The sequence below is a fragment of the Oryctolagus cuniculus genome, chromosome 4 (genome assembly GCF_964237555.1).
Source record: "Oryctolagus cuniculus chromosome 4, mOryCun1.1, whole genome shotgun sequence".
In the NCBI taxonomy this organism is placed as follows: Eukaryota; Metazoa; Chordata; class Mammalia; order Lagomorpha; family Leporidae; genus Oryctolagus; species Oryctolagus cuniculus.
In genome coordinates, this window is record NC_091435.1 from 146,042,387 (window position 1) to 146,114,475 (window position 72,089).

General features: G+C 46.9%; 1 long non-coding RNA gene across 1 annotated transcript; it reads right to left on the bottom strand.

The window, feature by feature from the left end:
- Window positions 1-5,488: 5,488 nt before the first annotated feature.
- On the bottom strand, window positions 5,489-24,778 carry LOC103350398 (uncharacterized). Its single transcript, XR_518386.3, has 3 exons — window positions 24,339-24,778; window positions 20,238-20,418; window positions 5,489-14,844 (listed from the first exon to the last, which is right to left on the bottom strand). It is a non-coding gene; the product is annotated as an uncharacterized lncRNA (long non-coding RNA).
- Window positions 24,779-72,089: the final 47,311 nt, after the last annotated feature.

The window sequence follows — 72,089 nt, forward strand, 5'->3', positions numbered from 1 at the left end:
ATGGCCCCTCCTTCTCTCCCCACTGCTCCCCAACCTTCTTCCCAGTCCTTGGTCACGTGGGTGGCAGGTGCACTCTGCACATCACGATAGCCACGCAGTGATTTCCATTCATCCCTAGAAATAAAACTCTGACTGTGACCCTGTCCTCCCGGCTGGAGTTGCCCTGCCCCTTGCCTGTGTGTCCAGTCTGAGCTCCCCTCGCTTTCCTTCACGCCCACTTCGCTCCAGTCCCACTGACCTCCTCCCTTAAACATGCGGAGCTCACCACGCCTGAGCATCGCCAGGTGTATCCCGTTTTCCTGCCTGAGACACCCTTCCCTCTGTGGTTGGCTTGGCTGCCGTTTCAGAACCTTCTGACAATACTGACTTCCATTCCATACAGGTTTATGTTTTGTCAGTCAATTAGAAGTCTCTATAGGGTAGCCCCAGTCATTGATCCAAAACCAGCTGAGATTCTGTCTTAGTTTTCCTCTTATGGTTGCAAGCTGGACTCCCTGGTCATCTTATCTGTTTCAGATAGGAAGAAGGTTTAAAAAAGACAACTCTTATATTAGAGAAACAATACCTTCCTCCCAATCACAGTTTATAGCTCATTGGCCGGACAGAACAGGGTTATACTGGCTCTTCTCGGCTCCCAAGAAGGCTGAAATATGTGTGTTTGGGTAGGTATGCTACATATGGCTTCAAAAAAGCTGTGGCTGGGTCATGTAGCTGGGTATGCTGTGGACCCAAATAAAATAGGGAAGAAGTGGAAAGGTGGGTGTCTATCGTAGCTGGGGATTCGGCTCACCCATCTTCTCTTCAGAGAGCTCCTCTCGGGACATTGTTACCTACATAGTGGTCCCTCCACTGCCACCCAGCCCAAGTCCTTGCTGTTTCCTTCCTAGCACTTTTGCGTTGTAAGTGTTTAATTTCTCATCTGGTGTATGTCTTACTGTAGGCACCATAACGGCACCTCTGCTTGGCTTGCCCCTAAATCCTTAGAATTCAACCCATCGTTGGCCATGCAGTGGTTTCTCAAGAAATGATTAATGGAATGAATGAGCGAGCCAGTTAGTACATGAACATGGGATACCTCTGGGATATTGAGCAATTCTCTGTTCCTTCCCCAGGCTGCCTCAATCAAAGGGAGTCCCCTAAATATAGTGGGATAAAAGAAGCAAACAGTCAACTAATGCGGATGGTGATTTTGTCGAATTAAGAAATGACTGGAGGATCAGCAAATGAATTGCTTGGTTTGTCCAGGCTCCTGAAGAACCTGCCCCACTCCCTCTTTTCCACGTATCTCTGGTTACCACCCAGCTGAAGCAAAAGACTGCAGTAGGAGTAGTTTTGTGCACTGTAGCCAAGTGCTCAGTTCCAGTTGGCTGAGAAGTTGCAGTAGTTGCGGGTGTGTGGGGTGTGGCAAGTCGGGGAGCTGTTCTGAGTAGTGTAAGAGATGTGCAAGGGGACTTCGGAAGCTTTGTGGATACCATCATTAGAAGGGAAGTCTATTTTGCTGTAAAAATTTCTTGAAACCCACAGACAGGTTTTCATGATATACATTTTCATGAATTTTTTGAAGACCTCTTGTATGTAGGAATTTCAAAATTTTTTTGTGCCAACATATATTCGTCTTTTAATTCCATTTTCCCTGCCGTGTTTGAAGATTGCCTGTCTCTCTCGTCTAAGCTCCCGACTGACTTTGGACAGTGGAGTGCTCTTCTCAGCACTTGGGCTGGGAATGTCCAGCACAGACTCCTTTGTCTGGAAAATGCAAACCAAGCAGCTCTCCTTACACACGTTAAGAAATTAAATAATGGAAGAGGAGGGGAACCAAGGCCCAGGGAGATCCGTAGCTAGGGAGGAGCGAGGGAATCTGGGCTCCAGGATCACTCTCTCAGCCAACATTACATTGCAGCTGATAATGCTCACTATTTTATTTTAACACCGGGTTTCCTTAGGGCAAATTAGTCATAGCAAATGAAAGCCAGTATTGCATTATTTCTATGACTCTTATGTAAGCGCAGGCTGAAGTTTTAGGCTACGGTGCACAAAACGACTCTTACTACAAGCATGTGCTTCAGCTGGGTGGTAACTAGAGACACGTGGAAAAGAGGGAGTGGGGCTGGTTCTTCAGGAGCCTGGGCTAGCCGACCCCACCCTCCGCAGCCCCTTCTTCCATGATTCCAGAGGTGGCCGCCTGAATCTGATTTCAGGGTCAGCTCCCCGCATTGCTCTGATCTGTCTTTTCTCAAGGAATATTTCTTTTGAGTGATTTATTCATTTATTTGAAAGACAGCTTCAGAGAGGCAGAGGCAGAGAGAGAGGGGGAGAGAGAGAGAGAGAGAGAGAGAGAGATCTTTCATCTGCAGGTTCACTCCTCAAATGGATGCAAAGGCTGGAGCTGTGCCAATCTGAAGCCAGGAGCCAGAAGCTTCCTCCGGGTCTCCCATGTGGGTGCAGGGACCCAAGGACTTGGGCCATCTTCTACTGCTTTCCCAGGCCATAGCAGAGAGCTGGACCGGAAGTGAAGCAGCTGGGTCTTGAACCAGCACCCGCCAGCACTGCAGGCGGTGGCTTTACCCACTATACCATGGCGCCGGCCCCTCAAGGAATGATCATGTTGCTAATCAAAGCCCTGTGGAGTGGTGTTTTTCCCCAAGTGTTGCAGCAAAGCAGTCCACTTATCAGAATGAAATTCTACGATGGACTTGAGATGGGTGGAGGGTGAAATCCCGATGGAGTGGAAAAGGCCTCCAATGGGAATGGAATGAGCCTGTGCCGTGGTACAGCTCCGTATCCTCATCCTGGCTCTGCCGCTTGCCAGCCATTGCATCCCAAGTATCTGCCATTTGGAAGGGATGGTGAGGCCTGAGCAGGGGATAGTGTGAAGATCCCAGGTGATAATGTGTTTTTCACAACACAGTGCCGGTCCCAGGGTCGGGCTCCAACCAGTGCTGACTCCTTTCCCTTGCCTTGTAGCTGTCATTTGGTTTATTGAGTGAGCTTTTTGATCTTCAGATCCTTAAAGGAAGGCCCTTGCTTCTAAACAGCTTCCTGGAGGAGATTTGAGGAGCATTCTAGTGCCTATCCTGCTGTCATTAGCATCTCTAATTCTCTAACCTTGAACAACGCACTATGCTCAGTGAGGCGCCTCACCACTTACTGATGTGCAGGCAGGGCTGGGGAAGGCCACAGGGAAGCAGCAGAAGTTGGTTAGGAGGTCCCTTGAGAAACAATGGGGATGCTGAAGCCCTGTCACCTGAACCTTCAGGCCTGATGTTAAGGACTGAAGAACAATACAAGACTCAATGTTCAGTGGTTCAGCGTAGGCACCAGCCAAGGGCAGGGAGGCACAGGATGTGTGGACCCACACAGACTTGGAAGCAGCAGAGACAGAGAGCCAGATGGTGATGGCCCATCCTCAGGGCACCTGCCTGGCATCCCGGCTCTGCACCTGACTGGGACCACTCTGCCCTGAAAAACCAGGGTCTCTTGGTTTGGGCCCGTTTTAGGCTTGGTTCAGTGCTTCTCCCTTCTTATCTGCAGTAACACAAATCTGCTTCCTTCTAACTTCCACCCCGTAGCTCCAGCCTTTCCCTGAGGGTTCACCCAGTAAGAATAGTCCCTCTCCCACGTGATGGTAGTTCAGTTTTAGCAGGATGGGGTTGTGGTTGTCCGGCTGGAGGCTGAACATCTCAGCACCTTCCTTTGTGATGGAATTAACACAGCTGCCAGTTTCTTTCCCATTTTCCTCTGCTGCTCGTGGCCCCTCTCCAACTGGTCAGTGACCCTTTCAAACTACAGATTTCAGAACCACTGGGAGAGGCAGACAGGAGCTAGTTACCACTAGAAAAATGCAATCTAAGTTCCTATTAGCTTCTTTGGTCACTGCTGAGTGAGACTGAGCCGACACCTAATCCAGAGGCCTTTTTCGCAGGCGTTGCTGTCAAGCTATGTCTTCTCACCCTGCATTTGTGCACTTGATACTCTGAATAACACCCTGGGGCTTTTGAAATATCCATTCAAATATCATCTGGTCAGGTTTGAAACAATAAACTTGCCTGTCAAGGCTGCCGGTGGTGTCCTGCCTCCACCACGCCATCCGTCAGCTTCTCTCTCTCAGCTGTAAACCCCCTGGATGGGGTGGGTGGGCTCAAGAGGACACAAATGCAATAATGCTTGATAAAATTTTTGGACTGCATTAGGCAGAGGTCAACATTCTTCATTAAATCGTAGTCCAAGGCATTCTATAGGATCACATTGCCCATGAATCATCATCTCCAAACTTATTCAACCAGGTAGAAATCCACTGAATGGTATTATCATGAGGTCTATATCTCTGTAATTTGCTCATAATAATAATATAGGACACTCCATGAAAGGACACGGCTCCAATCAATAGGCCCGGTACCCGCTGCCTCTTTTAAATCCTCTCTTGTGGTCATCTCACTGGCAAGCACGTCTAATGCGGCTTGGGCTCAGCCAGTGTAAGTGGGTCCCAGGCACATGCTCCCCCAGGGGCCGGATCACACTTGTTCCATTGCACACTCTGCTCCAGGCACTCACTAGGGACCACTGTCCTTGGACAATCAGATCCTACCCTCTCTCCAAAAGCTTGTAACTAGACAAAGGAGGAGGAGATTACACTTTGCAGAAATAATTTAGATCAGGCATGAAAAATAATCCCCCGACAAGGCATTGTGCTGAAATTCTAAAAACCGCTATGATGTCACTGTACAAATTATTCATAAATTGGTGATATATTTGGTAATCTGTCTCTGTAGACCTAGAGACAAAGGTATATGGATGAGGTCAGCTAATTGCAAGGGGGTTGTGGCTGGGAAAGAGTCGAAGCCCGAGTTTGACTTGTGGCCCTGCTGCTACCCACTAGCTGTAACGTGGTGTTGTTCTGGGATAGTATTTTCCCTCTGAAACGTCAAAGGGGCATGAGAGTACCTTCCCACCCCAGCTCATGGGGTTGTTGGGAGGATGCAGATGAAATATGCATCTCACAAGGGTAAGGGGCGAACATTACGGCTTCTGGGCAGCTTGTGCCTCTAAGTGGGATCATGGCTGTCCGTCCCAGGATTGCAGCTGTAGATAGCGTGGCAGGTTGGAAGCATACACTGTTTGGGGTGGATCATGTTCTCTAATTGGGTGTCACCTTTCATCAGCCAAGCAGCTGCCAAAACTGATTGCCTCCGATTTAGCTTCTTGGAGCTGATCAGCATACTGTTTTGTTAACAAGTATCGGAGGCTCAAGAAGTCTTCCAAGTGGTGCCACTTGAAGTGTAACAGCTGGCTGGGGGACTGTCATGTGGTAAGCTCTCATGGCACGGATGCAGTATTGGCTTCTTTTGTACCAAGCTGAAAAGGGGTCTCATTGATGTCCCACTGTCTTAAATACTCAGTTGGGGATTTCCACATTTCGATGGAGATAACACAGTTCTTTGGAGTTTACCTCTTGTTCCTAAACTGCACAGGACACACAGAGCTAAGGAGGAGAAGGAAAGCAATGCTCAGCATCACCTCAACAGCAGAAGTCTTTCCCGTGCCTGCCATTCTTCCATCCACACCCCTTTTTACCCATATATTCATCGATCTGTCCATGTGTCCATCCATCCATCCATCCATCCATCCATGCAACCATCCATTTGTTCATCCTTCCATTCACACACAAATATTCAATGAATATTTATAATGGACACTTAGTAGGCACTTAATGAAGCCTAAATCCTGCCTTCAAAAGTTTAAGATTTTGTATATGAAATAAGTTGCATGTAATTCATGGTATAAAGATCAGAGACTACTTCCAGTTAGATAGAATGGGGGTACCATTTGAACTGCACCAAGAGAGGTGGTCAAGAATTCAGCACAGGGAGAGGGGGAGGGGGTACCCCAAATGGAGGGAATACTAAGCAGTGAAGGCTAGGAGGGGGTGAGCTGTGGTGACCCCATAAGGGATGCCATTCAGTATTGAGCTTTGCAGGGAACAATGAGAGAGAAGCTGGAAGAGCAGTGTGGAATAGATGTGGAAGGCCCAGAATGCCGGGATGAAATGTTTGTTCTTCCTTAACAAGGAAAGGGGGAGTCCCTGGAGGGTTCTGGAATGTTGCAGTTATATAATCAGAACTGTGCTTCAGACGGAGGACCCTTTACCCATGCTCCAGGCTGCGAGCTGTACGTAAGAGCCCTGCATCCACCTCCTACCACCTGACCTTCAGAGGGCAGCCGGAGGGAAGGAGAGGGCTCTGCTCAGCCCTGACGAAGGAAGGAAGGAGGGAGATGGTGCTGTGATCCGTGTGTCCGGTCGTGTCCCCCTTTCTGGAGGCTCCTCCTCTCTGGGTCTGCTCCATGCAGGGGTGGCAGCTGCCAAGGGCTCACGGCCGCATCTCTGCAAACAGGTGAGAGCCGCCACCTCACGGTAGCACTGTCTCCTTCAAAAACCACTTGATTGGGGGGGAATCCCCTGCCTCCGCTTGGGGGACAACTCTGAAAGACTCAGCAGCTTGCAAGTCCCCCGCTCTGGGCCATTTGCAGCCTCAGTGTTCCAAGACCTGCTCCAGCAAGTCTCCTGCCCACCCCCTCCCTCTCACAGCCTGTGTCTGGGCCCCTGAGCTCAGGCAGTGGGGTCTCTCCTTCGCCAGCACCCCTCTCCTGGTCAGGGGCTGCCATGGGCAGTGTTGCCTCTGTTCCCAGGGGATCCCCTCTGGGGTGCCAGATATTCTTTTTAGGGGTTGACGGGCTCTAGATCTCCCCAGACTGTGTGCCCCAAATGTCTTTCAAGGAATATTTCTAGGGGTGCATCTTGCAGAAGTGGTCGTTAAGCAAGTCCCATGTCTGAGAAGTTAGATTTGCAGACAAAGTCCAGAGGTATTTTGCTTTAGGGTCCTCTTCTCAAAAAAACACGTCAAGCATTAGGGATCTGTGGCTCCATGCCTCTGAGGAGTTTTTGGGGCTGAAATACTCCCTAGTGAGGACAAGGCCAGTGTCTACTTGGGATGATGGCCCTGAAGCGGGGGTTGAACATTCACGTGGCTTTGGTCCATTCAACGTAGGCAATGAGATAATAGGCCCATGGGGATGGGAAATAAGACACAGACCTGTGCAGAGGGAGCTGCACCTGCAGGGCTCCCAGGGGCGCGCTGGCCTCCGCCTTTGCACAAGGTGTTTGTGTTTTTCAACATGTAAACCTCTGGGGTGTTCACTCAATTTTTAGAAAATATTCTGCCTGTGAAGCAGACTATATCCAGGTGCCGGATGGGCTGGAGGTGGCTGGGGGCTGCACTTGTCTGCTCTGTCTGACGCCACGATACAGGCTGGAGAGTGCCTGGAGCGAAACACCGAGCACCTTGGTGTGTGCGTCTCGAGAGAGGGGATTCTGCTGGGAGGCCTAGTGCGCTGTGACATGGGGAGAGGGTGGCTGAGCCTCCACACTCGTGGTCTGAAGCGCATATATCGTAAATTGCATTTCCAAACACACATTGGCCGTGTGCCTGTGTGACGATCGGGGAGAGCTGCAGGCTTTTTTTTTTTTTTTTAAATCTTCTTTGCAAATGTACTTATTCCTTAAATTCCTTCTTAAAACATTACTTTATGTTATTTAATCTCCACAAAATCCTTCAAGGATTCCCAGTTGTACACAAAGTAACAGTTGGCAGCTAAATCCCTTCATATGAAGACAGGGCATGCAATCCATTCATTCATTCAAGTGTGAATTTCTTTGTTTGACACAAACACAAATCATCACACAAATAATTGTGCAGCGCACTGTGGGAGGGACTCCTGGGACTACAAAGATGCATAAGATAATGTCTCAGTCTTCCAGAAGCTCCCATGCGGTGGGGTGGGTGGTGGTGGTGGGAGGGGTAGGATGTGGTGATGTAGCAGCTAGTCTGGATTTGCTGTCTACCTACTAGAAGTCTAGCACAGGGCCCTCCTCCCGCACGCTGTCTTGGGAACCAATGGGCAAAGCCTTTTTTTTTTTTCTTAAATGCAGTTTGGCAATATGGGTGTATCCATATTTGAGTCACAAATACTTAAATCCAGAAAAATCCCCTTAGGTTCCCCGTGTGCACACACACACACACACACACGAAGGGTGTGGCATTCTCAGAAACACTAGAAATCAACCTCATCGGTAGAGGGTTAGGTAAATAAATAGGATGATGCAGACTAGGGAATACTCTAGCTTCTCGTTCCTGATATAAAACTCCAAGTCCTTCGCACGGCCTGCGAGGCGTGCCGTGGTCTGGTCAGCTGCCTCCCTCTTCAGTCTAACTTCCCACCACTGTTTCCCTGCCCGGCTCCAGCCAGAGGGGCCTGGGGCTGCTCCTCCCTGTGATCCAGGGGCTTCCACTGTGCGCCCTTCGCTTTGCCCGTTCTTGTTGGTGGATTCTTTCCCTCCCAGAGAAGCACCTGCTCTCTTTATGCCTTGGGTCAGACAGCAACTATGGGAGGGCGGTTCCAAAGTGACCGCTGGGATCCCCCCTTCCGTGTTCCCAACTTGTGTTCCTTCCCGTTTGTGTGGGATGCACCTGCTGACCTGATACTAGTGACTAGGAAATAAGAAAACAGATGGGTGCCACTTCTGATACTTGATATATAGTTTCATACAATATATAGTATGAAAATATAATAATATATCGTGGCTTCCGTTGTGTCTCCCCACCCTGCACCCATATCCGTGCTTGCTCTCTCTGATGACGCAGGCTGCTGCTGTTGCCTGCTTCTCCATGGAGGGGCCCCGGTGGCTTGGAACTGAGGGAGGCCTAGGGCCAACAGCCCATGAAGAACAAAAGGTCCTTCAAGAACAGCCTGTAACCCGGTTGCCCCTCTTCCAGGCCAGCTCTCTGCTGTGGCCAGGGAGTGCAGTGGAGGATGGCCCAGGTGCTTGGGCCCTGCACCCCATGGGAGACCAGGAAAAAGCACCTGGCTCCTGGCTCCTGCCATCGGATCAGCGCGGTGCGCTGGCTGCAGTGCGCCGGCCGCGGCGGCCATTGGAGGGTGAACCAACAGCAAAAGGAAGACCTTTCTCTCTGTCTCTCTCTCTCACTGTCCACTCTGCCTGTCAAAAAAAAAAAAAAAAAAAAAGAACAGCCTGTAAAAATAGGAGTTGCAGCCTGCAACCTTGTGTTCATGGGAGTGAGTGCGCCCCTAGTGGAGCCTTCGGGTAACTACAGGCTTGTGAGAGTCCCTGGAAGCAGAGGACAAGGCTAAGGCACTCCTGGGTTGTGGTGCTTCAGTCCTGTAAGGACTGTGGGATAATAGAGCTCACCACTGTAAACCATTCTGTTTGGGAGCGCCGTGTTATGCAGCGGGAGGAGAGAGACCCCTGGCGCAGAGCCCCTGGGAGACGCCTTCCACGGCTGTGCCATCTAAGCAGCATCCTTCCAAATCCTCACTAACCTGCACTGTGCAGGATCTTTCGTAAAATGTGACCTTGGACATCACCAGATGGATCTGTGGATTTGTCTATTTCTTGCTCTGTGCTAGAAAATGAAACCTCAGGAGGGCAACACCTTAGTTTTGCTTACTGTTCCCTGGTGCTTAGAACAGTGCCAAAAAGAACAAGCAGGGTGTGCATATCCAGGCATGGGAGAGGCTTCCAAGGTGCAACGTGATGGGCGAGGGGAGCAAGGTGCCGGGCACCTGCTTATAGCAGGGTCCCCCTTTCCTATCTCAAAGCTTCTGTATGTGGTGCAAAACATGTTCAAGGCTCCATATCACAGTGTTCACCTGATTTTCTCCGAAAGATCAGATTGCCTGACAGTACCGTCTTCTTAAACATTTCTGGAATTATCTGCAATCATCATTCTAGAACCCTAAAAACCCGGTGAAGACATTTCACAGGGTTTGTCCACCCGTCCCTTGCTCTGCAGCATTCTTGCGTCGTGTCAGCAGATGTACTGCAGGGAGGCCACCTGGGGTGGTCGGGAGCTAGCAGCTACAGAGGTTGTCCTCAGAGCCGTCCCATCCCTGCCCCAGCCCAGCCAGACACCAGGCTGCCTGTAGCACACACACAGGAAGCACTCGTCTGTCTCCACCATGACAGACTGTCAGAAACCTAGCATGCTTTCTGTGAATATTTCTTGGCAATAACTCCAGAATAGGAAATAGGGGATTGAAAAGAAATAAAAAAGACAGTACAGTTAAAAACATTAAAAAAAAAAAAAAGAAACTCTTTGTGCAGCTCAGACTGCGAGGGGTACAATGGGCCTATAGAGCATAGGGCTCTCATCTCGTTTTGCCTGGGGGCTGAAGTTCTCCTGGTGATGCTAAGGCTGGGCTGTGGGGGGACCCCCTCCCGCCAGGGCACACATGCTGATTTCTGAGAGTGTCAGTCCAGGCAGACACCCAGAGCTCTTCCATCTAAAGTCTTCAGGGTTCCTCCAGATTCAGGCCGCTGTGGGAGGGGGTGACTGGCAGCTTTGCCATCACTCCCCCTACAGCTTGGCTGGGGCAGAGTTTTTCCTCTCCACCACCCCTACTCCCCAGGCCCATATCCTGTGTGCACTTGACATTGTGCCGTACAGAAGGGAGGCTCCTGAGAACATGGAGCCGTGTTCCTGTCCTTTGTGGAATCTCAGGGCTGGCACGGTGACAACAGGGGTGGGTGCACAAGTGGCAGGGTTGACCAAATGAATGGCCACCCTCGCACTGCTGGGAGGCATTCTTTTTTTTTAAAGATTTTTGTTTATTTATATAAGAGGTTTTGTTACAGAGAGAGGGAGAGATGGGGAGAGATGTCTTCCATACTCAATGACCAGAGTGGGGCCAATCTGAAGCCAGGAGCCAGGAGCTCCTTCTGGGTCTCCCATGTGGATGCAGGGGCCCAAGGACTAGGGCCATCTTCCACTGCTTTCCCAGGCCATAGCAGAGAGCTGGATCAGAAGAGGAGCAGCTGGGACTCAAACCAGCCTCTACATGGGATGCTTAGCCTGCTACACCACAGTGCTGGCCGCAGCAAGTGTACTTTAGAGAGCATGCTCAGACATGGTCTGACCCCCACAGAGCGGGGCAGGATTGTGCGCACCTGCTGGCTCCACTCTACATCCACGAATGTACCCTGAAACACATTTTTTAGGCAGTGAAATTAAGCGGTTATAAAACCATTAGTCCTCTTGTTCCTCTAACCTTTTTTCTTTTCGTTTAAAGGAGCTGTTAGCTGTTATTTCTGTAAATGTCACTTTAATTATAAGATATTGCAAACCCACTGCCATGGTCTGAAGGTGTCCCACCAAGTTCTCGTGTTGGAAGCGTAATCCGCAGTGCACCAGTGTTGGGAGTGGGACCTTTAAGAGGTCAGCGGGTCACAGGAGCACCGCCTTCGTGACAGGCTGAGCGTCCTTACCTGGGGTGGCGTTTTGCTGTCAAGAGAGGAAGTTTGCTGTAAAGCCCAGTCCAGGTCTCTCTCGATCTCATTGTCTGACAGGTGCTGACTCAGCAAGAAGACCCTTGCTACGGGCCAGTCCCTCGATACTGGACTTCCCAGCTTCCAGAACTGCAGGGAATAAACTTTTTCTTCATCAGTGGCCCAGCCTGTGGAATCCTGCTCTTAGCGTCACAAAGCAGATGAAGACTAGTAGAATATTTCAGATACTTCCAGCATAACAAATGCTCCTGGGCCTGCCTCTCAAATTTAATGAATATTCCATTTTGTTGTCATACTTTAAATGTTTTGAGAAATGAAATACACAAAAAAATTGAAACCTCCTTTGTTTTCTGATCTTTGCTCCTCATCTTTTTCTCCCAAGAGAAAAATATCATTCTGAAGTTGGTGTGCCTCTTTCTTATCCGTGTTTTATTATCTGGCTGTATATGCATATATCCATAGAACAAAACGCCTTCTGTAATGTGCAAGTCTTATTGTCTGATACTCTAGAACTCACATTTATATTTTCAATATTGATTAATGGCAGCGGAGTTGAATTTTGATTACTGAGTTCTATGAGTAGGCAAATTATGATCTCCAGTGGGATTTCTCATTTCTCCATTTTTAATTCCATCCTTTAGTTCTTATCAATTTTTGATTATCACATTGATAGATGTTAAAGAATATCTCATTTAAATTTTAATTTTTCTACTACTAGTGCTGTTGGGTATTTTTTCATGCTTTTTTTTGCCATTTATGTTTTCTCTTGTATCAATTACTTGCTCTTACATTGTGGTGGATTGTTAGAAAAACGGTCACATTAATTCTCCACGGATCCACACCATGGGAGAGATTCCCTCATATTGATCTTAGACACGTGACTTGCTTTGGTCGATGAAGCAAGGACATGGGAGCCTTGAAGAGACCCAGGAGCCTTGAGAAGTGGCTTGTGCACCGGTGAGTGCCATTTCCTGCTTCTCTGTAACCACCAGCAGCAACTGAAAACGCCGGGCTGGCCTGCGGGAGGATGACAGATCCAAGGTGTTGTGGCCTCCTAGAGTCCTGCTGACAGCTGACTTCCAAATATGCGAGTGTGGCCATCGACCGTCAGAGGGAGCCAGCCCTGCTAGCCTCTTGGGCAAGAACAAAGCCACTCTCTCTGAGCCCAGCCCAAACTGTGACCACCACCAGGGGCACCCAGAGAGCTGCTGTTTACAGAATCAAGCCTTGGGTGATCAGTGATGCAGACACAGATGATCCACACGCACCTTTTGCCTCTTCTCCCCCTTTTGATTGCCTGTCCTTTTCGTACTGCGGAGCTCGCTCTTAGCACGACGTTTCCTGTGTCCCTCTGAGAATGCATTTATCAAGCAGGCATCGGCATCAGCATCAGCATCCTCATTTTAGACAAGGGGAAATGAGGATTAAAATGGAGCTTAGGGACTCATCAAAGACCATGCAGCCAGCAAGCAGGGGAGGTGGCACTGGGTCCCATTACTGTGGACTACAGGGCCAAGGTTCCTCTGTCACTTTTCACTTCTCCATGATGCACCCATGGCTTTCCCGTCAGTGGAGACCACTTCCAGTGAGGGTAGTAGGCACATCTCTTCTCATACCATTTGTTTATTTCCTGTTTAGATCTGTCTGGTTTTGGTGGTATCCTGGAATCCGCTCACACCAGCTCATGAAAGCCAAGTTAGCAACTCTTTCCAATTTGGGTTCAGGACATCCTATGAAAACTTGACACTGGCTATGGTATAAGTCCTTATAGCACACAATTTAGCAAATGCTGCTAGCCAGGACTTTTTATTTTTCTTCCAGAGAGCTGGTTTACCAGCACGACAAGTACTGGGCTGTGTTTACCTCTATTCCTTGTTTCTTTTTAAATCCATTCCTTTTAGTTGCTTCTTAGCACAGTATTGGGAATGATTTTATCATCCAATATATTTGCTAGCCCTCCCCACTTTGCACCATATGCAGATGGGATAAGTATATCATCTGTGTCTTCTTCGGACCACGCAGATGCTTTAGGGCTGGGAGAAGAGATTTCCCTCCAGACTCCCTTGCTCCATTAATCAATGTCTTTATTCCTCTACTAATAGCCTAACTCCATTTCCTGTGGACGATGTGCCAAGCAGTAGTATTATGTACATTAAATGTTGTAATTCCTTCAACGATCTATGTGGTACAGGGAAGTTGGATTGTGTTCCTTAGGGGTCTGTGTAACATGCCAATGGCTGGACCAGGATTCAAACTCAATTTGCTATCCTTCCTTTAACCAATTGCACTACAATGCAACCCTGGAGGCTCTGTCAGGGGTGGGGAATGTCTTTCTGCCAAGGGCCACTTGGATATTTATGACAGCATCCACGGGCCATACAAAATCATCAACTTAACCATCAGCCTGCTACAGATTGACTGAGTTTCGAGTCCTACCTGAGGTTGCCCTGACAGTACCAGGCCAAATGACTATGGACCGACACAGCCCTCACCTGGGACATTCCCTACGCTTGCATCTGAGCTGCAAGGTGCCATGGGGGAGTTTGGATTCAGTGAGCAGTGGGATTGAGCAGGCAGTGGGAAATCACTGCCAGTTTTGGTATGGGAGGGTGATATTTTTCACAAAGTACTTAGAATGTTTTGTTAGACTAGATTGATGATGGATTGATCCGAGGAAGAGAAAGGCCAGGGGCGGGAATAACACTGTGGCATTATAGTCATCTTTGAGAGCTTAATTGTGTCTGTGGGAACACAATTACTCCACATGGAGCTTTCACTCCAACTGGAGCAGACTCCTCACTGGCTCAGTCAAGTTGCCAGGGCTCTGTTTACGCCATTTCCCTTCTGCTGGGTATATTTTTCTATTGGCTTTATTTTCATGGATATAAAAATAGCTATAGATATATTATTACTGTTGAACCTCCCACAACATCATTCCCCTTAAATACTCATCGTCTGGTTTGTACACCTTTGATTGAATAATTCCCCATACAGTTATTATTTCTCACCAGTGAGTCTTTAAGTTCCTCAAGGGCAGGGATCACATATTACACTTTGGCATGATCTGCAACGCTGAGATTATCAGAGTTACTCCATAAATGCTGGTGGAATATAAGAATGCATAAATAACCCCCCTACCTCCCCCCCTCCCTCATGGGCAAGCTCATTGACAGTAGGTGCCTGGAGTAATATAATTAGAAAGCTCCAAAATAAAATTGTGCTAAGGAACTACTTACACACTGTAAAGGAAAATAGGGAAGACAGCCAATTAGTAGCTACGAGCACCCATGATTTCTACATAATAGAAGAAGTCATTTATTGGATTTCGTTGACTTAAGTTCTTGCTTGCAGGTTGTCCCCCCGAGTCCTTAATTGCTTGCTTCATCCAAAAGGAGGAAGAAAGGGGCCCCACTCAGCGGCAAGGTGCAGAGTACTGGGGCTGAGAAACCTTGACTCTCCTGCAGGATTTGAGAGGGGCAAGAAGCCTGAATGAGGGGAAGAGAAGCAACAACTGCTGAGCATCTAGCCTGCAGACACCATGCCAAACACGCTTTCTTTACTCTTCATCCCAAACCAGCTATGTGTATTTTGTTATCCCCTTTGAAAGATGAGAAACTGGAGCTCTGAAAGGGTAGGTAAGTAGCCTGAGAGTACATAACCGATAAGAAATGGAGCAAGGACCCAGATCCACCTCCATGTGACTCTAAAAACCGTGCTTTGTTGTATGTTCACAGGGCTTGGGCTGGTGGTGTACACATGTGAATTGGGTTGGGTGTAAGAAAATTGGGAGAAGTTTGCAGGTGCTGCTCAGAGACATCCAGGTTGTCCCAATCCTGCTCTTGAAACACAAGTCAAGTCAGGTATGCACCTGTGCTGTGTCCCCATTAGAAGAAGACAAGGGGAGCTGGAGAGGTGGAAGCACTTGGGCACGAGGAAGGACAAGTCAGCACGTCAAAGCCTTCCTCTCAGGTAGCATGAATGTAATAGGTCTGGGACAATAAAATATGATGTTAAATTTTAGTAGTGCCGTCTATTTTTTGTTATTTTATTATTATTATTTCCTTCTCCTCGTCTTTTAATTTGTGGTTCTGGAGGAACACAGAAGTTGCTCATCCTGGATGCGGAATATTTTGCAATATTATAAAGTTTGTATTACCTTTCATTTAGTTCCTATGCATGGAAGTCTACCTGCAACTTGTATGAGGTCTAACACTGAATCTCTACCTGTTCAACTTTATCGATGAATGTTGCTCAAACTGCAGGTAATCTTATTTTCCTTTTTTTAAATTTATTATTTTTTTGACAGGCAGAGTGGACAGTGAGAGAGAGAGAGAGACAGAGAGAAAGGTCTTCCTTTGCCGTTGGTTCATCCTTCAATGGCCGCTGCGGCCAGCGCGCTGCGGCCGGCGCACCGCACTGATCTGATGGCAGGAGCCAGGTGCTTCTCCTGGTCTCCCATGGGGTGCAGGGCCCAAGCACTTGGGCCATCCTCCACTGCACTCCCTGGCCACAGCAGAGAGCTGGCCTGGAAGAGGGGCAACCGGGACAGAATCCGGTGCTCCGACCGGGACTAGAACCCGGTGTGCCGGAGCCGCAAGGCGGAGGATTAGCCTAGTGAGCCGCGGCGCCGGCGGTAATCTTATTTTCATAATCAAGATTTAATTAAAACCTCAAAAGGGTAAATTGAAATATAAATAATTTTTTCAAAATTTGATACTAATTACAACATGGAGGTGATCCAAAAACCTCGTGGAAAATGGAATAAAAATTTATGTTGACCCCAAATTTTTTTGAAATCCATCTATATACCAAAAAGTTCATGGAAAATGTAGATTAGGAAAAACCTATGTGGCATTTTTTTATTCTGCACACGATTTGTTGAACTCTTTCCTTGGTGTACAATTAACCTTATGATCATTAAGTAAACTGAGAATAGATCTTTGTAAGATTAAGAGTGGGAATAGGAGAGGGAGGAGGAAGAAGGGTTGGAGCATGGGCAGGAGGGATGGTAGGGTGAGAAATATCACTATGTTCCTAAATCTGTACGTAAGAAATACATGAAACTTGCATAACCTACCTAAAATTTAAAAAAAAGAAAAAACTATGCATGGATTTCAAAATTGTTTTGCACATATGTTCTCCCTGATCGGTGACGACTGACTGAACACCAAGAGGGAAACCTGTTGGAGTGAGGTGGACACTATGGGAAACGGTGGCTTGATCAGCATAGCCCTGACTGTTAATGAACAACTTAATACATTATTCCTCTTAGTAGTTTTTTTATCTGTTCTACTTAATATGACTGGTTTAGATCTGTAATTGATGCACAGTTATTCTTAAGTGTTGAAAATTAACTGAAATGTGATCCCTGTTGAACATGGTGGTGGGAATGGGAGAGGGAAGAGATGTATAATTTGGGACATGCTCAGGCTGACTTGCCCCAAGTGGTGGAGTTGGAAGCATACCAGGGGATTCCAATTCAATCCCATCGAGGTGGCATGTACCAATGCCATCTCACTGTTCCAGGTGATCAATTTCAGTTCACAGTTGGTCATGGTGGAGGGACTGGGAGTCAAAGGGAGCACATAGACAAGTCTAGTACCTGCTAACGCTAACCGATGGAGTAAATAAAGGGGAGAGTGATCCAACATGGGAAGTGAGATACTCAGCAGACTCATAGAATGGCAGATGTCCTAAATAGCACTCTGGCCTCAGAATCAGCCCTAAAGGCATTCGGAGCTGGCTGAAAAGCTCATGAGAGTATTTCAGGCATGGAAAGCCAAGACACTCTGGCAAAAGATCTCTGCGAGTGAGATCCCAGTGGAAAGAACAGGTCATCAAAGAAGGAGGTACCTTTCTCTGAAGGGAGGAGAGAACCTCCACTTTGACTATGACCTTGTCTAAACAAGATAAGAATCGGAGAACTCAGAGGGCTTCCATAGCCTTGGAAACTCATGACTGGAGCATAGGGAGATTACTGATGCCATAGACAGGAGTGTCAATTGGTAAAGTCAACAACAGGAGTCACTGTGCACTTACTCCTCATGTAGGATCTCTAGCCTTAATGTGCTGTACATTGAGATTTAATGCTATAACGAGTACTCAAACAATATATTTCACTTTGTGTTTCTATGGGGGTGCAAACTGTTGAAATCCTTACTTAATGCATACTAAACTGATCCTCTGTAAAAAAAAAAAAAAAAAAAAAGAAATTATCAATTCCCAACTTGTCTCTCACTGGGATTAAACATGACAATAGGTCTGCTCTGATTTCATCATCATTTAAAAAAAAATCATCTATTATTTTTCACTTTATGTTTCTGTGTGGGAGCAAACTGTTGAAATCCATACTTGATGTATACTAAGCTGATCTTCTGTATATTAAGATAATCAAAAATGAATCTTGATGTGAATGGAAGGGGAGAGGGAGTGGGAAAGGGGAGGGTTGTGGGTGGGAGGGATGGTATGGGGGGGAAGCCATTGTAATCCATAAGTTGTACTTTGGAAATTTATATGCATTAAATAAAAGTTTAAAAAAAATTGTTTTGCACAAACATCAACTTTTCTTTTAATTCCATTTTCCCACAAACTTTCTGAAGCACCCTCATATTCAAGTATATGTTACCCTTTAAATTTAATAAATCACTTTGAATATTTTTGTATGAAAAATTGATCTACAGTTCTTTGAGAAGCAAATTCAATTTTACAAATTTTTACTCACTTAGCATTTTAAATGAAATTATACTTTGAATATAATCTACATTTTATTTTTTGCAGCCTGAACTCAATTCATCCTTACAACAACCTTATGTGGTTAAGTATTATTTATTAGCTTTGTTTGTATCAATTGAATACAAATTATAGAAAATTATTATAGGAACATACTTAGTGACTTTATTTAATGGAAAATTAGAAAAGTAAGCTTCATGCAGTACATTTATAATAATTATGAATTACATGCACCTTTATTACTCACCCAAATATTATCAAAGTATCCATAGGTCACCTACAGATAAACAATGTTGATTAGATTCAGTCAACCTTGAAATTTTATTTTTGGTCATATGAAACCAGAGTTTCGCACATATTTTGAAACTTTGTCATTGTGGTGGTATAAATGTGAAGATGAAAGATATGTCATCTGCCAGGTTGTTAGCTTGATTTATAACTTTTAAATATTTAGACACAGGTCATATGGGTTTAGTAGGTTGGATTGTGGCCTCCAAAATAATATGCCCAAGTCCTGATTCCTGGCACCTGGGAATGTGGCCTAACGTGGCATAAGGATCTCTGTGGATGTCATAAAGTGAAGCATCTCAGGATATGATCATCCTGGATTAGCTGGAGCGGGAGAGAGGCATGAGCCCAACAATAAGTATCCTTACAAGAGGTCTGGCTTTTAGAGGTGGTTCTTCTGAACACTCCACTGTGGAAAGCTCTGCTCTGCATGGGCATCCGAGAGAAAGGCGTGCAGGATATAGAGAGCTGCAGGAACCAGCCCTCCACTTACTGCCTTGGGCTGCTACATGTGTAACAAGTGGCTGTCTATGAAGAACAAAACAAAATGCCTTCCTTTACAATTTTTCTGATTTCTACAGTGTAAATACTTACAACATAGATGATTGCCAGGTACCGACAAGAGGCCACTGAATGTGGGGTTGGGAAGAGAATTTACTCTCATGAGCCCCTCTGGGCGGCTCCAGCACACTGCTACAAGTGGCTGAAAACTGTCTGAGACAGAGTGACCAAACAAGATGGAAGAATAGGAGGTTTTGGTTTTTGAATGGTAAAAATGCGTACATTTGGAATTAGCCAGCCTGACTCAGTGTAGATGATCTCAGCGTTGTTGGCAGCAACCAAGACATCACAGGTAGGTGCCAGTGGGACACTCGTCTTCTCCTCTCCACCAGGCCTGAACAGGGTATTGGTGTTGGCTACAGCAATAGCGTTGAGCTTCTTCACAGCCTGTGAGCTGGTGCCGGTTGGCTTGGACACTCGCAGTGAACATAAGTGCACTGCTGTCTTCTGTCTTCTTCAGGCCAGACTCTGTGATCAGAGAAACTTGATGATGGCAGAGTGGCCAAGTTTACTTCTCCTGGGAGTGTTCTTCCAAGGGTATATCGAGTGCCCTGGGAGCCAAAGCGTCTTGGGTCCCTAGAATGTGGGTGCAGTGGGGATCTTCTTTTTGTGTGTGTCTGTGGTTCTTTCTCTCTCTCTCTCTTCCTTTCTCTCACTCTCTCTTTCTCTCTCTCTTCCTTTCTCTCTCTTCTTTAAGATTCATTTATTTATTTGAAAGGCAGAATTATAGAGAGGGAGAGAGAGAGAGAGAGAGAGAGAGAGAGATCTTCCAACAACTGATTCACTCCCTAGATGGCCGAAACTGCTAGAGCTGAGCCAATCTGAAACCAGGAGCCTGGGGCTTCCTCTGGGCCTCCCACATGGTGCAGGAGCCCAAGCACTAGGGCCGTCTTCCACTGCTTTCCCAGGCCATAGCAGGGAGCTGGACCAGAAGTGGAGCAGCCGGGACTTGAACTGGCGCCCACAAGGGATGCGGCACTGCAGGCAGCGGCTTTACCTGCTATGCCACAGCACTGGCCCTTGTGGATGCCTTTTGCTACTGCCTGTTTGGCTTTCAAAGCTTTGCTGTAGCTTCAGTGGGGGAGGGTAGGAGCTTCCTTCTTTGCCTTCAGTGCCATTTTGGTGAAAAGATAATTGGAGTTTAATAACATTGTTTCTTGATATGATAACCACCTATGGGTGTGTGTGCCTCTGTGAGTCTGGGAGTCCAGCAGCGAAATCTCAAACACTGTCAGAGCAAGAAATCAATCAAGCCAAGAACAGACACACTGAAGAGGTTAAGAAGCATCATTTCACTCACCCATGTGATCCATAAAGCAGCACAGCTCTGTGGCAATAGACTCCTTTGGCCCACAGCTCTTCCCATGGAGGAAGGTGGAAGTGCAGCGAGTGAGCTACCAGCTGCTGCAGCCATGCAGGACACCACGCAAGAGGCTCATTTCTTGTTCATCTCACCCAGAACACCAAGAAGATCCCCAGGGCTGGGAGAGGGCAGGAGCAAGGAGGAGAGGTAGAAACTCAAAACAATAGAATTTAAGGGTCAACTAAGGGCTGTGCCTCCTACCAAGTGCTCCACAGACTCTACTAGGAGGCTCACTGATGAGCTTCTTAGAATGCTTAGCTGTGAACTTTCCACCTGGCTACGAGTGTGCCCAGTGTTCTGTGTGTCTCACCCCTAACCCTGGAACCTATGGCTGCCTCCCCTTCCCAGATGGTAGCAAACACCTTGGCAGATGGTTTGCAAGAACATGGAGTCAACTGGCTGTACTTTGCAGAATTGAGAGAAGGCACAACAACTGAAGAATTTCAAGGCACTGTCCTAGGGAAAGCAAATGAGTGACTCTCAATACTCAGCCTTTCTCTGCAGGATGGAGAGAAGAGATACAATCTTAAGAAATTCCTCCCCAACAAGACATAGGAGGTATGGAGTTGTTCCAGCCGTACAAAAGTTCGTACAGAACCTAGAGTCCCTAGCCCTGATGACTAGTGAAGATGTTTCTATCCTGAGTGCTGGAAGACTGGAGGAGGAAGTGACGGCTTCTTCTAATGCAAGATGCCAAAAAAACACAAAAAAATCACCAAAACATGACATGGCCAATAGAATACATTAATTCGCCAGTAATTGATCCCAAAGAAATGAAGATACATGCATTGCTTGACAAAGAATTCAAAACATTTGTTTTCAAGATATCTCTTAGAAATACAAAGAATTATAAGAGACCACTGTGAACAATTATATCCCAACAAATTGGATAACCTAGAAGAGATATATACAAACCAGGACTGAATTGTGAAGAAATTAAAAAAAATCTGAGCATACCAATAATGAGTGAGGAGACTGAACCAGCTATCAAACATTTCCCGGCAAAGAAAAATCTCGGACCAGATGGCTTCACTGCTGAATTCCTCCAAACATTTAGAGAAGAATTAATACAGATCCTCTCCAAGCTCTGCCAAAAAACAGAAGAAATACATTGAAATACATTGAAACTCATTTTGTAAGACCAGCATTATCTTGATCTCAAAGCCAGACAAGGACGCCATAAGAAAAGGGAATTACAGGCCAATATCTCTGATGAATGTAGATTTAACAATTCTTAACAAAATGCCAGAAAGCTGAATTGAATAGTACATTATGAAGATGCTGCATGATGATCAAGTCCTATATTTGTCTCTGGGATGTAGGCAAGGCTCAAGATACACAGATCAATAAATGTGACACACATTAACAGAAAGAAGGATAAAAATCATAAGATCATCTCAATAGAGGAATAAAAGGCATTTGATAAAATTCAGGATCATTTCTTGATACAAACTCTCAAAAATTAGGCACTGAAGAAATATATGGCCGTTTAAGAATGGCCAAATATTACATGCACACAGACAACAACATACTGAATGGTGAAAAGTGAAAACTCTTTAAGATCAGGAACAATAGAAGATTGTACAATATTGCCATTTCTACTTAGAGATAGTCCTGGGAATGCTGCTAGCCAGATAAAGTAGGAAAGAAAAGTTGTAGAAGACACCCAAGTCAGAAAGGAAGACATAGCATTGATTCTTTATGCAGAAGACTTGATCTTCTAAACAGAAAAACTTAAAGGCTCACAAAATATCTTTAGAACTAATAAACAAATTCAGTAAAGTTGCATGATACAAAGTCAAGAGGTGAAAATCAGTAGTACTTCTATAGGCTAACAATGAATTTATCTAGAAAAGAATTTAACATAACAATGTCCAAAGGAATTAAAAACCAAAGAATAAATTTAATGAGAGCTGAAATATATGTTCACTGTAACACACTGATGTAACACATTGTTGAAAAGCTGTAACACATTGATGAAAGACATTGAGGATAACAGATAAATGGAAAGCTATCCCATGTTCATGAACTGGAAAAGTAATATTGTCAAAACGTCTATAATACTCAAAGTGATCTACAGATTCAATGCAATCCTATCAAAATTCCAAAGGCATTCCTCCCCCATAGGAATAGCAAGAATAGTACTAATATTTGTATGAAACCTCAAAAGATCTGAATCACTATAGCATTCTTGATAAAGAATAAAGCATTGGACTTTCTGATGTCAGATTATATCACAAATCTCTAGATGGCAATAAAAATAGTGTGATATTGGCATCAAAACAGACACAGAGGCCAATGGAACAAAATAGAATGCAGAGAGAAATCCACACCTCCACCACTAGCTCGCCTTTGACAAAGACTCCATGAATGCTCAGTTAGGAAAGGGTAGTGCCTTTAATAAATGGTGTTGAGAAAACTGGACATTCACATGCAGAAGAATGAATTTATCTTATGCCACACACACACACACACACACACACACAAATAAAAAAAGACTTCAATGTAATGCTCTAAACCATAAAACCCCCAGAAGAATACCCACAAGACAGCTTAACATTGAACTTGGCAAAATGTTTTAGATATGATACCAAAAACATAGGCAACCCGTGCAGAAACAAACCAGTGGGACTATATCAAAGTAAAAAGTTCCTACATAGTAAAGGGACAATCATCAAAATGGAAAGTCATCCTACAGAGTGGAAGGAAACATTAGCGAGCCATTCATCTAACAAGGAGGTGATATTCAAAATATATAAGCAACTCATGCAGCTACAAAAAAAAAAAAAAAAAAAGGACAAGTAACCTGATTGAAAAATGGACAAAAGGACCCAACAGATATTTTTCCAATGAAGACATAGGCATGACTGACAGGTATATGAAAAGTTGCTCAATATCACTAATCAGCAGGGAAATACAAATCAAAACCACAATGAGATATCACCTCACAGCTGTTAGGATGTTGGCTATGATAAGGGATGGGGGTGGGGGGTGGACATCGTGGTGCAGAGGTTAAGCTGCTGCGTGGGGAGCTCACCCCACATCAGAGGGCCAAGGACCAAGTCTACTCCACTTCCAACCCAGCTGCCTGCTGGTGCCTGTTGGTGTGCATTCTGGGAGCCAGCAGCTGATGCTTCCAGTACTCGAGCCCCTGCCACCCACAAGGCAGACCCAGATGGAACTCTGGGATCCAGCCTTTGGCCTGGTCCAGCCCTGGTTGTTGTGGGCATTTGGGGTGCGGGTGGGGTGAACCAAAAGATCACTCTCTCTCTCTCTTTTTCGCTCTCTCTCTCTCTCTCACTCTCTCTCTGCCTTTAAATTATTAAATAAACACAAAAATAAAGCAACAAAGAAAACAAATTCATACATCCTGTTGTATTAACAGAGAAGACAAGAGATAATGAAGTTGGCAAGGGCATTGGGGAAAGGGAGCCCATGTCTCCTGTTGGTGAGAATGTAAATTGTTACAGTATGGAGATTCTTTTAAAATTCAAAAGTGCTAGCATATAATCCAACAATCCTGCTTCTGGGTTTATATTCAGAGGAAATAAAATCACTGTCTTGAAGAGGTATCTCCTCCTCCATGTTCACGGCAGCATTATTGATAATTGCCAAGATACGGAAACAAACTAATGCTTATGAATCTGTGAATGAGCAAAGAAATTGTGAGTAGTAATATATACACAGATATATTTCCCCCCAGTTTGTGGGGAAATGGAATTAAAAGACAAATTAATTTTGGTATGAAAAAGGGTTTTTTCTCTTTTTTTGAAATCTATACAATTTTTTTCATGATTTATATTTTCCATGAACTTTTTGAAAACCCTTAGTAAAGTAACCAGTATGTAATAAGCACTAAAAAAATGGCAGCCATCACTGCCGTGAGAATCTTTTTTAACATGGATATGCATGGCCTCTTCAGAGACCTTCCTTCCCACTGGTCCCCTTGTCTGGGGTGTGCTGCACTCTGCCCAGAGTGCTCCTACTAGCGGTAGGGTCTCAGCTCAAACCTCACTTCTTTAAGTGTGACTTCCCTACCTCTGGAGTTCACAGCAGGCAGTTGAAGGCTCCAGTGCCTCTGTCCGTGGTCCTTCCAGGTCTGTGAGCTCCGAGGCAGTAGTGCCTGTGCTGTGTTGATCACTGCTATGATGCTACACAGAGGGGAGAATTTCACATAGGCAGGGGCTTCAAAGATCCATGGCAACATGGAATTAAAAGATAATGCACCTGTTCCATGAACTGTGTGACTCCCTTTCCATGGTAAGCAAAGACAGTTATTGAACGAATGGTTCAATCTGGCTCCACGTGTGATTGAAAGAAGGGGCAGTCTCTGCCGAGGAGCTCCATCACTCTCATTTCTTCTACAGTTTTTTGGGACCCCATCACCTACATTAATTAGATTTGAAGGCAGAATTCCGGCTTTCTCTACACTCACAGTTGCATGGTAATCTGATTTTTGGTTTGGGAAGGTATAAGAAACGGGGTCCCAAATTCTCCAGGTGCAATAGGCTACATATTGTGTAGGAAGAGTCTGCCCCTGGCCGTGGTCTCCGTCTGGCTCCCAAGGCATCTGTGTCAGTGCCTGGCCGATTCTCTGCTGGAGAGCTGGCACCCATCTGGACTGGAATTAAAAATCCCTCATTCCCTGCCAGAAGCCAAAACAAATGAAAGGCAGCATCAAGAGTTGGCTGTGATCCTGGATCTAAGTTGGGGCACTTAGGGCCTTGCCAAGGGACTCGGATGGGGTGAGCATGATATAATTATGATTAGATGATTGGATGGTGTTTATGAGACTCAAGATAGACCCACCATCCACAGAGCTCTGTGCCAGGGACATGGGCACCCTCCCTTGCTGACCTGCCTTCCTACCTAATCAGTGATTATGATCTGCCCTGCCTTCTCTGAGGGGCCCTGGACATCAGCCACTTGCTACAGGACATGATTTCAGAGCTGGGCTGGGAGCCACAGACCTTCTAGCCACCAATTTTAAGTCGGCAGAGGCAAGTGGCTGCATGGGTATCATCAGGCAGCAACTGGGGACCAGGGCGGGTTTAAGAATTTAACCTGAAGTGCAATTCAGATCTGCATAGCCTGAGCAATAGTCTTTGCACGTCTGCTTATCTTAGCCAATCTATAGCCGTCTTAACAGGGACTGGAAACTTGGACACCAAGGCAGAAGCAAGGGTCTGAGTCCCACTCCAGCCCTGCCACACTAACTATGAGCAAGTACCTTCCACCCTCTGATTTTAGATTTCCTAGGGGAACAGACTAGGTTTGTTTTAATATCATATCTCATTTTAATATTGCTGATATGTATGTGCACTTCAAAAAGTTCATGGAAAATGGAATTAAAAGATTAGTTTTGCTGGTGCCCAAAATATTGAAATCCTTACATATGAAGGGTCTTTAAAAAGTTTATGTAAAATGAATATTGTGGAAAAGCTATGCATAGATTTCAACATTTTTGGCACCAACATAAGCTTGTCTTTAATTTCATTTTTCCAGGAGCTGGTATTGTGGTGTATTGGGTTGAGCTGCCACCTGCGATGCCGGCATCCCATATGGGTGATGGTTCGAGTCCTGGCTGCTCTACTTGGGATCCAGCTCCCTACTGATGCACCTGGGAAAGCAGTGGAGGATGGCCCAAGTGCTTGGGTCCCTGCACCCATGTGGGAGACCTGGGGGAGCTCCTGGCTCCTGGCTTTAGTCTGGCCCTGTCCTGGATGTTGTGGCCATTTGGGGAGTGAACCAGTGTGTGGAGGATCTCTCTCTGTGTCTGTCTCTCCCTTTCCCTCTCTTTCTCTTTCTGTAACTCTGATTTTCAAATTAAAAAAAAGTAAGTTAATGTTCCCCTGACTTTTTTCGGGATTGCTTACATATCATCTCTGTAGCCCAGAGTCTAGCCTAGTAGCTGTCACACGGTAGACCCTTGACACGAACATGCATTAACTAATTTTTACATGTCAGGTGCTGTGCTAGGTACTTTCCAAACATTGTCATCTTGATGAATTCTGAAAAGCATATGAGAAATGATGCTCAAAGAGATTAAATAACTATCTCCCAACCCAGACCACCCAGTTCATTAGAGACCAAGAAGGAACTTGAAATCAGTTCTTTCCAGCTCCCAACTTCATTTTTTTTTTTTTTTACCACATATTGTATTGTGTCGATAAATAATGTGAATGAGTGCATGGGCGTGATTCATCAGGCTAGACTAGATTTTTGGTGAAAATAGAAATTCTAGATAGAAAATTGCCCTAACTTCTCTTGCATTGTCGATGAACAGGTCAACACAAACATAACTGAGTAGCGGGAAGCACGCCGTAGGAATGGAACACATTGCAAAGTAAAAACCTATTAAACGTCCCCAGAGCAACAGTTACTGGAGTTTTCCCTGTTGGCCCTTTTGCAAAGCACAATACCTTTAAAGCTACTCTTGCCGTCATTGCAGCAATTAACAGCACCGTGTTCTGTAAATGGTGAGCTTGACTCACAAAAAGAAGATAAAAAGGGGACAATTTTTTTGGAAGCAGGACTACAATCTGGTCTGAAGGGCAGGGATTTGGCTGACTCAGCTTGCTTTATTCTGAACCTCCTAAGCCCTTTGATGAACAGGAGATGAGCAGGAGAGAGGGGATTGGCTCAGGTGTAAGTGTTCGGGGGAGCAACAGGCGAGGCCCTCTTTCAGTGCAGGCACCTGTAAAGGGGATAAAGAGAAAAGGTGCATTTGACTCCGGAACACAGGGTCAAATGGATCACGAGAGGCCGGGGATGCATTCAGGAGACACGAGTGACCTGTAAGAGAGTCTTCCAGTCATCCAGGTGTTACTGGGAGTCTGGGTATCTAGATGGAACCAATGCCCCCTCTCCAGGCCTCTGGGGAGGCCTCTCAGTGAGGTGGCTGCTTTCAGTCAAGCCAACTGTTGTGACAGACAGCAGTGCCCCTTGTCTGTGGCTTCACATTTATGATTTTAGTTACCTGTGGTCAACTGTGGTCTGGAAAATTCCAGAAATAAATGGGGAATTCTAGAAATACACAAATTGTAAGTTTTTTTAAAAAATATATTTTACTTTAAAAGTCAGAGTTAACAGAGAGGGAGGGAGAAGCAGAGGGAGAGAGAGAGAGAGAGAGAGAGAGAGAGAAAGAGAGAGCTCTTCCATCCAGAAGGGAGCTCTTCCCCAGATGGCTGCAACAGCCAGTACTTGACCAAGCTGAAGCCAGGAGCTTCTTCCAGGTGTCCCATGTGTGTCGCAGGGGCCCAAATCCTTGGACCATCTTCTGTTGCTTTTCCCAAATGCATTAGCAGGGTGCTGGGTCAGAAGTGGAGCAGCTGGGACCTGAAGCAGCACCCATGTGGGATGCTGGCATTGCAGGCAGTGACTTAACCCATTATGCTACAATGCCAGCCCTACAATCTAAGTTTTAAACAACTTTTACTGCAGTATGTCATTATGATTATTCTATTTGATCTGTTATCATTGCTCATCTCTTACTATGCCCGATTTCTAACTTTATCCCAAGTGTGTATGTGTAGGAGAAAACAGTGGATGTGGGGTTTGGTATTTCCCACAATTTCAGGCCCTCACTGCGGGTCTTGGAATGTGTGCCCTGAGGATAAAGGGGGAATGACTGCACCAAGATTGAAACCATGGCGGCCCCAAGGACAGCCTGGACCAGGAGTCAATGCGGAGTCAGCAGACCTGGGAGATAACTCAGGGGACATTGTGTGTTTAAGTCCTGAATCGTGCTGCACCCATGAGCTGTCAGTTATGTGAGAAAATGCCCTCTCTTTTGCTGAAACCACTGAGGATGAAGTTTTATGTTGCTTTCAGCTGGGACAGGTGCCAGGTCGCTGTCATCCCACTGTTGTTCTGTTCCCCTTTCCTGTGGTCCAAATTCCTATAATGTGTGGGTCGTGTCAACAGAAAAACTGAGCTATGAAAGCTTATTTGGAGTGAACTTGCCAGGCATCCACTTAAGAGGAAAGAAAGCTATCTCACGAGTTTTGCCCAAATGATTCTCACCTTTGGCTCTCTTGATGCTATCTCTTAAAAAGGTAGGCTAAGCCTCTGCCTTCAGCACCCGCATCCCCTATGGGCAATGGTTCGTGTCCCAGCTGCTCCTCGTCCTTTTTTAAAAAAAGCTTTTATTTAATGAATGCACATTTCTTAGGTACAACTTTGGAAATATAGGGTTCTTCTCCCCATATCTTCCCTCCTACCCCCACTCTCACCCCACCTCCTACTCCCTCTCCCATCCCATTCTTCATTAAGGATTTCATTTTTAGTTTAGCTTTATATACAGAAGACCAACTCTATACTAAATAAAGATTTCAACAATTTGTACCCACCCATGCACACACAATATATAAAAGTACTGTTTGAGAACAAGTTTTGCAATTAATTTTCATAGTACAACTCATTAAGGACAGAGGTCCTACATGGGGAGTAAGTGCACAGTGACTCCTGTTGTTAATTTAGCAATTAACACTCTTATTTATGATGTCATTGATCACCTGAGGCTCTTTTCATGAGCTGCCAAGGTTATGGAAGCCTTGTGTGACCACAAACTCTGTAAGTATTTGGAGAAGGCCATAAACAAAGTAGAAATTATCTCCTCCCTTCAGAGAAAAGTATGTCCTCCTTTGATGGCTCTTTCTTTACACTGGGGCCTCACTCACAGAGATCCTTCATGTAGGGATTTTTTTGCCACAGTGTATTGGCTTTCCATGCCTGAAATGCTCTCATAGGCTTTTCAGCCACATCTGAATTCCTTAAGGGCCGATTCTGAGGTCAGAGTGTTACTTAAAGGGATTATCATTCTATGCCGACTGCTCCTCTTCTAATCCAGCTCCCTAATAATGGCCTGGAAAAGCAGTGGAAGATGGTCCAAATTCTTGGGCCCCTGCACCCACATGGGATACCCAGAAGAAGCTTCTGCCTCCTGGCTTCGGATTGGCTCAGCTCTGGCTATTGCAACAATTTGGGGAGTGAACCAGAAGATGGAAGACCTCTCTCTCTGTCTCTCCCTCTCTCTCTCTCTCTGTAACTCTGCCTCTCAAATAAATAAATAAAATATTCAAAAAAAGAGAAATATCTCAAAAAAATTTAAGAAAGGTAAACACCACCTTCCAATACCCCACATCTCTACATCTGTGGTGGCTGACATTTTGAGACACCTTGCATGACATTTTATATTAAAATTGGGATATCAGTAGATATAAGTAGATAGCTAGGATTGGGATTATTCATCTTCTCTTATTTTATTTTATTGGAGAGAGAGAGGGGGAGAGCGAGTGAGGGAGAGAGGGAGAGAGGGAGAGAGAGAGAGAGATGTAGCTGAGCAAGTACAAACAAAGGAGCACCACACATGATAAAATTTGATGGTCCTTTATTGCTAGTGGCCGAAAGTGGGCTCTTATTCCCTATGCCCTAGAGAACTCCCAACTCCGAAGTCCAAAGCAACAGGGTTTATAAAGGCAAAATCCACAAAATTGGAGTGGGGGTGGGGTGGGGAATACATGATTGCTAGGGTCAAGCTGGCATAAGGCCTATGAGAAACTAATATCAATTACAATCTTGACAATAGACAAATTACAGTCTTAACATTAACCCAGGTGGCACCCAACTGTTTTTTTTTTAAAGATTTATTTATTTACTTGAAAGTCAGAGTTACAGAGAGAGAAGGAAAGGCAGAGAGAGAGAGAGAGAGAGAGAGAGAGAGGTCTTCTATCTGCTTGTTCACACCCCAGATGGCCACAACAGCTGGAGCTGTGCCGATCTGAAGCCAGGAACCAGGAGCTTCTTCCGGGTCTCCCACGTGGGTGCTGGGGCACAAGGACTTGAGCCATCTTCCACTGCTTTCCCAGGCCATAGCAGAGAGTTGGATTGGAAGTAGAACAGCCGGGACATGAACCGGCGCCCATATGGGATGCTGGCACTGCAGGTGGTGGCTGTACCTGCTATGCCACAGCGCCGGCCCCACGCCCATCTGTTTTTAAGCTTGAGTGATTATGCTAGGGGGTGTCTATGCCTTGCCAAGTGTGACTGCTATTGTCTGAGTGTTGTAGAGCATAGTTGCAGACCAGAGTCTCATGGCACAGGGTGGGGGTGGAGTGGGGTGGGGGTGCTTTCTCAAGATGGAGTCTCAAGTGCTCAGGATGGAGTTCCTGTTGTCAAGGTGTTACTTGGAGAGAGCGAGCAGTCCCCTTTGCTGGTTTACTCCCCAAATGCCTGCAATGGCCTCTATCTGGGATGACCCAACCACTTGAACCATCACTGCTGCCTTCCAGGGTCTGCATTGGCAGGAAGAAGGAGTGACACATGGGCTCAAGAGTAGAGGTGGGCATGGAACCCACACACGCTGAAATGAGTTGCAGGCGTCTTAACCAGCATCTTAATTGCTAGGCCAAATGTCTTCCCAGCCCCTGGTTTGCTTTTTAAGGATGTATGTGTGCAACCTAGTTCTCCATTCACCCCAATGGGAGAAGGGTGAGCCATCAGGAGCCAAGTCCCAGTTTGAGCAACATCACTGTTGGGAATGTCCTGGTTCTTTTGCTTTTAAAACTGATTTATTCAAATGGGAGAGAGAGGGAGAGGGAGAGCGAGAGAGAGAAATCTTCCATCTGCTAGTTCATTCCTCAAGTGCCTGCAATAGCCGGGGTTGGGCCAGGCAAAGCCAGGAGCCTGGATTTCCATGCTAGTCTCCCAGGTGGGTAGCAGGGGTCCAGGTGCTTGGGCCATCTCCTGTTGCTTTCCCAGGCACATTAGCAGGAAGCTAGATTAGAGACTGAGTAACTGCCAATATGGGATGTGGACATTCTAGGCTGCAGCTTAGCCTGCTGGACCACAAATGCCAGCTCCAGGAGTATCCTGATCACAAGAGCTGTTTTTAATCCATTCATTTGGAATTCCTAAGATCACCAATGAGAACGCCCTTCCCCAAGCCCAATATTGCAGGCTGACCCTGTCTATTATGGATAGAGGAGTTGACTGGTTTATGCTGGTGAAAAGCGGGTCGGTGGCAGTGGTGACCTTGGAGGGGATTGTGACAAATGCCACGTGGGCAATGTTGGGAGCACAGATTCTGCATGTGCAACTGGTTCACCCCTCTGTGCATGTGTGTACCATGAAGTCAGCAAATCCATGAGTCCCGGAACTCACACTGCTCTGGGATCATGGCATTGTCTAAGATCCAAGCAGGGGCCACATTGCTGGGGGGTTGGGTAGGGTGGTCCACGTGCTTACTACTCAGAGTGAAGTCTGCAGACCGCAGCCCTGGCGTCAGCTGGGACCTCAGGCTTCGCAGCATCCCCAGGGCACTGCGCACAGTGAGGTCTGAGAAGCACTGGGCTGTACTCCTGACTCCAGTACTTCCCTCAGCTCCACATTTAATGAACACCCACTGTGCACCGGCATTGTGCTGAGTGTTTCAGTTACAAAGATGAATAATGCATCATCTTTTTTTAAAGGGCTGCTCACAGCTTATTTACTTCTCACTTCTGTCTCAGGTCTCTGCTCAGCCCTCTGCCTCCTGGCTTTTGCCCTAGCTCTTCACTGAATTGCTTCCTTTGAAGACCACTAATGACTCACTTGCTGTCAGATTCAATTTTCTCCTCTCTGTAGCATTTAATGCTTCTGACCAACACCTACTACGTAAACGCTGTCCTTTCCTGATTCTGCTGACACCGTGCCATCTCGCTTCTTCCCTCCCTCCCCTGTCTCCCTTACCGGCTCATCTTCCTCAGGTTCTCTCCCACTCAATCCTTACCCTCTCACCAGGTATCTCATCCAGGTCCCTGCCATGAATTGCTTTTATTATAAAACCATTGGCCTTCTAGGAATCCCAGAACTGCTGATATTAAAGGGGACTTTGGTCCTCTCTTTCCTATAGACTCTTTTTTGAAAAGTTATCAATTGCTTGCAGTAGCAAATTGAATTTGGAGAGTGTCCCTGAAACGAGAGAAGTAGGTTTTTGTGAGTATTGCTGCTGTAATAAATTACCTTTTTTTTAGTTTGAAAGGCAAAGAAACAGAGAGAGAGTCAGATCCCCCATCTACCAGTTCACTCCCTAAATGTCTCCAACAGTTAGGGGTGAGCCAGGCTGAAGCCGGGAGCCTGGAACTCAATCCAAGTCTCCTGTGTGGATGGCAAGCTTGCAAGTACTTGAGTTATCATGGGCTGCTTCTCAGGTGTGCATTAGCAGGAAACTGGAATCCTGAGTGGGATGCAAGCAACACCAAGCATCTTAACCGATTGGCCAAGCACCTGCACCATATGTTATTTTTTTTACTGCTGTAACATTGTTGCAAGCTTGATGGCTTGAAGAAAACCCATTATCTTACAGTTCTGTACACCAGATATCTGATAGAGGTCTTGGGACTAAAGTCAAGGCATCTGGAAGGCTGTCTTCCTTTCTGGAGGCTCAAGGAGAGGACTGATTCCCTTGGCTTTTCCAGCTTTAGAGGCTGGCACATTCTCTGGTCCCAGTCGCTTCCTCCATCTGCAAAGCCAGCAATGCAAGTTCCATCCTTCTGATGCCAACACCACTCTGTTCTCTGCCTCTTTTTTTTTTTAAGATTTATTTTATTTGACAGGCAGAGTTACAGAAAGAGAAGGAGAGATAGATAGATGTATAGAGATATCTTCCGTCTGTTGGTTCACTCCCCAAATGCAGCAATGGCCAGGGCCAGGCCAGCCTGAAGTCAGAAGCCAGGAACTTCATCCAGGTCTCCCATGAGAGTGCAGGGGCCTACTGCTTTCCCAAGCGCATTAGCAAGGAGCTGGATTGGAATTGGGGCAGCTGGGACTCAAACTGGTGTCCCTATGGGTTGCCGGTGTTGCAGGCAGTGGCTTAACCCACTGCACCACAGCGCCGGCCCCAGGTTCTCTGCTGTAAAGGACTCCTGCGATTGAACTCACTAGGATAATCCAAGCTAATCCCCTATCTGGAGTTCTTAACTTCAATCACATTGCAGTCCCTTTTGGTATGTATGTAACGCATTCCCAGGAGCGAGGGATTAAGACGTGGACATCTTTGGAGTCTATTATTTTGCCCCCACAGGGTGACTGAACAGGCTAGCGATTAGAGGCAGGGGACTGATAGAGTGGCACATCCCCGGCGTGCCCAGGATGGACCCGAGATGAAATGCCTTAAGGGGACACCTCAGTGCTGAATTGGACAGCAGATGGGAGGGAGAGGGAGGGTGGGCCCGTGGAGGAGCGGTGGGGATGGGAGGAGGGGAAGGCTCAGCTCAGCCCCTGTGCAGCACCGGCCTCCAAATCCGTCTCCAGCCACACAGCAGAGCAGCACCTCCCACTCGGCACATTCGCTACAGAGCCCAGCGCCTCCCTCGCGTTATTCCTTCCCTCTGTTTTCCCCTCTCTGAATGAGACAGCTGTTTAGTTTGCTATTCACGCTTTCCTTGGGTGGTCATGGGCTGTACCAAGTCTGTGCCTGTGCAGGTGTGGTCTACTGCTCCAGACCCAGTGCAGGCTCTCACCTTCCACCCAGCTGGTGCCAAGCCCGAGGCCCACCTCCCTGCCACTCATTTCAATCCATTTCCCATTCTGACGTCAGGTGAGCCTCCACGAATCACCTTTATTCAACTGGAAATCCCACAGCCTTTGGCATTGAGTCCATTACCTGGCATGATTTTCAAAGCCAATTTAGCCACAATCCTCTTATCTTGCCTTATTTCTGCCAAAGTACATCCTGTATTCTATACCCCCCTCACCAAATCCTTACTCTTCTCCAGCTCTTTGAATCCATCCCACCTTATCAATGTTGCTCCCAGCACCTGAGCCTCCATTCCACAGGACCCAGCTCAGCTACCTCCTCTCTTCACCCCTTCCGGGTAGACTTGGTCTGGCCTCCCTCCCAGAGGGAGCATTTGTATACCTTACTATTGCTGTTCTAGCAGCCAGCGTGTCACCTTGCACTCGATCTGGTGGACATCAGTGTCTCCTTGTAGACTCTACCAGGCAGTGTTAGGAGAGCCTTTCTCAGTTAGGGTAGAATTTTATTCATTTACTTTGTTGCTAACAAAATATGACGGTGTCTCTCTCCCCCCACGCCACTGTTCAGAATGGTGATACCTCTACTGATCCCCCATCACCGTTGCTTTGCACACTGCCTGTCACGTTCCAGGTATGCGTGCTGGGTAGATGAAGGCTACTTCTTTATTTAAAGCTGAGGCTGAGAAGGGCAGCCCCTACCAGCCCACCCTGAAGATCTGTCGTCTTTGGTCGTGGTTGTTTTTCCTCTGGCTATGCCAAGGAAGGTGTCGGTTTGAGTTTTAAGGGAGGCCAGAGGGTTAGCCTGGAGGCAATGACCTTCAAGGACCTTCTTCTAACTTGGAGATTATGTAGAATAATGCTTCCAGGAAGATCTGATCCTGGTCCAGGCACTGTTGCTCAGAAACAACCTGAGAAGCATCCACGTTGTCCCCTGCCGCTTTCTATTTGGCTACTTTGGACGTCTTTTGCCTTTTGTTCATTTAGCTCATCGGCATTGTCTTTAACGTGCTAAGCCCCATGTGAGGGCAAGTGGAGAAGGGAGGAGGATCCTAGAGACTCTGTCCCCATGGAGTCTAAGCAGTTGGGAGGCTAAGACTGTGCACCGAGCGTGGCTATGGGGAAAGCAGTCAGGGTTAGCACCACGCTGGAAAGCAAACCACATGCCGGGGTTCAGGAGGGCTTCCTGTCATGCTAGCGATGCAGAGCCCCTGTTCCGATGGAGACTGGGGAAGCTTTGGAATGAGTGTCGTTTCATTTGGGCCCAGAAGTGAGGGTCGGGTTTCACAGCTGGTGAGGGAAGAAATGAAATGACGGGAGGAAAGACAAGGAAGAAAGTGGGTGTTAAACGAGCCCTTACTTTGTGAGATTCGATGAAACCCCCTGAACAACTAGCCCAGAAGCTACCCAGATGTGTCACTAGAGCAACAGCGCAGGTTTTGTGGGTGCATGGGTGGTATCCTGAAGGGCCCTTCCCAGTGAGTCCACAGAGGGAGACCCTTCACCATGGACAGGAGAATTTATGGTCCTAAGGTTTTTGCTTTGCATGCTGCTCTGTCGCCATGGCAACATCTGCTCCCACTGCTCTGGCCTGGCTTCCTTGGAGGTAGCCCCACAGTGCTGATGGGACAGTCTCATACTACAGAGAGCACAGCTAACCAATGGCTCAGCCTCTGTTCAGCTGAGGGGTCACCCTGACTGCCCGGGAGAGCCAATCTTACGAGACAGAAAACATCTCATAGAGATGCTGTATTGGAGGCATAGGTCTTCTGAGTGCAACAATTCCTAACACTGAAGCCTGTTCTTGGCCCGCATCTTCTCTCAATGCAGTCACTATTCGCAGGGATCGCATTATTCTTTTTTTCTGCTCCAAGAGCATGGTGCTGGCTCAGGGGTTTATCCCAGGCCTAACTCAGACATTGACAGGATGGTGGGCTTTCTTGCAGGTGTTAACCTAGGGCCTGCCTGATGCAGAAACAGCAACCAATGGGCTAGGAGAAGGCAGTAGCGGAAGCACCAACCTTTGGGCACAGTGGATCAGGCAGAGGCCACCCTCTCCTATCAAGTTAGACAGTCCTAGGGTAACCCCTGTCTTTTGTTCCAAGATCATAGATTGGGATTGGAGAGAGTGACAGCATCTGAGAGCTCATCAAGACCTGGAACAAGCCCTCCCCCAGGTTTCATTTTATTACTGAACCTTAGCTTTGCCACTTTAATGGAGAAGATCATGGCTTCTCCAACAGAAACCATGGTCACGCCTTTGTCATGCACCAGTGACTAGATGTGAGTGAGTCTGTCAGTAGACCTTCTATGTTGTGCCATCTAGTGCTTGGACATTTGATTTCAACAGGCTAATAATTCTTGGGCTTCTTTTATTGTTCTGAGTGGTGCTTAGGGTGTTATTTCTCTCTAAATAAAGTATTTTTGAAGTATAATTTACAAAAGTATAATGAGAAAAAGCATAAGAATACAGCTGATAAGTTTTTGCAAAGTGAAAAACACTCACACATCCACCACTTGATGAAGCTATATGTGACGAGCATGCTAGAAGCTTCTCTTGTGCCTTCTTGCATCTTTTACTGAATGTATGTATCCATTTCTGTTAGATTCATAAAAACAAATTTGCTGAGTTATATGTCATGTGTATATTTAACTTTTAGAAGATATTGACAACTTAAAAATATTTATTTATTTACGTGAAAGATTGTTGAGGGAAGGGAGAGAGACAGATTTTCCATCTGCTGGTTCACCCCCCAAATGGCTGCAATGGTTGGGCCTGGGCCAAGCCAAAACCAGAAGCTAAAAACTCTGTCCAGGTCCCCACATGGGTGGCAGGGCCCAAACACCTGGGCCATCTTATGTTGCTTTCTCAGACTTGTTAGCAGGGAGCTGGTAGAAGTAGAGCTGCCAAAACTCAAAGCAGCACTCATTTGGGATGCTGTGTCACAGATGATGGTTTAACCCTTTGTGCCACAATGCTGGCCACTTGAGAAAAATCTTTGCTAAGTGGCTGTACCAATTTATATTTCCAACAATACTTTGTGAGAGTTCTAGTTGCTTCATATGCTTGCTAAATCTTGAGAACCCCAATCCTTGCCATTTCAGCAATCCTTATGGATATGGGAATTTAATCTGTATGTCCTTTTTTTAAATAAATATTTTTAAAGATTTTCTTTATTTGAGAGGTAGACTTACAGACAGTAAGAGGGAGGAACAGAGAGAAAGGTATTCCTTCCATTGGTTCACTCCCCGGTGGTTGCAATGGTTGGAGCTGCGCCAATTTGAAGCCAGGACCAGGTGCTTCTTCCCGGTCTCCCACACAGGTGCAGGGGTCCACGCACTTGGGCCATCCTCCACTGCCTTCCCGGGCCACAACAGAGAGCTGGACTGGAAGAGGAGCTGCTGGGACTAGAACCGGCACCCATATGGGAAGCCGGTGCCGCAGGCAGAGGATTAGCCTACTGCACCACAGTGCCAGCCCCTTTAATAAATATTTTTTTTTGACAGGCAGAGTTAGACAGTGAGAGAGAGAGACAGAGAAAAAGGTCTTCCTTTTTCCATTGGTTCATCCCCAAGTGGCTGCTATGGCCTGAGCACTGTGCCGATCTGAAGCCAGGAGCCAGTGCTTCCTCCTGGTCTCCCATGGGGTGCAGGGCCCAAGCACTTGGGCCACCCTCCACTGCACTCCCTGGCCACAGCAGAGAGGTGGACTGAAAGAGGGGCAACCGGGACAGAATCCAGCACCCCGACCGGGACTAGAACCCGGGGTGCTGGCACCGCAGGCAGAGCATTAGCCTAGTGAGACACGGCGCCAGCCCTTTAATAAATATTTAAAAAAAAAACTATTTGAAAGACAGTTACAGAGAGAGAGAGAGAGGGCGCGCACACACACACACACACACACACACACACAGATCTTTTATCTTCTAGTTCATTCCCCAAATGGCTGCAATGGCCAGGGGTGGTTCAGACGTCAGAAGCCAGGAACCAGGAGCTTCTTTTGGGTCTCCCACGTGGTGTAGGGACCCAAGGACTTGGACCATCTTTCACTGCTTCCCCAGTTGCGTTAGCAGTGAGCTGGATTAGAAGTGGAAAATCTGGGACTTGAACTGATACCTACATGGGTGATGATTTTACCCACTGTGCCACAATGCTGGCCCCATTAATTTGCATTTTCCTACCCAGTACTAATGGTAAACAATTTTTGCATGCTTGTTTGTCACACGAATATTAGTCATTCTGTTCAAGTTTCTTGCTTTCTTTTTGCTGGGTTGTCTGTCTTTTTAAAAATTAATGCTTACATACTTACATAAATACATACATATATATGTACAAATTAATTGTTAACTTGTACAAATTTTAATGTGTATACACACATATGTATATATATGTTCTTGATAAAATATGTGTATTGGAAATATTTTCACCACCTATATGGCTTGCTTTTTCACACTGAAAGGGGTGGATCTTGATGAACAGAAGTTTTCAATTTTAATAAAGTCAAATTTATCAACACTCCAGTTTGTAGTTAGCGTTCCTCATATCTTGTTTAGGGAACATTTTGCTTATTTCCAGGTCTTGAATATATTATCTTATGACATCTTTTGAAGTTTTGTTGTTTTACCATTCAGATTTAGGCTATGATGTATCTGGAGTTGATTTTTTGTAAATAGTGTGAATTTGGGTGAAGATTGTTCCCCAACCCCCATGCAAATCCAGTTGACTTGGAAATGCTAACAAGATAGACTACAGCTTCCTCATAGAAACCGCACTTGCACTGTTGTCCTACATCAGGTAGCTAAACGAATAAATCCTTCTGTTGGTTCACTCCCCAAATAGCTGCTATGGCCGAGGCTATGCCGATCCGAAGCCAGGAGCCAGGTGCTTCTTCCTGGTCTCCCATGCAGGTGAAGGGGCCCAAGCACCTGGGCCATCCTCCACTGCCCTCCCGGGGCCACAGCAGGGAGCTGGACTGGAAGAGGAGCAACTGGGACTAGAACCCGGCACCCATAAGGGATGCTGGTGCCACAGGTGGAGGATTAACCAAGTGAGCCACGGCCCTGACCCCTCCGTGCACCCTCACATAATTTATCTTTATAAACATCTTGCTATTTAGAGTGCAACTACCCCAATAGTTTCTGTCTTGACTATTTCAGGTCCTTTGTATTTTCTTTCAGTTTCATATCCAGTTTGTTAATTTCCATTACAATGTATTTTAGTTCTACTTATAGATTAAATCCATTCACTAAGTCACTATGTATCTTATTTGCCCATGGATGTATTCATTGGACTCTCTCTATTCCTTCCCACCTTACCTGCTTCTCTGTGAGGCTGTTTGCTTTCTGCTGGAGAATTTCTTTAAGGATCTGTTTCTTTTAGTGTAAGCCTTCTGATGACAAATCTGCTCAATTATTTTTTTCTGTCTTTGACGTGTTTATTTTGCTCATTTTTGCAGGTTATATTTGTCCGGTATAACATCTGAGGCTGGAATTTATTTTCTTTCATCATTTTAAAGCTGTCTTTCACAGCCTTCCCCTTTCCATCATTTCTGTGAAAAGTGCCCTCCTACTCTAAATGGGTCATTTCTCTCTGCGTTTCGTTCCCCCCTCTGGATTTTCCTTTGGGCGGGCAGTGTATTAATCAAAATTCCTATTTTGTACCTGCATGGTTTTATTTATATTTAACTTTTTTTGAGGTTCATGGAGATTCTTTGCATCTATAGATTGATGTGTTTTATCTGTCTTGGATATTTTCCCTTTAAATATTACTTCTGCCTCATTCTCTCTCTCCCTTTTCTTTTGTGATCTTAATTACACATGTGTCAGGGCTTTCTAGCTTGTTCTATGTGCCTCATTTACTCATTTTTGCATCTATCCTCCTTTTCTCTACGTTTCAGTGTGTGTATATCTTAATCGCCATGCTGTTTCCAGCCTATTAATCCCTTCTTCTGCATCTAACATGCTCTTAAAGCCGCATGTTAAATTCTTCATTTTGGTTATTATATTTATTAGTCTTAAATTTTCCATCTGAATCTTTTTTATAGATCTTGATGAAATTCTCCGTTTGCTGTCCATTTTCCTGAACGTATCAGCACCAATTATTTTACAATCAAAATCTACTGGTTTCCAAGTGTTCACCTGGAGGTTGGTTTCTGTGTTTCTATTTGTTTTTTTTTTTTTTTTTTTTGACAATTTCATCCTAATTCTGTCACGTCTGGTTGTAGCAGTGGACAACGTATGTGAGAAGTTGCAGATACCCTGTTTGGTGTTCTCTTTCTCCCCAGAGGACTGGACTTTCTTCTGACCAGTAGTTACGGGGAGATTACCTGTGTCTAATAGTGGATGAAAATGTTTCATGCTTTGGAAGGTTCATCTATATTTGGTTGCCTTTAAACCCAAGGTAGTGCATTTTGGAGGTCTTCCTTGAAAACATGCACTGCTTATCAGGATTTTGCCTCTTTGGTGGGCCCGAAGCCTTGGCACATACCAGCGTCAGTACACAAAGTAGCATTGGATCACCATCCCTCATCCTCCACACACAGTCTTCTGAGGATGGTTAGCCAGTGCCCATCAGTAGGAAAAACAGCTGCCCACACTCAGAGGAACCACATGCTCACCTCTACTCCCACTGGATGGAATCCTCCCATCTCCGCCCTCTGCCCCCGTCCTGAACTTCTACATCTACAGAGCACTGCCACTTTCCCTCTCTGTGAGCAATGTTTGCTTCAAGGAATCACACAGAACCCTGCCTCCCTGATCCACAGGTTCAGACCAGGTCTGGGGACCTGCCATCCTGCATGTCTCTACACTAGCGAGGGCTGCACTTGGGATCACAGAAGTAACTCTCGTCTGAGAACTACTGGGACCAGTCTCACCCTGTGCACCATTCCTGTGTCTCTGGTCACAGGAGGAAATCAAGTCTCCCACCCAGGCATCCCTAACCTCCTCTACCCTCACCCCTACACTCTCAGACTCCACATCGCTCTGCTCCATGCTTCCAGAAACTCTCCCTGTGCAACTGTACTACGATTTACCCCCCTCTTTGCTCAGACATCTTCGCATTGTGAGAACCAGGTAAACATTTCTGCGGTACCCTGCCTCAATTTTCCTTGCACAGACTATGTGAGCATATAAACTATTTCTTTGTTTCACATTACTCAGTTATGGGCATTTTGTTATACAGTGATAGGTAAATACAAAAGATCCTATTCAGTCCATAGGATAGAAATGACAATTTTGTGCTGAGGATCCCCACAGCTTTGCAGTAAGCCTACACTTCGTACCCGAGCCCCAGTTCAAATATTCAGTTGCTTCCTTGACATCTCAATTCAGAGGTCTATTGGGCATCTCAAGTTCATGTGGAGTACTCTTGAATTTCCGATCCCTAAACCTGCCCTTATCCCACACCCAGACTCCTGTTAGTGAATGGCACAAGCATCCTCTTTGCCTTTTATCCCTGCAGGCAGGGTCTGTAGAGTCTGCTCACTTCCACGGTCATTTCCCTAGTCCAGGCACCTTCTTCTTGCACCCACATTCCTATAAGAGTCTCCAGCTGGTCACTGAGCCACAGAGCTCAACCTTCCTAGCCTCTCCTCCAGGCTGCCCACTGAGTGATTATTCCAAGATGTCATTCTGACAGGCCCACTGCTCAAAGCCTGCTGGTGGGTCCCCAATACTCAGTGGTGTAACACTTTAGTTCCTGGTTGTCACGTGCAAGGACCATCCTGATCTGACCCCATGCTAACTAGCCCTAGTGATACTGGATTCCTGGCTTCCCTGGGCACTGCCCTCTTTCAAACCACTCTGCCCTTGTTCTTGCTTTTCCTTTGGCCTGTCGTTTCCTTCTCCTGCTCCTCTGCCACATAGTGCAAAGCTCTTCCAGATCCTGCTCAGGTGACACAGTTTTGTCATTCAGCCTCTAACTTCTAATACTCCAGATAGCTGGCAGCTACTGGCAAAAATTAAATTTTCCCCAGGCACCCATAATCTCCATGTGAGTTGTACAGTCATGTCACAAAACAGTTAGAAGGTAGAGAAGCAGAAATAAATTAGCTGTAATACTATCTCCCCAACCTGTTATATTACATTTCTTTTATTTCCTTTTGTTTTCCCCTTATGCCTATTTAATGTATAAGTGTGTGTGTGGGCGGGGGGGGGGGCACATACAGGCATTTGTAATTATAACCTACATGGAGTTTGTATTCTGTGTCTTTCACTGCACACATTATCATCAAAGCATTATAAAAATAGTACAAACCTAAAAACAGTAAAAGACCTTACAATAGGTAAAGGTTAAGTAAGTTATATAGCATCTTGGTTAGGAAGCCGTGGAAATTATTGTAATGAGCACATCCAGGGATCAAAGGGAACAATATTGTTAAAGTTGTTATTGTCCCCCAATTGATCTGTAGACTCAGCCAAATCCCAATCAAAAAGCCAGTAGGCCTTTTTGCTGAAATTGAAAAGCTGTTCCTAAAATTTATGCAGAAAGGCAAAGAACCTATAATAACTGAAACATTTTAAAAGAGAACACATTTGGAAGTGTTAAAAGGAAAAACTGAGACCAGTTGGATTTCACGGGTATTTTGGCAAGGAAAAGGCTGTAGAATCGGGCAGACCCAGGAAGGTGCAGAATGCCCCAGCCCACCACCTGAGCAGCTTATATTATCACCAGAAAATAAGAAATGACACGCAGGGGCCATCGGATTGAGGGGCTGCGGTGGACATTTGTTTTCTATGGACATACTGGAGCAGACCTCAGCTTCTGATGGGCTGGAGGTTCATCGGCTGTGACTGGCTGAGACTCAAGTTGCTTGGTTATAAGCTGTGGTCTTAGGTTAGGCTATAATTTGCTTACACATCAAGTTAGTGCCCAGACTACTCTGTACCAAGATATGCTGACTGGCTTAGCTCAGATTTATTTTGATTCAACAGAAGACTTATGTTACTTGATTTCAAAGTTTGCTATAATGCTACAGTAATCAAGATGATGTGGTGGGGCCGGTGCTGTGGTGCAGTGGGTTAACACCCTGGCCTGAAATGCTAGCATTCCATATGGGCACAGTGAGTTAATGCCCTGGCCTGAAGTGCTGGCATCCCATATGGATGCTGGTTAGAGACCCGGCTGCTCCACTTACGATCCAGCTCTCTGCTATGGCCTGGGAAAGCAGTAGAGGATGGCCCAAGTCCTTGGGCCCCTGCACCTGCGTGGGAGACCCGGAGGAAGCTCCTGGCTCCTGGCTTTGGATTGGTGCAGCTCCGACCATTGCAGCCAATTGAGAGTGAACCAGAAGATGGAAGACTCTCTCTCTCTCTTTCTGGCTCTCCTTCTCTCTCTGTGTAACCCTGACTTGCAAATAAATAAATACAATCTTAAAAAAAATGATGTGGTATGGATATAAGGATATATATGTGTGTGTATCTGATATGTATATATATGATATATATGTATATATACCAGATACACACACATATATGTATATACACATATAATATATATGATATATATGTATATATGATATATGTGTGTATATATACATATATCTATCAAAGGCACAGAAGAGAGAATCAAGACAGAATCTCACATGTATTTACTCAATTCATTGTAAACAAAGGAGTCCAGGAAATTCAGTAGAGAAAGGATAGTTTTTCTTAAGTCATCTTGGAATAACTGGATATCCATATGTAAATAATGACTCTTGACCCATGACTCATACAATATATAAACTTTAATTCAAGATGCACTAGAGATGTAAATATAAAAGAGAAAACTATGGGGCACTGGATTCTGTCCCAGTTGCACCTCTTCCAGTCCAGCTTTCTGCTGTGGCCCGGGAGTGCAGTGGAGGATGACCCAAGTCCTTGGGCCCTGCACCCCATGGGAGACCAGGAGAAGCACCTGGCTCCTGGCTTCAGATCAGCGCAGTGCTCAGCCACCACAGCAGCCATTGGAGGGTGAACCAACGGCAAAAGGAAGACCTTTCTCTCTGTCTCCCTCTCTCACTGTCCACTCTGCGTGTCCCAAAAAAAAAAAAAAAAAAATAGAGAGAGAAAGCTATGAAATTCATAGTAGAAAACAGGAGCAAATATCTGCCTAACTGGGGTTACTTTATAGCAAAAATATGAATATAATAGGGGCAGATGCTTGGCCTAGTAGTAAGATGCCAGTTATGATTCCCATATCCGTGTCACGGTGCCAGGGTTTAATGCTCTGGAGTCCAGATTCCTGAAATACGGGCCCTGGAGCAGCAGATGGTGGCAGTAACTGGGTGCCCCGCCACGTGGGAGACCTGTGTTAAGTTCCTGGCTCCTGACTTCAGTCTGGCCCAGGCCCGGCCACTGCAGGCAAATGAGCAGTGAACCAGTGGATAGGAGCTGGCTCTCTCTCTCCTTCTCTCTCTCTCTGCCTCTCAAATAAATAAAATAAAACAATTATTTTAATTTCTGAAGAAATCCCCTCATCATAAAATTAAATTGGACTTCATCAAAATTAAAAACTATTTTCTGCTTAAAACATAATGGGGAAACAGAGAAGCCATGGTCTAGGAGAAAATAATTGTGAAATTAATATTTGCTATTAGATAAAGTACTTATCCATCCCTTAATAATAGGGAAACAACTTGATTTAAAAATAGGCAGATTTCACCAAAAAAGCACATAAGATGATATATTAAAATGCATATAAAATGTTTCTGAATATCATCAGTCACTGCAAATGAAAACCACCTCGGAATGCCACCACAGCTGTCCGAATGGCTAAAGTGAAACTGACTCCACGCTGAAGGTGTACAGCAGCTGGGATTCTCGCTGGAGGGGATGCAAATAGAGCAGCCATTTTGGCTGCCTGTAAAGTTAACAAAGACTCACATGGGACCCAGCAATCCAACTTCTCTGCATTTATATATCAAAAAATGAAAGCATGTGAGGGGACTTCAAAAAGTTCCTCAAAAAATGAAATCAAAAGATGTTTGTTCTGGTGCAAGATAATTTTGAAATTCATGCAGAAGTTTTCTTTTTTTTTTTTTAAGGTTTATTTATTTATTTGAAAGGCAGAGTTAGAGAGAGAGAGAGAGAAAGAGAGAGAGATATCTTCCATTCGCTGGTTCACTCCCCAAATGGCCACAATGGCCAGAGCTGGGCTGATCCAAAACCAGGAACCAGGAGCTTCCTCTGGGTCTCCCACTCGGGTGCAGGGACCCAAGAACTTGGGTCATCTTCTATGGCTTTCCCAGGCCACAGCAGAGAGCTGGATTGGAAGTGGAGCAGCTGGGACTCAAACCAGCACCCATATGGGATGTTGGCACTGCAGGCGGTGACCCTACCTGCTAAGCCACAGTGCAGTCCCATAGGTTTTCATAATCTGCATCTTTCATGAGCTTTCGGAAGTAACCTCATGCATCCACTCTTATGTGGGTGTTCTCTTCGTAATGGCATGAAGTTGGAGACCACCCACACGTCTACCACCTGGTGAAGGAATAAACCAGGGCACATCCATACCAGGGCGTTTTACTGAGCAATAAAAAGGAACACACTAATTGATATGCACAGTGGCATAGGTGACCCTCAAAAGCATGCCAAAAGAAAGAAGCCAGGTACAAAAATGCACTTACTGTGTCATTCAGCTTCTGTAAAACTGCACAGAAACCATCACTACAATAGCAGAGGTTGCTAAGGGCTGGGAGTTAGGGGGGTGAGCAATGTTTTGGGGGGGTACCTGTGTTCTGTGTTCTGTGTTGTGATTGCTGCTTACAGGACTGCGTGCATTTGCTAAAACTGATTAAGTACGTACTTATAGCTGCTGAGTTTTATGGTTCACAAAGTTTAATAAAACTGAAAAAAAAAAAAAAAAACCATCCACGAGCACTCAGCTCTATGGTTAGAAATGTGAAATAGTGGCCGGCGCCGCGGCTCACTAGGCTAATCCTCCGCCTATCGGCGCCGGCACACCAGGTTCTAGTCCCGGTCGGGGTGCCGGATTCTGTCCCGGTTGCCCCTCTTCCAGGCCAGCTCTCTGCTGTGGCCCGGGAGTGCAGTGGAGGATGGCCCAGGTGCTTGGGCCCTGCACCCCATGGGAGACCAGGAAAAAGCACCTGGCTTCTGCCATCGGATCAGCGCGGTGCGCCGGCCGCGGCGGCCATTGGAGGGTGAACCAACGGCAAAGGAAGACCTTTCTCTCTGTCTCTCTCTCTCACTGTCCACTCCGCCTGTCAAAAAAAAAAAAAAAAAGAAATGTGAAATAGTGACACGTACATTACAGGGTTTTGTGCTAGCTGTTTCCTGTCTTGTGCTTTGTTCCTGACATGGGTTTTGCGCTTTTCCATTTGACCATTGGTTTGCCTACTTCCTGCTGCTAGACTGGTCTAGTTTATTCTGCTTTGCATTCCTCAAAGACCTAGCCAGGGTCTCTCACAGGACACATGCTCATGAATGTTCCCGCGTTTAGTCAAACAGGATCTACGCAGCCAATGTGTAGTGCCCATAGGCTTGGTAATCACTGTGGAATCTGGCGTCCACTGCTGCTCACTTCTTTTGAGTCTGGTGGGAGCCTGTTCCTGCAGTCTCGTGTTCCTCTCTTGATAGGAACCTGCAAGCATAAGGAACATCCTTCTGCTCTATACAAATGAATGGGGCAGCCTTATGAACATTAACTGATCCCCTAACAACCGTAGGGGCAGGTAATATCATCATCATTCCCATTTTATAGAGGAAGCAACTGAAGCACAGATCCATGTCCCAGCTGGCACGCTGGGTGGAAGAAGCGGGATTTGAACTCTGGGAGCCCAGTGTCGCGGTCCATGCTCTGAGCCACTATGCCTGGGCATAGGAGGAGCCTGTGTTGGTGAAGTCCGCCCTGAAGGAGGCTTTCTGTGGTCGCACACCTGGCCTCATCCTGGCAGAGCCAGCTGCCGTCTCCCTCACCCCTCACTCGGCTGCCCTCTGCTTTCCCATTTGCAGCCCTTGCCCTGTCTGCCTTGAAGCCTCTGGCGGTTCTCCGAGGGTGCACACCTGCCATGGGAGGATTGGAATGTAGGCTTGGGGCATTCTCTGGCTCGGCCTCTGAGTCTGGAGATCTGGGGAACCCCTCAGGGGGTGGCTGTGGTTGGCGCAGCCAGTCTTCCATTGATTGGCCATCTCCCCGAGTCTGTTCTGGGAATCTGGGGGCACATGCTTCCAGCTGTCCACTGAAGATCTGGGACCTCATTACTACCACTCATCAGGGCCAGCTCTGGGAGGCTCTCAGCAGGGCCCCCAGGCTGGCTTGGTGCTGGAACCCTTCTCCCAGCGTCCAGAACAGCACCTGCTGCTTCATCACCCAGAACCCCAGAGATTGCAAACCACAGGCTTGCAGACCCCTGCCCCAGGAGGACAGGGCTGGGATTGTGCAGTTCAGCCCCTGGTGGCCTTGGGGAGGCAGTCAGGAACAGGCTAGGAAGAATCTGTCTGAGGAAGGCCAAGTCCATGTCCATGTTCTCTTAGCCAAAGCTTTCACATTCATTGAAAACAAACCTCAACTCTCTCTCGTTTGCGTGCCCTCTCTCTCTCCCTCCCTGCAGGCTTTGCCACCTCCCCCTGCCTGACCCAAAAGTCTGTGTGTTTGGGAGTGAGCAGGCATGGGGAGGAGCCTGGGAGTGTGGGTTTGACAATCTCATAGAGCACTAACGGGGCTGGCTGATTCCGTGACGTCCAATCCAGATGAGTCACGAGCGAGTGCACCATCGTCAGTGTCCCTGCACCGGGGAATTCCTGCCGTTGAGCGAAGGAAAGTGTCACAAACAGCGGCTCAGCGAGGACTGTGTGTCTCAAGATGTGGGAGTGCTGATTTCCACATTTTTTTCTAGAAAAAAAGGATTATAGAAATGTAAAACAAAAATATTTCGACTTGAAAAATACTTTGTAATTATATGTCATAAAATAATTAGGTCAGGGCAAATTAGCACAAATGTTTACAGCAAAATTGCCATGTAAAACATTATCGGTAATATTATGCTAATTGCAGCAGAAGCAAAAGCTGATTATGTTTCAGCAGGATTAAAATTTGCCATGTCTGCGTTTCTCTGCAGCTTCCCCAGAGTTGCGTGAGCGCCTTGAGCCTGCGATGGTGCGAGAAGCTGGCCTGCCCATCTCTAAGGCGCTCAGTCAGAAGAAGGACCTTTCTGAAGAACAGGCTGAGGCGAGGTTGTCAGAAGGAGAGCACACCTGGAAGGGATCCTGGCCTCCAGGGAAAGCCACCAGTATTCTAGATCCCAGTGATGCCCTGCGGGGGTGCTCTGAGGAGCAAAGCGAATGTGGGGTTGGGCTGGAAAGCGTCTCAGAGGGGATTTCCTGGACGAGTCCACTGTTTGCAAGCTTGCAGGGACAGGTGCATTTGTTGAAATGCAACTTCTGTTGTAGACTATCTGGAGAGAAGCTGGAGGCATCTGTGTTCCTAGCACGCTCCTGGGGGACCCTGGAGCTGCTGGCCTGGGGGCTGCATGCGGAGTTGCAAGGCCCTGTTTGTCCAGGATTGCAAATGCAAATGCATTCAGGACCAGGTGGGCAGCCAAGAGTGAGGGGCATGGGTGGGAGTCAGGCAGTTGGTAATGGCTGAACTTGTGATGAACTAGAGGGCATCCTAGTCCAGGTATCCCAGGGCAATGGGAAGAAGAGCGGAGGGAGGAAGGCAAGGTGGGCACCCCCTGCTGCTTGGTGTACAAGTGCATGGCTGATTCTAGCCAAGCCAACCCAAGCCGGAGAGTGGAAGTGACATGTCCCAGGCCCACAGCTGGACAGTGGGTGCCGCCACCCCAGCATCTCCTATCCGCTGGTCAGGGCATCTGTGCTGAACCCCACTGGGTGGACACAGAACCACCACATCTGAGGGGGTACCCCACTTAGCTTTGGCTGCCCCGTGCCCTCCCAGAGGACCAGGCCTTCCTGCAGGTCATGCAACGGTGTCCCCAGGTTCAGCTAGGAAGGGCCTGCTGCCTTTCCTAACCACTTCCCACTAGGGCCTCCTCCTAGAGCCGTGGGCAGGTCACTTTGCTTCTGGGCCTCTATTACTTGCATGGGAAATGGAATAACTGTTCTGGGTCTCCCGGCGTCAGACTGGACCAACCCTGACCGTCACAGCCATTTGGAACTGAACACAGCGAACGGAAGGTCTCCTTTCTTGGTCCGTCTCTCTGCCTTTCAAATAAACAAAATAGATCTTAAAGGAAAAAAAAAGGACTTCTGACATCTTGCATAGGGCAGTACTTGTGAGAAAAGATGTTTATTGTCCTCAGATCAGGGCCCCTCTGTGTTTGCTGCTGCTTCGAACATGTGGAACAGGCTCCTGCCACCGGCTCCTCCCATTTTTGCATTTTGAGCATAAGGTCTACAAAATACAGTCCGACCGCCTCATATTATTTCCTTCTGCTCGGAACCATAACCCTCTCGATTATGTTATTCCTTTTTATTATTTATCGTGTGCCCTGGAGAATTTTCATTTTAACCAAGACACTGGTTCAATTGCAAAACGGCAAAGAATGATTTGTAAGGAGATCAGCGGGGGGAGCTTATTAAAACATGTATTTAGGGGGTGGCTTGGAAATGGGAAAGGGAACTCTCTCGCGAGAGGAGATCGTTCCAGGAGCTGAAAGCGTGGACTACAAGGATGGGAAGACAGACAGGGAAGGCTACTGGCGGAGCACTATGCGGCAGCAAAATGGCCGCTCATGGAGGACACAGGGTGGCCAAGTCCTGAATGGGAACACAAACAAGACACCTCGCAAATGACAAGTGAGGAATGCGCTTCCTGCAAGGACAGTGAGCTGTTCCCTCATCCAGCAGGCTCTGGAGCTGCCACCTGGGTCATTCGGAGGCTGCCTCTGAAGACAGCCCTGGAAGAGGCCGCAGGAGTAGCTGGGGGGCCACAGTAGCCCGCAGTACCCTCCCAGAGCGAGTGGCCCGGGGACCCCTCTGCTCCAGGCTCTGCGGTGTCCTGGTGCCCCACCTGCCTCTAGGTCCCTTCCCCATCATCGCAGACTCCCTGTCGGCTCCTGACCCGGGGCAACCATCCCGGGATCGTGGCTCCGCCTCCACCCCCCACCCCCACCCCCCGCAGAGCTTTCCAGCGGAGCCTGGGATTGAGGGCCTAGCAGCCAGTCCCGCACACCTCTGCAGTGGGGGGCCTGGCAGAGATGATCCACACGGGAGCAGAAGAGCTTGCTTCCGAAGGCTCCAGGCGCTCAGGTCTCATCAGCAGATCCACACGCGGAGACCCGTGTCAGGCTGCTGGGGTACTGGTAGTGTGCCATTCTTAATTTGATGTGAATTATGAGTGTAATCATAGGACCAAAATCTCATTTATCTATACGCTTAAGTGTATTTCTAGGTAGGTATACTGTATTTCAATAAAGTGTTAAAAAATAAAGAGTTGGGGGGGTCAGCTTGCATCGTCCTTAACTGTTTGAGTTCGACCAAGTATGCTAGCGTTCCTCAATCTCACTTTCCCCATCCGTGCGGTGGGGATAGCAATAGAACCGAGTGCACGGTGCTCTTGCTAAGAGAAGATGAACCCCAGCCCCCAGCCAAGTGTACGTGCTCCATGAACGTGAGGCGCTGCTCTTATTGGCACTAGCTTTTAAGAGAGCTGTTTGAGAAAAGGGAATTTTCAAACCTCCTCCAGCGTCGCTGAGCCCGTGTCTGTGTCTCTCCACTGGTCAGCGTGACTCTCAGCAGGCCTTCAAACAGGCAGAAGAAGAATGGAGGCAGCCTCACACCCTTTCAGCAGCTGGGCACACAAACAGGAAGGGAGCGGAGGGTGGGGGAGGCTTGGCTCGCTCAAGCTGAGACAAGCGAGCGAGGAGCAGGGTGCCCCGCACGACCTTCACCCTTGTGCCATGTGCTCGCCCGTGTTCCCCCTCTGCACCCCCCCAACCCCTGTTCCAGGCATGAGACGTCTGAGCAGGCAGGGTGCGGGCCCCACAGACAGGTGGCCCCAGCCCTTCCTGCCGGAGTTTTCAATTATGACGCCAGTCAATGGGAGAGAGTGGAAGGCGAAAATGAAAATGGAATATTTGGTTAGTGCTCTGACAAGCCATGAATCAAAAGCCAGTGAAATTGCTCTGGGGTCTCCTGGCCTGTCAGCCTCCACCATCCATTCTGCTCTCGCCCCTCGGCTATGTAATTCCGGGCTCAGCCACCGTTCCTTATGGGGAAGCAGGTTCTGTGCCCGGGAGCCAGCTGGGCCCTTCTGCTGCTGGCCATGCCAGGAGCACCTGCAGTCTGCCTCTGCGGTGGGGGCAGAGGCCGGTGGCAGGGTGGGTGCTAATGTGTGTCTGATCCTCGTGCCAGGAGTGGAATGCCAGGGGTACTCACAGATTCCCTGCCGAGTGGTCCCTCATCTCATTATTTACAAAGAAAACATTAGATTTTATTTGTTTATTTGAAAGGCAGACCGAGAGAGAGAGAGAGAGAGAGAGAGAGGGAGAGAGAGAGAGAAACTTCCATCTGCTGGATCACTCTCCAAATGGCTGCAAACAGCCAGATCTGGGCCATGCTGAAGCCAGGAGCCAGGAACTCCATCTGGGTCTCCCACATGGGTGGCAGGGGCCCAAACATTTGGATCATCTCCTGCTGCTTTCCCAGGGGCATTAGCAGGGAGCGCCATCAGATATGAGCATTTTGCAACATAACCCGCTGTGCCACAGCACCGGCCCCCATTCACTCTCTCTCTCTTTTTTTTTTTTTTTTTTTTTTGACAGGCAGAGTGGACAGTGAGAGAGAGACAGAGAGAAAGGTCTTCCTTTTGCCATTGGTTCACCCTCCAATGGCCGCCGCAGCCGGTGCACTGCGGCAGGCGCACCGCGCTGATCCGAAGGCAGGAGCCAGGTGCTTTCTCCTGGTCTCCCATGCGGGTGCAGGGCCCAAGCACTTGGGCCATCCTCCACTGCCCTCCCTGGCCACAGCAGAGAGCTGGCCTGGAAGAGGAGCAACCAGGACAGAATCCGGTGCCCCAACCGGGACTAGAACCCGGTGTGCCGGTGCCGCTAGGCGGAGGATTAGCCTAGTGAGCCGCGGTGCTGGCCCCCCATTCACTCTTATTTTTAGAGTCCCAGCTGAGGCCCTGCACTCATTGTGCCTACAGGGTTCAAGACCAAAAGGTGCCACTGGTCCCTCCTGGGAGGAAGGGAAAAACTGCAAAGGACAGAGTGTCTTCCTCCCCAGGAGTAAGAGGTCCCTCTCAGCCCCCCTCTCTGCTATAAGCCCTGACTGACTATACCCCCATCAGGGCTGCAGCAGAGAGCACTGCGCAGGCCCCTGAATACCGAGTTTTGCCTGAACCCCTGAGCGAGAGAGTTGCCGGGAAAGGAGGCAGGGCAGAATGCAGGACAGCGAAGCTCCTCCCACTCAGGGTTGAGCCATCCAGGGTGCCACAGGCCGGCTCCTCCCATTGCCCATCTTTCCGTTTCATAAGCTACTTGTTGAGTACAGTGAAGGTTATGATGGGATTCTAGCTAAGGGGCCCAGTGGTCTGTACTGGCTCAGAGAATTAGAGACTAAAGAAGGCAGTGGGCAGGGTGGGGGTCAGCTTTGGGCACTGGGAGGTCCTGCTGAGAATGGTTCTGTTAAGTGGACCCCATGTGGTCAGTGCCCATTGGGGAGGTGCCAGTCAGGGCTGCTGCCCGTGGGTGTTGTCCACTGCCCACGGGCAGAGGTATGGGAGAACTAAGGCCCTGCTCACCGTCCCCTCACTGAGCCCCGTGACCTGCCCAGGAGAACGAGAGCCTTCAGACTCACACAAAGGCATCTGTGGGCCCGAGTTGGAGGGCAGAGAGGCCAGAAAGTGGGGCAGAGGAAGGTCGAGGCTGTCAGGAGCCTCTGCAGCTGCAGATCAAGGAGGATCGGCCCCAGGGATGCCAGCACAGAGTCATCAGTGAAGAATCAGATTCCCAGGGGCCAGCAGGCTCCAAACCGCCAGCAGTGCATACGCGGGGACTGCAACAAGTCCATGGGGAAGTGAAGTAAAAGCTAAGTTTAGGGTCCGGTGGCGTGGCACAGAGTCCTGGCTACTCTGCATCTAATCCCCATGCTAATGCGCCTGGGAAACAGCAGGGGCTGGCTCCAGCATGTGGGACCTTGTCATCCACCCCCATGGGAGACCCACATGGAGTTCCTGGCTGCTGGCTTCAGCCTGGCCCAGCCCCATTGTTGCAGGGCTAATTACAAACTAGCCAGTGTCTGGTATTGAGCTCATACCGTGTTCCAGAGATGTGATCGGGATCAGAAAGCTCTCTTTATTTTTTTTTAAGATTTTATTTATTTACTTGAGAGGTAGAGTTATAGATAGAGAGAAAGACAGAGGCAAAGGTCTTCCATCAACTGGTTTACTCCCCAGTTGGCTGCAATGGCTGGAGCTGAGCGATCTGAAGCCAGAAGCCAGGAGCTTCCTCCAGATCTCCCAATGTGGGTGCAGGAGCCCAAGTGCTTAGGCCATCTTCACTGCTTTCCCAGCCATAGCAGAGAGCTGGATTGGAAGAGGAGCAGCTGGGACTTGAACCGGCATCCATATGGGATGCCGTCGCTGCAGGGGGAGGCTTAGCCCAGTATGCCACAGTGCTGGCCTGATCTCCTCCTTCTCTTATAATGCCCATCAGTCACTCCCAGGGTCCTGTGGTGGACACTGCCTGATGCTCCACAGATCCCCTTCACCACGTGGCCTTGGCCGTGGGGTGTGTGGTCAGCAGATAGCTCTCCCTGCTGCTGCTCCCTTCAGGAGCTGCCTCTGCTGCGAGGGGCCACCTTGCCTTGTCCCGATGTGACCAGCTGATGCAGCAGTCTGAAGAGCTAGCATTCCACGGGAACTTTTTAGCTCCAGGGGTCCCCATGGTGTGGGTCCGTAGGTGTGTGTCACGGTTCCACTTCTGCCTCTGCCCAGCCCGGCTTTGGTCCCCTTCTGCCACCGAGGTCAGTCCCAAGGGTACTCTGCAGGAAAGCCAGCCTGGCTCCACTCGAGTCTGTTTGCTGAGGAATCCAGCCTGGGTAGCAATCTGGGAAGGGTTAGGTGCCCCTGCAGCCCTTCCGTCCCTCGTATTCTGTGCCCAGTAACCTGCCCCCACCCACTGGAGCAGGGGGATTGAGTGAGTGCTCTGCTGTTTGTTCCCAAGGGCCCAGGGCCTACCCCAGCACCCCAGCAGAGCAGGGACTCCATAGGTGACATCTGGGGCGGGGAGGGGGGTCTCGCCATCCAGGGAGTGGTGCAAAGGGGACTCTAGCCCTGACTTCCTTTCTCGGTTTTCTTTGCCTCTGTGGTTTTGTTGACAGCAGGATGGGTGCTGCTGGCAGGTGGCAGGGGTCTGAGAAGGGTCGGGGAGGGTGCCTGGCCTCGGCAGCTGGAGTTTCTTTTTTAAGGGAGTGGTCTTGGATTTCTACAAGGCGCTGCCCCAGCTCATCACGGCTGCAGAGCAGGCGACCTGGTACGGGAGCCCTACACAGGGAAGGGGCAGAGGTGGCCACTAGTACCACAGCCGAGACAGCACAGGCTCACTGCTGGGGGCAGGAAGGAGTGGGCCTGGCCCTCGCAGGGGAGCCCCCAGCCGTAGGTTCTTGGCTGGATCACAGAGTGTCATCACCGCCCAATTCAGCCACCTTCCTTCCTGCAATTCAGGGAACCTTCTCTGTACTCAGCAACACCTTCCCGGTGGCCTTCCCAGGTGGCAGCTGTGTGGGCACTGACCTTCTCTTCTTGGAATGTGGATGCTTGTGGATGCCTGTGTGAGCCTGGAGTATTTGCATACTTTTGCTTGACTGCTGCTTTCCAAGGGTAGGCAGAGAAGCAGGGAGGGAGACCTGTGGGGGTGAGATGCTTATTGGTGATAACAGTTTACACTGTTACTTTGTTACTTGCAACACCCAGGCTGGAGTGCTCTTCTGGAACAATGTGGTAATCAAACAGGAACAGGCAAACCTCCGCGACAACGCAATCCTGGATCCAATTCGTTGTGTTTTCTATTGAGCTCCCTTTCATGATTCTTTTCTTGGGTACTTCTGAACACATCTCCCACTCAGACAATCAAGCAATGTGCACCGTGTTTCACAGAGTGAACTTATGAGCCAAACTGTAATGAAATAATAAAAATAGAAATAATCATGGGAAGAATGTCACCCCAGTTCTGTTATCAATGGCTGGCCAAGGGTCTCTGTTGAATTCTTGATGCAACCCTCTGATGGGGTTAAGGTGATTATTTTGTCAAAGGAGGGAACTGAGGTTTGAGAAGGTAAGTGGCTTTGCCTGTGGCTGGTCAGTGGCAGGGACGGAGCCGGCGCAGGTCACTCAGGCTTCAGTCTCCAGCTCTTGGCCTGCTCTGAGCTCTGTGGGTTAGTGCCCACAGCAGAGGGTGGAAACTGGCCCTGCCTGGGTCGCTGGACCTGAGCAAGCTACTGTGGGTGGTTTCGGCAGGTGGGGGGAATCACCTCCACAAATCCCCACCGAGGAGCAGCCTGGGACATGTTGTGGTCTAGGAGAATGCAGATGGTCTGGGAGAGGGTCATTGTTTCCAGTTTTCATTTCTCTTTAGCGGTGGAATTCTGTATTTCCCTCAAATGACAAAAGAACTTGACTTACACAACAGGTAAAGTGTGTTTGATTAGAGGAGCTAATTTTAAAGTTCAAATGTATGATATCTACTCATTATAAACCAGGTATGAAGAAAAATGAGGTTGTTTAGATGGACACAGCCTTTGAAATTGGGTTATTTGGATAATATTTGCAGCCTCAGATCAGTCTCAGCATCCCATTTGTGTCTGCGTTTTGTTAGATCGCATAGTATTGAAAAAAAAAATCCTGGTTCACATAGCTAATCGTTGCACATATTAATTCCTGCAAGCTTGTTTTATGATCTCAACACAGTCTTACATTAAACTGATCCAGTTTTGAAAGAAAAAGAGCAAGACGTTCTCGCTCAAAAGTTGAATTACTATCAGTATCTAAGAACAGGCTGCGTTCCTTAATTAGTAACTGTACAAGCTAGGAGGACTTGATGAATGGGTTCTTTAGCGAGTTTAAAATCACAACTGGAAGGTAGAAGAAACACTTTTCAAATTTATGTTGTAACATTATGAGATGTTCAGTAATACCATTAAAAATCTCTCATCTATCCTACGATCTATCTGTCGTCTAGTCCCCAAAACTTCGAAGCAGTGACGTTTTATTCATTCCTCCCTTCATTTGCTCATTTTCTCATTCACTCACCCCCAGAATTTGTTGAACGCCTACTAAATGCTAAGCACTGGTTTAAGTGCTTTGGATGTTATGACAAACAGAAGGAAGTCCTTGCTTTCCTGGAGTATACAGTTAGTGGGTGAGAGGGAGGTGGTGCTGCCTGTGGCTGTAGTTGATAAACTCATAGACAAATGAAATAGCTGTGAAGAACCTTAAAAATCAAACCAAGATGGAGTGACTTAAGCTAACACTATTAAAAACAAGAAGTCACCTTTGCCCCAAATAAAATTAAAGTTTAAAAATTATAGCCCTAAACTTTTTCCCCCAAAGCTAAAATTAGGTGCAGCTATAAAAATAAGGGACCCTATGCTTAGCTAGCTGCGACACTTGTGCCTGGCTGTGCTAAGACCTAACCCAGTCTGTATGCCTCCTAATACTCAAATAACGGTGTGGGAAGCGGGACGCTGCTCTCCCTCCAGGGGAACGAAGGGAGCGAGACATTGTGCCCCTCAGGGTGAACAAGATGACGCTCACAGGGAAAGGAAATGCTAAAGAAGTAAACAACAAAATGGCTACGAGGTGCATGCCTCCCATGTGATCCCGTAGCTGATTGGATAGAAGACGCATGCCTTTCACATGATCAGCTCATGGATTGGACTGCTGTGTGCATGGACTCTATAGTGCTTTTGATTGGTCGCTGCGGGTATATAAACCATGTGGCTTTGTGCTGGGGGCGCTCTCTGGACTCCCAAGTTCAGGAGCCCCGTCTGCGCAGACGCCGAATAAATTCTCTTGCTTTTGCATCAGCTGGTCTGGACTCTTGAGTCTTTGGGGTGTGCCTCTCGACTTGTTAGCATCCTCACTCAGAGGGTCTAACAGCTGTCGGGCGCTGGTATGTGGTTCTAACAAAAGGGCAGGCTTGTTTGTGTTATAATGAAAAGATATTGTGGGAAGCAAAGTCAAAGTGTAATTGACACATTAGTGGTGAGAACAGGAAACTGGCAGAGGTGGTGGAGGTCGCTTCCATTTCAAAGGGTTACTCCCCCCCATCAATGGAGAAGATGCCCCCACTTAGCTGCTCGATAAAAACAAAACCACTCAGGCACTTTCTGTGATTTTGCTCTACTTCCATTCATGCCCACAATTTTATACCCAAGCAACTGTACATATATTAATTGGACAATGAGGAAAATTTTCTTAAAAATTCATGTAGCATCATCAGGCAATCAGAAAACCTTATTTTGCAGTCTACAGGAACTAACCTGGTAGCACAAATTACCCGTTTGGGGCATAAAACACACTGACTTTGCAAATTGTTTTAATTTGTATATTTGTACAAAAATGGATAAGATATATTCAAGCAAAACAATTTTATGTTGTATTTGGGGTATCCGTCCATCATCTGCTCTGGGCTCTAGGTCCTTGGAGGACAGTTTGAAAACTACAAGTTAGGAAAGGGGGCAGAGGGTTTTAAAATCAGATGGATTTTTTTAAGGTTTTTATTTATTTATTTGAGAGAGAGAGTCACAGACAGAGAGAGGGAGAGACAGAGAGAGAGAGGTCTTCCATCTGCTGGTTCTCTCCCCAAATGGCCACAATGACTGGGGCTGGGCCAATTAGAAGCCAGGAGCCAGGAGCGTTCTCCAGGTCTCCCATGTGGGTGTGCAGGGGCCCAAGGACTTGGGCCGTCTTGGGACACGAGTGGGCACCACAGTGCTGGCGCCAAGTGACGGATCTCTGTCTTCAACACATCTGACTTGATGTTTGGCTCTGCCCTTGGGATTGGTCTGGACTTCAGGGTCTTCACCTACAAGGCAGAGATAGTCTATTTCCCGTGTTGTCTGCATGCATATGACGTTACACTCAAGATGTGTTGCAGTCCTTCATCCCCAGTCATCCCAGCCTGGAGCAGACTTGCAGATACCAGTCCACAAGGAGCAAGGATCTGGCCATCTGGGCTGGGTTGAGCCAGGCTGCAGTCCCCAGATGCTAGGGGCCAAGGGTCACTTGGAGGATAGGGAAGTTGTGGGGACAGGGACTTGGGCACACAAAGTAAACCAGAGACATGGGGGCACTGTGGTCACTGGCTCGGAGCAGGTTCCTCCAGGTGTGGGCAGCGAAAGCCCTTAGGGAGTTGAGCAGGGTTCTGCATTGACAAAGGTACAAGGAGTTCTCTCAGAGGACTTCAACCACCAGTTTCCTCCACCTGCACCTGCACCTGGCTGCTTGGGCCTGGTAGTAGGATTCAGTTGCCAGAGGTGCCAGCACTGGTGGCTGGAGCCAGCATTTCCGGGCTCAGGAGAGCGGACTCTATGTATCCCTTCCCCACTCCACATCTGGTGATGGCACATGGCAACTTAAAGCTGTCCATGATGGGAGCATTTACACCATGGAAACTGACAAAGGCTGTAATTCAGGGCTTTTTTCTCTCTAGCAAATGGTTTGGGAACACCCCCTGTGGATGTCAGCTTTGGAAGACTACAAATGATGTTCTCCATTTACAGACTACCCCAACATGGAGGAGCTCACCCTTGGCTGTCTTAACCCCATCTCTAACTCTGTCACCTTCAGGGAGCTTGAGACAATCCAGGGGTTTGGGAGGGGCGGAAAGGCAGTGTGAAAAGCTGGAAGACACTCAGCAGGGAGCTGTTCTGTCTACTGCCTGGTCTCCCTGACCGGTTCCCCTGCACAGAGACAAGCTGCCTGCAACCCATTATGGGAATAAAGGCAGAAGGAGGCAGCCGACCCTTTGTACATCAGTGAGAATCTACTCCCTGGGGGAACTGAGAATGAATTAGAAAAGGAGTGAGCTTGCAGCATGGGACTGGAGGTGCTGGCACTGAGGGCATTCCTGTTCATGGGTAGGGGCTATGCTTAGGGTTCCAGAAATTAGAAGGGGTTCAGAGGCAATGGAAGACAAAGTGGCCTGGTGTTGCTTGAACTTCCTCTTGGGCTGGGCCTGCCCCCAGGGAAGAGGCCCAATCCTCTCTTTATCTTTCTCTTTCCTTAGCTTGAAGCCCTGGGCCCTGAGGTCTGTAGATTAGAATTGCAGCTTGACAGGCTCTGGGGAAATACAGAGGAATATGCTATACGTTACCAATCAGCATTCCGAGAGCACAGTTAACAACTGTCTGTAGCTGTCGTTATTTAATCAGTCGGGATATTTCTGAAGTTTCATATAGAACAAGATGGGTTTCCTTACCAACTCACATGACAATTTCGGAGATGTCTTGTTTTAATTTCTGACTCCTGCTTTGTGGGTAGAAGCTTTTAATCCCTTAGTAGTCCCTACACTCTGAGCATCCCTGTCAAAAGGTAAATGAGGTGAAAACAAGTACCTAAATGCACTAGCGTCACCTGGCTTTTAAATGCACGATTTCGTGGAGAGCAAACCATCGACAGGTGGCTACAACCCAGAGCATGCGAATTCTCAAAGAAGAGAACATGGTCATGGATGTAGATGAATTTCCAGAAGTTTCCCACTGCTGCTGCCAGTCTAGTGCTATGTGAAACAAACAATAAAACACTGCAAAACTTAGTGGCTTCGCCGCCATCATTTCTGTTCTCTGGCAGCTGGAGGGCCTGGTATTAAGGTAGGGCGTGGCTGAGTGACTCCTCTGCACGGAGTGCAGTCGCTCACCAGTTCTCAGCTGCTAGATGGTTACTGCGGAGTGGTGGGGACCACTGCCATGTCTGGTGCGTTAGTGGGGTGCAGTCGTGTCTGGCGTGTTAGTGGGGTGCACATAGGTTGGGCTCAGCTGAGACCGACAGGAGCAGCTCTCTGTGGCCTCCTCACCATGGTGGTCTCAGAATAATCGGGCTTCTCCCCTGGCAGATGGAATCCCCCAGAGTAGATGTCACATGAGAACCTGGCAGAAGCTCCATGGCCTTTTCTGACTTTGCTCAGTACTCAAGTGGCATGGCTTCCATGTCACTCCACCGGGAGCAAGCGAGTCCTCAGGACAGTCTCCAAGGGACAGCAGTCATCTCGTGGTGGGGGTGCTGGAAAGAAGACAATGCTCCGATCATCCTTGGAAAGAACAATTCTGAGACTGGGCATCTTTGTCTGCTGGCTGCCATGTTATGCCAATCATTAGCCAAAAGTCTCCAGGGACAGCGGTTGCTGTTGAACTAACGAAACGAAGACTGAGCTAGCGTTCAGGGTCTGGAAGTGATTGTAACCTGAGCTTCATCCGCACCAGCGCTCTGAACCAAGAAATCCAAATCCTTCACGCCACAGTCCCCCCAGCACGTTGTCGATCATCGTGAGAGTTGTCATAAACATCCTCCAATATTAACATTAATTAAGTGATAAATATTTACCACGTATGCCTCTGAGGATTTCAACATTGTTACAGCTGCACTCAGACAAGCTATGACAGGGCATCAGTCTCAACTTTTAGAGAAAACAAAATCTGAGAACCACAGATGTGCACCCTAAATACCACAAACACAATTCAGGGGAGTGATGGGAGGGACATGTGGGCGAATTTCTCTAACTGCGGCAGGGTACATCCCTTTGATTGGATTTTTTCCCAAGAATTGACTTCTTTTCTGCTTTGCTAGATGACTTCTGGGGGACTGCCGCCATTCTAGTGCTTCTCTCCCACGAGCGGGGATTAGTCACGTGTGGGTGGATGAACCGATGAACCCGCCGCCACCGGCACTGGTTGACACTGTGCTGCTCCATAAATCGTATTTGATGATTTGATGACATAACCTTTAGATCTGAAATTGCAGCTGTAGAGGGCTGTCAGGAAAACCTCCTTTGGTCATACGTCATCTGGATTTATCAGAAAACATATATTACTCTTCGGTTTGTGAAAACCTGGTGTATTTGAATTTCTCCTTGAGCAAATGTTTTAGGAATCAATTGGATTGCCCCTATTGTCTTGACTAAGCTTTTTCCTCTTCTGACATCCAAGTGTTTGATCGCATACGAAAGAATGGATTCAACATTTAAATATCTGGTGTATTTAGGCAATCATTTGTCTTTTTAAATTTTTTGGAAACCTCACTATCTTATGAAAGTCTGCCAAATACAGTTTTTCTTTAAAAATACTTGCAGTGTTTTTTTTTCTTTTAAAAGATTTATTTATTTATTTGAAAGACACAGTCACAGAGAGGCAGAGGCAGAGAGAGGGAGAGAGAGATCCTCCATCTTCTGGTTTACTCCTCAAATGGCTGCAACGCTCAGAGCTGTGCCAATCCGAAGCCAGGAGCCAGGAGCTTCCCTCAGGTCTCCCACGTGGGTGCAGGGGCCCAAGGACTTGGGCCATCTTCTACTGCTTTCCCAGGCCATAGCAGAGAGCTGGATTGGAAGTGGAGCAGCCAGGACCCAAACCGGGTCCCATACAGGATGCCAGCACTGCAGACTGGGGCATTAACCTGCTGTGCCACAGCGCTGGCCCCTCTTTGCTCTTTCATCCCTCATCCGTGCCCGTCGTTTTCAAGTGTCGCCTGTTCAGAATGGGAAATATCCCTAGGAACCATTGTAGGACGCTACCCGGATCCGACATCCTGATGGACAGGGACGATGGGCTAGGGGCATGTTTCTCAGGCCCCTACAGTTGTCGAACTTTCGGACAGCCCTTATGCACCCTGAGCCTCCTGGGAACCCAGAGCTCTGGGAACCGAGAGACAGGTCCAATGGGAAGCAGTAGAGGGTGTTCACACTCCAGGAGACACAATGCCTCTTACATAACCCTGAACGCCGGGCACGCAAGGGAAGCCTGTCCCAGCCCTGTCCAGTGGAACTGTGGCTCTCTTAAACACCACGACCAACACTCAGCTATGGCATTTGCTTCCTACGGCTTGGGTCTTGTGAATCTTCTATTTCCTTCCTTTTGTGGGGAGGTGTTAAGGGGATGTTATCCTGTCCATATTTTTTCATGCATCTCTGCACAGCATGCAGGAGCTATTGTGTATGTCGGATTCTAACCAGCTCCTACCTTCAGTTCCCTTTACTCTGATTTCACGATTTATGCTTTCCACTCGTTTGCAAGCACCCTCCAAAATGCTTTGAAATGAGTCCAGTTATGAGGAAAGAAACCACATGGCCTATGCATGCTTGTCACTTTCCTGGTGTTAAATAAGGGAGAAAAATGTGCTGGATGAACTAGGAGGTGCAGCAAGAGTGCAGTGAGCTATGGGACAGAGGGGTGAGCTCCCAGGGAGGTGCAGAGCTGAATTATAAAGATGGAATGTTAAGGCCGGCCAGTGCCTGAGGCCAGTCGGTGAGCAGAGGGGGCACCCTAGGGAGGGGAGGTTTGCTCTGCTTGGAGTTCATTAGGATATCTGATGGAAGTAAAAGGTGCTCCTCTTAATTTTAGACAGATAACCAGTGACGATGACACAAATATTGGAAAATACAGATACTTTCTCTCCCATCTCATATGCTACTAACATAGAAGGGATAGTTCAAGCTTTCAGGGAAAATAGTAATATGGAAAAAAAAAACAGGCATAGAGTTAAAAAATTTTGCACCAAAATGAACTTAGGTTTTAATTACACTTTCTGCACACTTTTTGGAATGCCTTTGTATTTCAAAGAACAGTACTTTATTTTTTTTTGTTTGTTTTAGTTCTTCTATAATTCTAAATTATGTATTTCCCCTCCTGATTCAGTAATGCAGAATGGTTTAGCAACTTTAAGTGTAGTTATTGCTTTCCTGCTATGATAAATCATGAAAGTTCATTTATTTTCTACCTCTTATTTCCAACTTTTTTTTTTTTTTTTGACAGGCAGAGTGGGCAGTGAGAGAGAGAGACAGAGAGAAAGGTCTTCCTTTTGCCTTTGGTTCACCCTCCAATGGCCGCCGTGGCTGGCAGACCGCGTTGATCCGATGGCAGGAGCCAGGTACTTATCCTGGTCTCCCATGGGGTGCAGGGCCCAAGTACCTGGGCCATCCTCCACTGCACTCCCTGGCCACAGCAGAGAGCTGGCCTGGAAGAGGGGCAACCGGGACAGAATCCGGCACCCCGACCGGGACTAGAACCTAGTGTGTCGGCGCCGCAAGGCGGAGGATTAGCCTAGTGAGCCACGGCGCCGGCTGTTATTTCCAACTTTTAAATTTGCCCTATGTGTAATTCTTCTATTTGCCACCTTTAAAAGTAATGTGCCTCTGTATTTTGAAAAATAGAGAGATAAAGCCAGAGGAGAGACAGAGAGAGAGCAAGGGAGGGAGAGTGAGCAGCCAAGGCTGGGCCAGGCTGAAGCCAGGAGCTCAAAACTCAATCTGGGGGTCAGTGCCCTGGTGTAGCAGGTTAAGAAATCTGTCCCCTGCAGTGCTTGCATCTCATATGGGCGCCAGTTCGAGTCCCGGCTGCTCCACTTCTGATCCAGCTCTCTGCTATGGCCTGGGAAAGTAGCAGAAGATAGCCCAAGTCCTTGGGCCCCTGCACCCACGTGGGAGACCAGAAGACGCTCCAGGCTCCTGGCGTTGGATTGGCGCAGCTCCAGTCATTGCTCCCATTTGGGGAGTGAACCAACAGGTGGAAGATCTCTGTCTCTCTTTGTCTCTGTCTCTGCCTCTCTATAACCCCACCTTTCAAATAAATAAATAAATCTTACAAAAAAAAAAAAAAAAGCCCTCCTCGAGGCTGGTACTGTGGCACAATAGCTTAATTCTCCACCTGCACTGATGCATCCCATATGGATGCTGGTTCTAGTCCTGACTGCTCCACTTCTGATCCAGCTCCCTGCTAATGTGCCTGGGAAAGCAGTGGAAGATGGCCCTAGTCCTCCGGCCCCTGCACCCGAATGGCAGACCTAGAAGAAACTCCTGGATTTGGATCGGCACAGCTATAGCTGTTGCTGCCATTTGGGGAGTGAACCAGTGGATGGAAGACCTCTCTCTCTCTCTCTCTCTCTCCCTCTCCTCTCTCTGTAACTCAGACTTTCAAATAAAGTAAATAAATCTTAAAAAAAGAATTAAGATATAGGAGTAATTAAGCTCTTCATGCTTTGTTTACATTGGTGCCAGCACCCATATATCCTAAGCACTGCTTATCTTGTTGGTCGCTGGATCATTCGCTCAGGAGTCATTTAGTGGGACCTGTATCTACAGAGAAAGCCACAGCACTCTCCAAATCCACACCTCTCAAAGGAGAATGTTGCAAATGCCAAGATCAAAGGGACCCTCAAAATTATGCCGTGTCTATTTTTCTTTGTATTTAGCTTGGTCATTTGATGTTTTTTCTTAGTCTAGAGTTCTGTTTTCTTATTGATACAAATATTTGCCTTCAGAACAAAAGGAAAAGCACATGTCTAAGACTAGCCAGCACCTGCAGCACATTTGTTGGGTGGCACATTGGAGGAGAGCGGCGGCGGAACTGATGCACAGGGATCGCTGTGTGGGGACCTCAGTTGGGGTGTCCCCAAAGACCCATGCACAAAGGCTTGGGCCTCAGGGTGGTGTTGTTGAGAGGTGGTGGACCATGAGGAGGTAGGGCTTGGTGAGAGGGTCAGGGCTATGGAAGAGGAAGAAGGCTCCCTTGTAACACCCGTGAGCTCTCCAGAAAGGGTTGCTATAAAAGCCCGAGTTTGGGCCCACCCACTCTCTCTCTGTTCTCTGAGTCGCCATGGGGTCCTTCCTGCATAAGCACTCTGCCATCTGCTGTGAGGCCTTTGCCACAGCTTGCATAATGCTTCGTAGTTTCAGCCTCCAAAACTGTGAGCCAAGTAAGCCCCTCTTTGGGGTAGCGTGCCTCCGATGTTTCTTTGTAGAAATGAAAAGTTGACTCATAGAGCGATCATTCCATGCTTTCTTTTCATGGCACTTTGGGAGTTTTTTTAACTCCTTCATTTTTTTCCTTTTCTTTTTTAAAGTGCATATATGGTAAAATGGCTTCTTTTTCTTTTAGCACGTGGATGGTTTCATGTAAATACCATTATAATCAGGATGTGGAACAGCTCCTTCACCCCTACATCTCTTGTGTGCTGTCCTTCCATAGTCACACATCTCCCCAGTACCCCACTGACAACTTCTGATTCCCTTATAGCTGTCACATAAATGGAACCGCACAGTATGTAAGCAGTTGAGAGGGAGTTTTCACCAAGCCTATAGCCTTTGAGGTTCAGCCAGGTTGAATTTATCAAGTTTGTTCCTTTTACTTGCTGAATAGCATCCCACTGGGTGACTATACTCTAGTAGGTGGATGCGATCATCTCTTGAAAGACATGTAGGTTATCCTAGCTTTTAGTGATTAAGATACAGATTTTTGCGCAAATACTGCTTTCATTCTCTGGATTAAATAGCTAGGACGTGGGTTGGTGTGTCATGTAAGTTTAAATTTTACTTCATAAGAAGGTACCCAACTGTTTCCTAAAGTACTCACGTTATTTCACATTTCTATTGCAATGAATGAGATTTGCTTCACATTCTTGCCAGTGCTTGATACTGGTAATTTTATTCTGGTGAGTTTTGGCCATTCTAATAAACATATGGTAGCATCTCACTGTGGTTTGAAGCAGCGTTTCCATGATGGCTGGTGATATTGTGCATGTTTTCCTGAGCTTATTTGTCATTCTTCTGGTAAAGGATCTGTTAATTTAAAACAGTTTTATAAGCAGCGGTTGTACATAGTTACGGATTACAGTGTGACCCTCCAGTACACGTCTAAGATCATATTGATCAAGCAGGAGAATCAATCTACATTTCCTCTTCTCTGACATGATTTTCTGATTGGAGGATTTGAATTTCTTTCTTGTATTTGTTCATAAGATATATACTAAGCTATTGTGAACTGTGGTTGCCTTATGAAGCTGTGTAACACTAGAAACTTATTCTTTGAATCTGACTCTGATTTAGCACCCATTACCCAAACTCACTCTATCTCTTGCTTCCCTCTCCCATCCTAGCCTCTAATTACCATTCTGTGTTGAGTTTTTCTTAGCTCCCGCCTACGAGGGAGAACATGTGGTGTTTGTCCTTCTGTGTCAGATTTATCTCACTCAATGTGCTGTCCTCCAATTCCATCCAGATGCTGCAAATCCCAGGATTTTATTCTTTCTCATGGCTGAATAGTATTCCATTGTGTATACAGCCCATATTTTCTTTATCCATTCCAATGATGATGGATATCTTGGTTGACACTACATCTTGGCTATTGAGAATAATGCTGAAATAAACACGGTGGAGCATGTGTCTCTTTCTTACAATACTTCATGTCTTTTGGGTATATGTCCAGTGGTGATATTGCTGAATCAAATGACAGCTGTTTCTAGTTTTTAAGAAATCTCCATGCTGTTTTCTACAATGGCTGTACTAATTCATATTTTCACCAATAGTGTATAAGAGTTCCCCCCTTGAGGGTGAGGAGTTGGGGGAGGAAGGGAAGGAGGAGGGGAATATTATTGTATTCTTAGAACTGTACTTAGAAACTATATTGAATATCTTCTCTGTAGTAATTTCACATAAACATGAAAAAATAAAATATCAACTAGTTAAAAAAGAGTCCCCCTCTCTGTACATGTTCCCCAGCACTTGTTACTTTCTGACTTTTTGATAGTAGCCGTTCTAACAGGAGTGAGTTGATATCTAAATGTGATTTTGATTTGCATTTCCCTGATGGAGGAAGTCCATCCTGGTCTCTCACGTGGGTGGCAGGGGCCCAAGCACTTGAACTGTTTTCTGCTGCTTTCCCAAGCACATTAGCAGGCAGTTGGATCAGAAGGGGAGTAGCTGGGACTCAAACAGGCACTTTGATATGGGATGCTGGCATCACAAGAGGCAGCTTAACTCTCTCTGCCATGACACTAATCCCTGTATTTGGTATTTGAGAACTGTCTATTAAGGTCCTTTGCTTATTTGTTAATTGGATTGGTTGTTTTTCTTGATTGCTGAGTTTTTTTGAGTTCCTGGTATATTATGGATATTAATCTCTTGGTGGATAAGTTGCTTCCATGGGCCAGCACTGTGGCGCAGTAGGTTAATCCTTTGCTTGCAGTGCTGGCATCCCATATGGGCACCAGTTCTAGTCCCGGCTGCTCTTCTTCCCATCCAGCTCTCTACTATGGCCTGGGAAAGCAGTAGAAGATAGCCCAAGTGCTTGGGCCCCTGCACCTGTATGTGAGACCAGGAAGATGCCTCTGGCTCCTGGCTTCAGATCGGCACAGCTCCAGCCATTGTGGCCATCTGGGGAGTGAATCAGCAGGTGGAAGACCTCTCTATCTGTCTCTACCTCTCTCTGTAACTCTGTCTTTTTTTTTTTAAATTTATTTGACAGATAGAGTTAGAAAGTGAGAGAGAGAGAGAGAGACAGAGAGAAAGGTCTTCCTTCCATTGGTTCACTCCTCAAATGGCTGCTACGGCCAGCGCTGGCCTGATCTGAAGCCAGGAGCAAAGTGCCTCCTCCTGGTCTTCCATGTGGGTGCAGGGGCCCAAGCACTTAGGCCATCCTCCACTGCCTTCTCAAGCCACAGTAGAGAGCTGGACTGGAAGAGGAGCAACCATGACTAGAACCCCGTGCCCATATGGGATGCCAGCGCCGCAGGCAGAGGATTAGCCAAGTGAGCCACGGCGCCAGCTCCTGTCTTTCAAATAAATAAAATACATCTTAAAAAAAAAGTTGCTTCCAAATATTTTCTCCCATCCTGTCAGATGTCTCTTCATTCTACTGACTGTTTCTTTCACTGTGCAAAATTTTGAGTTTGATATCAACCCCTTTGTCTAGTTTCATTTTTCTTGCCTTCATTTTTGGGGGTCTTACCAAAGGAATCATTGCTTACACCAGTATCCTAACATGTTTCCCCTATGCTTTCTTCTAGCAATTTCATACTTTCAGGTCTTACATTTAGGTCTTTGATTCAACTTAAGTTGATTTTTATATATGTTAAGAGGTGGGGATCTAATCTCCTTTGTAGTCTGGTTATTCTGCAGGGCACAAGTGAATACAGGGTCTCTATACAGCCATCTTGGATCTCTTCTTAACCCATTTTCTGTCCCTGTTGAGTTGCCTATTGTGTGTCTTATAAATGGGGTAATACAGCCTGTGCTTTTTCTAACTGTGCTACTGTGTGTGACTTGTGGTTTTGATTTGCATTTCCCTGATGATCAATGATGTGAAGCATTTTTTTTTCAGATGCTTGTTGGTGATTTTTTTCTTTATTCCATTAAGATGATATTTTTCGTAAGTTGAACCAACCTTGCATTCCTGGAATAATTCCCACATGTTTGTGGTGTATAATACTTTATATATTACTATATTAAGTTTTCCAGTATTTTGTAGGGATTTTTGCATCTTCATAAGGATACTGGTCTGTAGTTTTCTTTTTTGTGATTTGTTTGTCTGGTTTTGGTATCAGGGTAATATTGGTCTAACATGACGAGTTGAGAAGTGTATTCTATTCACCTATTGGAAGAGTATGTGAAGGATTGGTACTAATTGTTCTTTTTTTTTTTTTTTTGACAGGCAGAGTGGACAGTGAGAGAGAGAGACAGAGAGAAAGGTCTTCCTTTTTGCCGTTGGTTCACCCTCCAATGGCCACCGCGGCTGGCGTGCTGCAGCCGGCGCACCACGCTGATCCAATGGCAGGAACCAGGTACTTATCCTGGTATCCCATGGGGTGCAGGGCCCAAGTACCTGGGCCATCCTCCACTGCACTCCCTGGCCACAGCAGAGAGCTGGCCTGGAAGAGGGGCAACCAGGAGAGAATCCGGTGCCCCGACCGGGACTAGAACCCGGTGTGCTGGCGCCGCTAGGGGGAGGATTAGCCTAGTGAGCCACGGTGCCTGCCACTAATTGTTCTTCAAGTATTTAGTTAAATTCAATGATAAGCCTGTTTGGGGCTGAGCTTGCTTTGTAGCTGGGTGTTTATTTATTCACCCTCTTTACATGTTCCAGGTCTATTCAGATTATTTCTTATTCAATCACTTTTAGTATTTTGTGCTGAAGAATTTGTTTAGTTCCTCTAAGCCATAACATTTATTCATAGTATTTCCTTCTAATCCTTTGTATTTCAACATTGTCTGTAGCCATTTCTACTCTTTCATTCTTGATTTTAGTGATTGAATCTTCTCTCTATTCGTCAGTCTAGCTAAAGGTATGTCAGTACTGATTATTTCAAAGAATCTACTTTATAAAAAAAGGCTTATTTATTTATTTGAAAGAGTTACAAAGAGGGAGGGAGAGACAGATCTCTTTTTTTAAAAAAATATTTTATTTATTTATTGAGAGGTAGAGTCACAGATAGAAAGAGGACGAGACAGAGAGAAAGGTCCTCCAACCACTGGTTCACTCCCCAAATGATTGCAATAGCTGGAGCTGAGCTGATCTGAAGCCAGGAGCCAAGAGCTTTCCCCGGTTCTCCCATGCAGGTAAAGGGGCCCAAGTGCCCAGGCCATCTTCCACTGCATTCCCAGGTCATAGCAAAGAGCTGGATCGGAAGAGGAGCGGCCAGGTCTAGAATGGGGGCCGAAATGGGATGCCGGCACCGCAAGTGGAGGACTAACCTACTGCACCACAGCACTGGCCAGAGAGGTCTTTCATCTACTGGTTCATTCCCCTCATGGCTCCAAAGGTGAGGGCTGAGCTAGGCAGAAATCAAAAGGCAGTAACTCCATCTGGGTCTCCCATAGGAGTAGCAGGAGCCCAAGCCATCTTCTGTTGGGCCATCTTCTGTTGCTTTTCCCAGGTCATTAGCAGGTAGCTGGATGCGGGATGCCAGCATTTCAGGCTGCAGCTTAACCTGCTGTAGCACAACGCCAGCCTCTAAAAACCAACTTTTTATTTCATTGATTTTCTCTATTCCTTTCTATTTCATTAATTTCTTCCCTAATTTTATTTATTTCCTTGTGTTTGCTCTGTATTTCTTCTCCTCTTTTCCTAGTTATTTTATGGTGAAAGGTTACATTATTGATTTCATAGCTTTCTATTTTTTATAGAACATTTATATTTCTTTTTTTAAAGATTTTATTTATTTGAGAGGTAGAGTTGCAGATAGTAAGAGGGAGAGACAGAGAAAGAGGTCTTCCAACCACTGGTTCCCTCCCCAAATGGCCGCAATGGCCAGAGCTGCTCTGATCCAAAGCCAGGAGCCAGGTGTCTCCTCCTGATCTCCCACACGGGTGCACGGGCCCAAGCACTTGGGCCATCCTCCACTGCTCTCCCAGGCCATAGCAAAGAGCTGGATTGGAAGAGGAGCAGCCAGGACTAGAACCGGCATCCATGTGGTATGCCAGTGCCTCAAGCAGAGGATTAACCTACTGCGCTGTAGCACTGGCCCCGAAAATTTATATTTCTAAACTAGTTTAATACAAGAGTATTTAAAGAAGTTCATGGAAAATGGAACTAAAAGATACTTTTATTCTGATGCAAAAAATTGAAATCAATGCATTTAAGTGGTCTTCAGAAAATTCATGTAAATGCACATTATGAAAAAAAACTACATTGATTTTAGAAAATTGCACCAAAACAATCTGACCCGTTGATCTTATTTCCCATGTTCTTCTGGAGTTACCTTTTATAGCCATTTACAGTTACAGATTCCCATCTGCACACTGCATTGGAGGCAGCTTCTAAGTTTTGGTATGTCGCACATTCTCTTACACTTATTTCAAGATATTTCCTGTGTTTCCTTGAAATTTCTTCTTACGCCCCTTTATTATTTGTATTTAGTGTTGCTTTCTTTTTTAATTTTTTAAAAAATATATATTTATTTATTTGAAATGCAGAGTTACTGAGAGAAAGAGAGAGAGAGAAGTAGAGATGGGGAGAGGGAGAGAGAGACAGAGACAGAGACAGAGACAGAGACAGAGAGAGAGGTCTTTCATCTGCTGGTTCACTCCCCAAATGGCTGCTGGCGTGAGCTGGGTCAGATCTGAAGCCAGGTGCTTCATCAGGGTCTCCCGCGTGGGTGCAGGTGCCCAACCTCATGAGCTGTCCTTTGCTGCTTTCCCAGGCACATTAGCAGGGAGCTGGATTGGAAGTGGATCAGCTGGCACTCAAACTGGGACTCAAACCAGCGCCCATATGAGATGCCAGCACTGCAGGCAGCAGCTTTACCTGCTGCTCCACAGCAGTGGCCCCAGAGTTATTTTTCTGTAATTTCCACATACATGTGAATTTAAACAAATTTAATTCTATAATTATCTTTTTAATTCATGATATTATGATTGAAGAACACGCTTTATATGATTTCAATCCTTTCAAATTTATGGAAGCTTTTTTTTTTTTTTTGACAGGCAGAGTGGACAGTGAGAGAGAGAGACAGAGAGAAAGGTCTTCCTTTGCCGTTGGTTCACCCTCCAATGGCCGCCGCGGCCGGCGCGCTGCAGCCGGCGCACCGCACTGATCCGATGGCAGGAGCCAGGTGCTTCTCCTGGTCTCCCATGGGGTGCAGGGCCCAAGCACTTGGGCCATCCTCCACTGCACTCCCTGGCCACAGCAGAGAGCTGGCCTGGAAGAGGGGCAACTGGGACAGAATCCGGCGCCCCGACCGGGACTAGAACCCGGTGTGCCGGTGCCGTAAGGCAGAGGATTAGCCTAGTGAGCTGTGGCGCCGGCATTCCAATCCTTTCAAATTTATGGAAGCTGATCTTATAGCCTACCACATGACCTGTCCTGGGGTGTTCCGTGTGCATCTCCAGACCAAGCTGCTCTGTTACGGGTCGCGTGGTCTACTGGCATTTGTTAGGCCTGGTTGATTTGATGGCATTGCTGAAGGCTTCATTTCCTTGTTGAACTCCTGCCTGCCTGTTCAGTTCGTCACTGAAAGCCTGTCATTGAAGTCTACAACTGTTATTTTTGAATTGCTTATCTGCTTCTTCATTTTAGTCCCATTTTGCTTCATTTATTTTTGCTCTCTGTTGTTAGGTGACACTTGATTCTTTTCAGGCAGTGTTTTGGTTTTCATTATCCTTTACATTTTAAATAGTTTGAAATCATGGTCAGCATTTCTTTCCTATCTTATGTAATCTGATGTTCTGAAACGTGATTCTACTGCTCACTGAGCCTGCTGATCTCATGACGCTGAATATTTTTCTCCTATGTTGTTTAAGTTTTGATCATGGGCTGATGCTTAAGTGATTTTTTGAAAATTATTTATTTTTGAGCAGAGAGCTCTCATCTGCTAGTTCAATCCCCAAATGCC